Genomic DNA, 60,948 nt, shown 5'->3' with positions numbered 1-60,948 from the left:
GACCTTTTAAAAAAATATTTCATAGAGTATACAAATATTCATGTTATATATGACATAATTCAAATATGATTACCAGGCTACAACCTTGTATTTTATGGTTGAGGAGTTTTTTTGAATCTCAAAAATAATCTATTAATTTTGAAGACTCACATGTTTGTTTGCTTTTATTACCAGTACTTGGACAACAATCTGTACTGTTTAACAGAAATTAAATGGGCACCCTGTGAAGATGAAGAGTTAAAACACCTTATTTTTAGCTCTATCAAATGGTCAAAGTTTACTGGAGAGAGTGACATCACCAATTTCCTAATTGAGTAGTTAATGTTGCTCAAAGAGGAGCATGCTGCTTCAGTGGTATAAAAGCTCTGTGCTGCCTGATCACAACTGTATCTGTTAGAAGAGGCTCCATGGATCTGGTCACATTCCTGGTGCTTTCTCTCTTTTTTCTCATTCTCCTCTCTCTAATGAGACAGAGCTCTGGGAGAGGGAAGCTCCCTCCTGGCCCCACTCCTCTCCCAATTATTGGTAATTTCCTCCAGATAGATATGAAGAATATCAGCCAATCCTTATCCAATGTAAGTATACTTTGTGCTTTTCTAGTACCTTCATTGCAAAGATAAAATGGTAGTTGCTTTAAATGAAAATGTATTAATGGAATCATTAAAGTTACAGATAACCATAAGGTTATACCTCTTGCCAAGTTGCATATCTTGTGCCCTTTACAGCTGGGGTTTGTCATGAATTGAGTAACAAGCAAGATTTCATGTTGTAGAAATTTATGTTATTCCATTTATTGCATTAATTAATTTAGTAACTCACATCCTGACTGAAGCTTCTTATTAGCTCTTCCTAATGTTTTGCTGTGAACTTCCATATGTTTCCACAAGCAGCTTATTAAATCCCATCAGATGACAGTTATGCTAGTCTCCTATCTGTAATTATAGCAGAAGATCATTAGTAGTGTCAGGGGAGGGCTCTCTTTTGAGGTATGAAGCTCAACATGCACACCTTGTAGGCATGAGAAACTCTGATTTGAAGATGTCTCTGCCCCTCCACTGGAAGTCTTTCCTGGTCTTAACAGGTGGCCATTTCAGGTTCTATAGCCCTTAATGTGGGCAGTGTGGGCTGTTATCACCCTCACAGATTCCTGGGAGTTTTTATTTTACTAGGTGCCGAGATTTTCCCAGAATGATTTCTTCTATTCTTTTTTTTAGAAACTCAAATGAAAGCATCTTATTTGTGAAGTGTAATTAACACAGTAAAGAAATTATAAAATTATTATCATAAATTTCTGTCACTAATATAGAAAACCTTACTGAGAATGGTGTTGTTGATGTGAGAACCCTGATCATTTACCACATGGATGAACTTACACCCTCTGTTACCAGGTCTAGGTGGAGCCTGGCCTCCAAGGACCACAGTTGCAGCATTGTTTATCTATAGTTGCTTTTTTTGTAGTTGTTTATTACACCAACAAAAAAGTAGAGTCTTGGTCAAGATTGTTTTAGCTAACTAGCTCTTTTTCATGTCCATAATGTTATTAAGATTATATTATCCATTTAAAGTAGCATCAGGAATTTTAAAAAATATTGGTTATTTTGTTTATTTACATATCAAATGTTATCCCCCTCTCTGGTTTTCCCTGCAATTTCTCAACATTCCAACCCTCTACCCCTTGCTTACATGAGTGTGTTATCCCAACCATCCCAATCCGTCCTGCCCCATCACCGTAGCATTCCTCTATACTGCATCATCAAGCCTTCACAGGACCCTTACCCACTGATGCCAGACAAGGTCATCCTCTGTTTAATATGGAGCTGGAGCCATGGTTCTGTCCATTTGTATTCTTTGGTTTGTGGTTTAATCCCTAGGAGCTCTGAGGGGTGTCTGATTGGTTGATATTTTTTTCCTTCCTATTGTGATACAAATTTTTTCATCTTCTTCAGTCCTTACCCTAACTCCTTCATTGATGTCCCATGCTCAATATAATGTTTCACTGAAAGCATTCACAACTATATTATTGAGGCTCTGGCAGAGCCTCCCAGCAAACATTCATATTAAGCTCCCATCAGCATGCACTTCTTGCCACCAGTAAGTGCCTGGGTTTGGAGTCTGTATATGGGATGGATTCCAAGGTGGGACAGTCTCTCGACAGCCTTTGCTAAATCTCTGCTCCACTCTTTGTTCCTGTACTTCCTTTAAGTAGGAGTTATTCTGAGCAAAAATTTTTAGAGACGTGGGTGGCAACATCCTTCATCCTGGAACATTGCCTAACCTCTAGATATGGCCTCTACATATTTTCTCTCCCCTCTGTTGAGTATTTCAGGAAATATTGTCCTCACTGGGTTCTCTGTGACTTACTGGTGGCTATTTCCAGTTCCCAATTTCCCATTTACTGTTATGCAACTCTGTTCAAATTTATGTCTCTCTGTACTTCTCCCTTATCTCGTCCCACACCTAATCCTACCCCTAATTTTTCTCTTCCCCTTCTCTCCTCTCCCTAAGTCCCTCCAACCCTCAACCTTCTGTGAGTATTTTGTTCTCTCTTCTAGGTAGGACTTATGCACACACATTATGTTTTTTTTTTCTTTTTTTGACCTTCTTATGGTCTGTAAGTTATCTCATAAGTTTTCTGAGATTTTTTTCTAATATCCACTTACCACTGAATACTTCCTATGTATGTTCTAATATCCAAAATATTCAATGGATTAAAAAAGTTAGAAATCTGAAAAAAAGTACTGACAAAAATGTATTGTATAATTTTATGCAAAATATGCTTAAAATCTGTACATTTATCTTTGTTTTGTAAAATAACGTTGTTAAAAAAAAAAAACCCCAAAAACCATAAAGTTAGACTCTAGAGAACCAAATAAACTTACTAAAAATAGGGCACAGAACTAAACATGAAATTCTCAATTGAGGAATCTGGTATGGCTGAGAAACACTTTAAATATGTTCAACATCATTAGCCATCAGGGAAATGCATATCAATAAGACCCTGAGATGGTACCTCACACTAGTCAGAATGGCTAAGATCAAAAACTCAGGTGGTAACAGATGCTGGCAAGGATGTTGATAAAGAGAACACTCCTCCATTGCTGGTGCAATTGCAAGCTGGTACAACCACTCTGGATATCATTCTGGTGATTCTTCAGAAAATTGGGCATAGGTCTACCTAAGGACCCAGTTATACTAGTCCTGGTAATATACCAAAAGATGTTCCAATATTGAACATTGACTGAGTCTCCATTATGTTCATAGAAGCCGTAGTTATAATAGCCAGAGGCTGGAAATAACCCATATGTTCCTCAGCAGAGGGATGGAGACAGAAAATGTGGTACATTTACACAATGGAAAACTACTCAGCTTTTAAAAACAATGACTTCATGAAACAACTAGGAAATGGATGGAACTATAAAATATAATCCTGAGTGATGTAGCTGAGTCATAAAGGAACACACACAGCATTGAGATTTTTCTTTTAACAATTTTTATTGGATATTTTTCATAGTTACATTTCAAACACTATCTGTTTTTCCAATTTTCCATTCAGCTCTTTCAGTCTTTAATCTGACTCATCCATTGCGGACCCCATTCTCAGTCTAATAGTTGGTTAATAGCACCCGACTCAGTATTTTTCTGGCTCTAGCATTGAGATTTTAAATTGAAGTTGCTTTGGATATCTAGATTGTCTTTGGTAGTATGCCTATTTTCATAATACAATTTTTTCTGAACTATGATCATGGATTGCTCTAGTTCTGAACACATACTCATTTATTTTTTATGACTGTAATAGTAAAACAGCTTTAGTAGCATGTAAATCACAACTGGCAATCACCATGGTTGCATGTTACCATAATAGTCAAAAATGCTCTGGGCTTTAATTATATGTCTGAGAATTAATTAGAAGGATGATGCCATGATGAGAGACAAGTGTGATGAGAAATTCTGACAGAAATTTCAATGTCAATCAAGATGGCTCAGCTGCTACCATTACATCCTGGAGACTGCAGATGACATGAATTCGATCCCTAGCAACCCAAATTAGAAGGTGACTCACTCTTGAAAGTTGTTTACACACACTCACACACATACTGTGACATGCAGATTTGTGTGTTCATGCATGCACTTGGGTGTGCAAACACACACAAAGAAACACACATATGTGTGTGCATATATATGTGCATTATATTACATATAATAAATATTTCAATATAAAATGATTTTAACATAAGACTGGGTTTGATAGCAATATGATTTTTCTGTCTTATACATTAATAAATGGCATGTTTCTGACGTAGTCTAGACCAAGCACATGTACTAAATGGATTTAGCATTCTTTGAACATCTCTTCTTGGTGACTGTGGAAGAAATAATTTTAAGTGTAGTGTTTTTCTGTTAAACCTGTTGTCAAAAATAGAAGTAACTGCATGTACATACTTTCTAATATGTGTGCAGGTATGCAGGCACACACACACACTCACCAAACGGATGGGGTCAAACACCTCCAGCAACATCTCTGTGTCCATAATACTACCCTTGGCTGAGAAGTACAGCTTCTTAGGAGACATAATTGTAACTGGTAAGGCTCTGATTTTAGCTGCTTCTATTGGTGAATGTTCAGAAGGATAATTTTTTTCCAACTTATTTTTTTTCTCTTCCAATCAAACTGATATTCTCTTTGCTTCTTTTAGTTTATAGATTTCTTCCCTTAGGTTGGGAAATTTTTGTTTTATGATTCCAGTGAAAATATTTTACGGGACTTGGAACTGGCAATTTAACTCTCTCTTTCTCTCTAGGGCTAGAGGCTGATGGCTTCTGGCAATTCTTGCTGATAGCAGAAGGAGATAAAGAGACTTAAGTTACTAGGGCCTTTTACACTTTTTTGTGTTTTCAATAATGTTTATTTATTTATATTTACTCATGGTCTCTTTGTGAAGCAGGGTTTCACAAAGCCTAGTTAGGCTTTTTTTATCATTTTAAATTTTTTTTGTCTTTCAACTTTATTTTAAAAAGAAAGATACATGTACAGATTTTTAAAGGCATTTTGGCATAACACCATATGAATAGATTTTTTCAGTACTTAATTCTTTTAAAAGTTTGATAGTATGCATTGAAATCTACTAGTTATCATAAGCACAAAGTACAAGTAGAACAGAGCGTAACATGGAAACAGTTTTCTTGGTGTGTATAGATTAAACATAATGATTTTTGAATACCAAAAATTGCCACAAGGCTATATATTTTTAGCTCTTGTATTATTAGTGATTTAAGGTCCAGGAGTAACATATTCTGAAAGGGTACTATACACTTATTTTTTTCTAAGAAGGATTAAGGCTTTCTGTTTTGGTCTTTGTTTTTCTAGAGCTTCATATTGCTGGTGAGTTGTTTATGAGGTATTCAGAGCTTCTTAGGGCTACTATCCAATTATCATTGACTACATATTATGTCTGATCTTTTGGGACTGGGGCTCTTTTCATTTTATATTAGGTGCATTTCTTTGGTCATGTGAGAGGCTAGCAATTCATTAGTTATTGGCTGGTTTTCAATCGATGTAGGTAGCCTATGATTGATTGGTGCATTTCTGCTCAAGTTAGGAACTTGGACAAAGTGAGGTGATTGAGCAGGATGATTGTAGTTTGAGTGGGAAAACACTAAGAATGTTACAACAAATGTTACCAGGGGGAGCAGTGGTGTTTCTTGTCCTCCTGAATGTCTCCTTATAAAAATTCATTGTGATCTTTGTGTAACAACTGCCTAAACTCTGAACCATTTATGGTTCACTGCAGGCATTACCAATAATCTCTGTAATGTTATATAAATAGGCATTAGAACTATTTGAACTTATTTGCCATTAACTTATTTGAACTTAATTTTAAGAATATTAAAATACAGAGATAATATCAGTGTTAATAAGGTTTACACTATGTAGATTAAGGTTATATATGTTTGCTATCATTTTTATTTTCTTTCCTGTTTCCAGTTCTCAAAAGCCTATGGCCCTGTGTTCACGCTGTATTTGGGCTCACAACCCACTGTCGTATTGCATGGGTATGAAGCAGTAAAGGAAGCTCTGATTGATTATGGTGAGGAGTTTGCTGGTCGGGGTAGCTTTCCAGTAGCTGACAAAATTTATAAAGGTCTTGGTAAGTAAGTGCATGTATTCGTGTGTGTGTTGCATAGTGTTTATGGTGATATATGATTGAAAGAAATAGATAGGCATTGCTATTAGGTACAGTGTGTCCTCTCTATGGTGTTATATTTCACATGTTCCTAACACCTATGTCTAGTATCTTCTCCATTACTTAGGCATTGTTTTTAGCAATGGAAGCAGATGGAAAGAAACACGGCGGTTCTTACTTGCAACTCTGCGGAATTTGGGTGTGGGGAAAAGAAATATTGAGGACCGTGTTCAAGAGGAAGCACAGTGCCTTGTGGAGGAGCTGAGGAAAACCAACGGTAAATACAAGTCATACATTTGCATCTTAATTTAGATGTACATGCTGAAGTCATGGTGAGAATGTTCTATCTAAAACATTTTCATTATTTTTAATCATAAATAGTAATATAGGTTTCATGTTAACTTTTTGCTGTTAGTTGTGAAATAATGCATTCTCATTAGCACAAACGTAGTATCCTCTTGTGGATCATTTCACCAGAGAATACTTGCTACTGATGAAGATGACTGTGGATATTTGTTTCCATTTTCTTTAACTACATATGTTTTCCTACATTATGGGGCACTATAGTTTTCTGCATTCATATTTATATTTCTGGGTATCAATGAGGTAGTTCATGCTTACCATTTTATAACAGAGAATATGGAATATTCATTATTTTGTCTGTTATAGCATGATATAAAATGCATATTTTTTATTTGAAAATTATTACAGCTTTGGAAATCTTGTATATGTGTTGATTGTAATCTCTCCTACTCTCCTATCTACCCAACTTTATGTTCATCAAATCCAGTTTCTGATAACATAAATGTATATTAGCCGAATTTTCATTAGTGCTTTTAAATTTTTGTACTTGCTTTAAACATATTTTTAACTGAAATAGAATTATATACTTCATCCATTTCTTTTCATTCCTTTCCAGTTGTCTCCTTTTTCCAATCTCATGCCTCTCTTATTCTATAGTTGACAGCCTCTTTTTTTTTATTATTGTGTACATGTATTTTCATGCTCACATACACGTCCTCTTGAGCAGGTCTTTCTTGTCAGATTTATTATATATGATTTCATGGCAGATTATCTCTGCCAAGGGCCAATGTTGGAGGAAGGACCAATGGCTTTGGAACTTTTGGAATGCAGCCCACCAGTTACCACAGCTTTTTTAATATTTACTGCTGCAGTAAATATTAAAAAGAATTGGCTTAACCTTTTATCCACTCTGTGAAAACCACTAGAGTATGGAACTGAGTGCATGGACTCTCTCACATGGTCTGCAGGCCGAACTTTCTACCCTATTCCCTTCCCAGGTGGTTCACTTTGCCCACCCAGTTGCCACTGTCGTGGGTGAATACAAACGCCTTGCACCTGCTTTTTTCTTTCCCCCACTGCCTGACACACACATGACTTCAAAACTGTTAGCTTTTCAAGCAGGTTTATATGTTAAATTCTAAATCCACAAACCTTTATACAATAAGATTACATTCAGTGGACAAAGATACAAGATGCCCTCCTATATGAGAAAAAATGACCTACAGAGACCCTTAAAATACGGATATTTACCTACTGCCCGTTACGACCATTTGAATCTAAATCCTCCATTATGATTAACCCCTCAGCCTCCTGCCTCCACTTCCAATTCTCAACTTTTTCCTGTCATCTCACTCATGTCCAATCATGTATGGCATTAACATAAATTCACAGGCCTCTGTGTGACATAACCTTGAGGACTATGTGACCTGAGGCCTTTATGCTCTTATGTGGTTGTTCTCTGCTTGCTGCATTCTTAATCTAAGAGTTACATGAAAACGTTAAAGGGGCTTCCTGTCCCTCAAAATGGGGTCTTGGAAGTGATCAATATATTAGTGCTTGATCTCAGTTGGGCATTGCTGCTGGAGCAGACTATGATTCTATCACCACCTAATAAAAGAACTTAAGAGATTTAGATTGCCAACAATAACTACCATCCTTAGAAAATGTTGGGAAAAATAAAGTTGTTAGTTAAGCTATGTTGAGGTGTTTTTTAATCTGATGTAAAAATCATAGTAAACAATATAAAGTTCAGAAAGATACAGTCTTCTTTAAGCTAGGGACCTTTTATGTTCAGGAAACAGGAATAGTGGCAGTGCTGTCTGTTGTGACTCTCACTGAGGCTACACTGGTGATAATTGATACTTTATACCCATTTTTGCCCTCAGCTTCCTGAGATGATTTATTAAGAATTTTTGACACATAGATGTGCATTTTGAGGAATCAAGATCTATATGATTGAATTTTATATAAAGTTTAGATTTGCGATTAGGAATTATACAAGATTACTTGTACAGATAAATAATATAATTACTTATTTCTTTTTAACAGCAAATTACTGCCTGCCAGTAAAAAAACAGCCTGAGAAAACTCTCTTGCTTCCTCCCACTTTGTTAATCTATAGTAGTTTCATGCTTATGAATGTATGTGGGCTTTTTAAAATAATTTGACTTCTTTACATGTACTATTTAATGTTCTTTTTTTGTAAAGTTGTGGAAAAACATACTTTTTCCTCATAATCATTCATTAGAAGATAACTAACATGTAATCGCATTATAATTGTATACTGTTGAAAGATTGTCTGTGGAAGAAAGAACAAAGTGTAATATAGTGTGGCTGGAACACCATTTGTCCAATCCATCAACGATGTGTGTGTGTTTCAATGGTTTTGCTGGGACATTGTCTTATTCATCCATAACTCTAAGTGTGTGTGTGTGTGTGTGTGTGTGTGTGTGCATATTTATTTATATATGTATGTGTGGAACACTTGAAGCCTGCTTGCTGGAGCTTTGTTCTTATCATTCTATGAGGGATTATGTATGTGTGTTTCTTATATCTGTATGCATGTGTGTATAGGTATATGTATATATGCATGCATATTTTTGTTTATGAGGTTGGTGGATTCTGGCTTTTGTTTCTTCCATTCAAAGAGAGAGGGAGAGAACATTCTCTCTTTTTTTTACTTTCTCTCTGTCACCAAAGAGTTAAGATTTCATACTTTTTGTTTGTTATTCTTTTGTTTTGTTTGATATTTTGCTGGCCACACAGAGTGCTAATGCCAGTAATTAAGCTTCTTTTCTTTTCTCAGAAAAAAATATGCTGAGTAACTTTTCTAATCTGCCTTTGCATAGCCCCAGTAGGTATCTGAAAACTTCCTGGTCAGACACTTTAAGCACTGATTTGTAATGACTGTATGTCTCAGTTTACCCACTATGTGAATGTCAAATCCAGGTATTGGCAATTAACCACGTATAAAACCAATAAATAGACTCTTCACTTGCAAAGTATAAATATTCGCAATGTCATATATAGCTCCCTGTGTACGGGTAGCCTGTGAATATTTTATCTTCTCACATTAGCTTATCTAATGATTCAGTCATTTTCCCAATCATGTTTGTAGCCATTTGTAAGAAAGTATTTTTCACTATATATTTCTGGATATTCTAATTCTTACAGGTTTTTTGCCTCTGCTTCTGTGTGTTTCCTGAGATATGCATGCAGTTGTGATTTATATAAGTTTGTTGAAGCTTAGTATCCCCAATTTTGTCATTATAAAAATTGTGGCTTTCTATGATGGATCACCATTTGCTGTAAGAAGAGACCTATTTAATAAAGGGTGGCAGCTATATTTACTTTTAGAGGAAATTGATCATGCCACTTCCAGAAACTAATAATTGCAAATAATTCCTTGACCACCAATTTAGATTATTTTTTGACTTTGGCTTGCACAGGTCTTGGTCATCCTGTCCATTTTGCTGTGAGTTCATATGAGTAGCTGTCCTGCTGTGCTCAGAACACATGTTTTCTTGTAGTCATTTATTACTTTTCTCTTCCCTCGATCTCAATGGTCCCTGAGTCTTCCAAGGAAGGAGATATTACAAAAGTTAGATTCAGGTTTAACCATTTTGAAGTCTCTTATCCTTTTCAGTTTATCCTCAGTGCTGTCTCAATATTGGTCATCATCTACTGTAAACAGAAGCTTCTCTAATAGTGATTAAAATGTCTTGTATGTGTGGCTTTCTTCTGAAATATGGATGGATGACATCATAGGCTATACTCTTAATGGAAAATAAATAATTCTGCCTTAAGAACAAAGAAGTGCCAGTATGCTGTTGACACTGTAGCCATCTCCCCTCTCCATACTGGAATTAGGTCTACCTTTACCTCGGTTCGATCTTATGAATGTTGTCACAGCCCTGGTAAATTTCACAATCTTCCTGTGTAAGAAGGCACAGTTTTCATCACATTTCCCCCCTCACATGTAAACTTACGTGCAGTGTTTCCCTTTCCTCCTTCTTTGGATCAATAGTTACACTTTTGATTTACTGATTGTAAATACAGAACTTCCAGATATACACTTTTCTATCATATAGCACATAGGCAATAAAATGAGATATAATTCTGCCCTGAATTTATTACATTTTATGATTATAATTTTTATTTTGTTTTCTTTCAATAAAAAACAAAGCTAAAACTGTTGAAGTGGATTAATAGATATGCTCCCCATGAAGTTTAATTCTGTAAGCTTATACAGATCATTGTGATGCTAAATATTAAGCTTTATATCAGCATAGAAATTTGATAACAATGATTTTGTAGAATGTTTACAAATTTATAAATCTTGGTTTTCCTCAGAAAACCACCTCAAGTTTAAGATCAAAATGATTTATCAATGTTAGAAAAATTGTAGACAAGATATAGTTTAAAACTCCAAAAAAATTTACCTCTTAACAGAAGCCTTGTGTGTCTCTTTTTTCATTTAATTGTATTTTTCTAATTGTTTTCTAAATCTTCAGGCTCACCCTGTGACCCCACCTTCATCCTGAGCTGTGCTCCATGCAATGTCATCTGCTCCATTATTTTGCAGAATCGTTTTGATTATAAAGATAAAGACTTTCTTACCTTGATGGAAAAAATAAATGAGAATGTCAAGATTCTGAGCTCTGCATGGTTACAGGTGAATTCAGGATATTTTCCATTTGTGAGAACACATATGGTGCTTTGTGGTCACAGATTAAATTTAATATGAACCAAGCAATAAGGATAAAAAAGATACCTCAGTTCTGACCAATATATAATGGAAAGAGTATGTACAAGGGAGGCTGAATCCCTTTGTTAGGACAATAGCTAAACAGAAGTACAAAGGCTAGGTTGGCTCAATCCTTCTAGCACCCTATTCATTGACCTTCCTAATGATGTACACATAATTGTTGATATAATGTACAGTATTTGATCTAGAAGTATGACCAATTACTCACAAAACATTTTTCTATGCAATACGCTTGTTCTCTTTAAACTACTAAGCAATGGTCAACATATTTCTTGGCAGGGATATGTTTTTTTTGAAGGAATATTCTCATAGTTTAAAAAATATTAGTAGTATTGAAATATCTATTGAAATCCTGAGTATTTTCAGTGATTTTATATTTGAGTCACAATCCTAGTAATGAGGTGACAAGTAGAAATGATAATATGGTGTCTGGAACATAGATATCCTTACATGGTTGACCTAAGCTAAATTGGTATCTCCTGAACTCTGCTTAATAACTGTGTTATCACTGAGAAACCTATAAAGGGTAAGACCTGTCTTACATGTGTATTAAAAGCCCTTAGAAGCCCCACAAACTTCTGAATATTGACTCTATTCTGACGCTAATTTTCTAAAGTTAAATGTACCTTCTGGCTTCAGATCAAGTCACTCAACACTTCTCTTTTGCTATCACCAGAAAACTGTAAATGACAATTATTTACATCATATCATATTTGCAATAATTAATGTGGGAAACGTAATCTTTAATCAATTGATGAGGAATTTTTCCACCAATATTTTCTACCATCACAGAGCAATACATTACTCCATGCAGAAATTGAAACATTTTTTTCATATTAGATACAATTTTTATTAATGTCTGAATGTCTAAGTCCTAGGTAGACATTGCATGAATGTTAGATATGTGATTTCTTCACATCTGTCAATTTAAAAAGATTTTTTGAAGATGTACAATGAATATTAATATCTATATATGTAGTAACATAGCACAGAGATGGTTTATACTTATCCTAGCTAGTTCACCAATAATGACACAGAGAGACCAAGATAATTTCCAAGTTATACCACAATATCTAGGCATTATTTTCTATTCTCATTCTCTAATCTAATCTGGTTGCCTACCAGGACAATCCCAAATATTTTCATTTTTTGGTTGGTCTTGGTCTTAGGACTTCAGATTTATAATGCTTTCAGGTCTCACTTGGTCCCTTCCTCATGCTGAATCCTCTCTATCTTTTTATTCATTATCCACTGACTGGGGAAGTCCTGTTCTATACTTTCTACTGTCTAGTTATTTGGTTTTCTGCCTTCATGGACAAGTCAGCGAATAAATGTTAAACCTTGTTTACACAAACCTCAAACCGGAGATTCTTAACATATGTGTTGCAATGCTGTGCCACACTGAAACTGAGAGTGGAATAGAAAAATCAGCATTTGAATAAAACAAAAATACATTGTACAGCATACAGAATATATTATCCTTAAAGTCAGAAATTGGAGAGATGCATCAGTGGTTAATTGTATGTGTTTTATTCCAAAGGACCTGTGTCCAATCTTCTGCACCCATATTTGGTGGCTAACAATTTCTAGCTACAGAGGATCTGACATGTCTGTCCTTCAAAGGCAAGCCATACATATATAACATGCATGCATGGGTATGTATACACACACAGAGATATAAAAAATCAGACAATGTCACACAGAGAAAAACACACACATTCACATACACACACACACACACACACACACACACACACACATACACAACTAAAATTAAAGCAACATGTCTTAACAAAATAATTTCTTGGTCTGATTGTAGGTCTGCAATCATTTCCCTTCACTCATTGACTATTGTCCTGGAAGTCATCAAAAGATAACAAAAAATATTAATTATATAAAAAGTTTCCTGATGGAGAAAATAAAAGAACACCAGGAATCATTGGATGTTATAAACCCTCGGGACTTTATTGATTATTACCTGATTAAGCAAAAGCAGGTAAAATTTCAATATATACTATTTTATTCTTCAAGCATATTATAGTTTGCTGAACATTGAAATGTTTGTCAGAGATATTTCAGGTCATAATACTTTGAAATACACTTCTGTATATGTTAATGTTGGAATGAGCCACACAGATACTGGTAACATAAAAAGTATTTGTTAACCAGGTCACATTGATTTAACTGTAGTTGAGGAGAAAACAAACCATAGTGCAAATAGGATGAGAAAAAATTAAAGTTTGGATAGTACATATCTACTCAGAAGGGGAAAGAATAATTGGTGGGAACCAAAGGGAGAGAGGAACTTAGTGGGGGGGTGGGGGAGAGGAGAGTGAGGGAAATGTAATGGCAGTTCAGATATGGGAGGATATGGGAGAGAAATACAGAAGGTCAGGAATTGGAAAATATACATGTAGCAGTAAGGTAGGGTGAACTGGGGATAGCCATGACCCAAGAGATTTCCAGGACCAAAGACAGAGAACATTACATGAGATACCCAAAAAAGAGGAGATAGAATGTGTAGAAACCATATCCAGTGTACAGGCACAGCCCTCAGTTGAGTGATGAAGATACCCAGCTATCTCAGTAATATTTAGTCCAAATTTCTCTTGCCAAAATGAAATGCTGAGACAAAGGGTGGACCAGAAACTGAAGGAATAGCCATCCAGAGACTGCCCACCTGGAAACTATCCCATCTGCTGACACCAATTCCAGGCACAATTGCTGCTTCTTCATCCATTCCAATGTTTTTTGTCCAGGATTCTTGTTGTTTGGTGTGATTGTTCTTTTTATTAATTTTTTTTTATTTTTTAACGTTTGATATTCTGCATTAAGAAATTACAAGTTACAATGAGCAAAATGTACATGTAAAACAGGAGGTAACACAGAATTAGTCAAAGTATTCTTGGTGTGTAAGGATTGAGTATTTTTTTTTTTAACTTCACACAGTTTGTGAGTTGTTTCTTGGTAAGTCCAAGCCTCTGAGGTTATCATCTCAGTATCAGTGACTGCATATTATGTCTGTTCTTTTGTGACAGGGTTATCTCACTCAGGATGATATTCTTTAGATGCAACCATTTTGTTAAAAATTTGGTTAAGGCATTGTTTCTGATAGATGAGAAGTACTCCATTGTGTAAATGTACCAAAATTTTGTATCCATTCATCTACTGAAGGACATCTGGGTTCTTTTCAGCTTCTGGCTATTATAAATAGAGGTGTTATGAACATAGTGGTACATGTATCTTTGTTGTATATTGGAGCGTCTATGGGGTATATGCACAGAAGTGGAATAGCTGGATCTTCAGGTAGTACTATGTCCAAATTTCTGAGGAACTGGCAGAAAGATTTCCAGAGTGGTTGTATCAGTTTACAAACACACCAACAGTGGAGAAGTGTTCCACTTTCTCCGCCAAACTTGCCAGCATCTGCTGTTATCTGAGTTTGGATCTAGGCCAATCTGACTGGTGTGAGGTGGAATCTCAGGGTTGTTTTGATTTGCATTTACCTGATGGCTAAGGATGTCGAGAACTTCCTCAGATGTTTCTCAGCCATTCCATATTCAGCAATTGAGAATGTTTTGTTCATCTCTGTACCCCATTTATTAATAGGGTTGTTTGATTCCCTGGTGTCTTGCTTTTTGAGTTCCTGTATACCTTGGATATTAGGCCTCTATCTGATGTGGAGTTGGTAAAGATCTTTTCCCATTATGTTGGCTGCTGTTTTATTTTTGGTGAGGTCCTTAGCATAACAGAAACTTTGCAATGTCATTAAGTCCCATTTGTTAGTCTTTGACCTTAGAGTTTGAGCCAGTGGTGTTTTGTTCAGAAAATTTTCTCCTGTGCCTATGTGTTCTAAGGTTTTCCCTACTTTCTCATCTAATAGTTTCAGTGTATCTGGCTTAATATGGAGATATTTGGTCCACTTACACGTGAGCCTGGTAGAAGGAGATAATAAAGGGTCTGTTTTCATTCTTCTCCATGCGTCATGCCAGTTGGACCAACACCATTGTTCAATAGGCTGTCCTTTTTCCACTGAATGTTTACAGCTCCTTTGTCAAAAACCAGGTGACCATATTCGTGAAGACTCATTTCTGGATCTACTATTCTATTCCATTTATTCACATGACTATTTCTGAACTAGTACATTTGGTTTTCAGCACAATTGCCTTGTAATACAGCTTGAGGTCAGGGATAGTGATTCCCACAGATGTTTTCTTGTTGTTGAGGATGGATTTCGCTATTCTAGGTCTTTTGTTGTTCCCTATGAAATTGCACATTGATCTTTCCAACTCAATGAAAAACTGGGTTGCAATTTTGATGGGGATTTCATTGAATCTGTAGATTGCTTTTGGTAGGATGGCCATTTTAATAGGATGATTTTTCTGATCCATGAGCATTGGAGATCTTTCCATTTTCTGAGATCTTCCTCGATTTTCTTTTTTGGAGGTTTGACATTCTTGTCATACAGGTCTGTCTCTTGCAGTGTTAGAGTCACAAGGTATTTCATATTGTGTGAGACTATTGTGAAGGGAATATATTCCCTAATTTCTTTCTCAGCTTGTTTGTTCTTTGAATAGAAGAATGCTACTGATTTGTTTGAGTTAATTTTATATCCAACCACTTTGTTCAAGTTGTTAGTCTGCTTTTAAAGGTCTTTGATAGAATTTTTTGTAGTAACATAAGTACTCAATTATGTCATATGAAAATTGTGATATTTTTACTTTTTCATTTCCAATTTGTATCCCTTCAATTTCCTTTTGCTGTCTCATTTCTCCCGCCAGGAATTCCAGTACTATTATTAATAGGTAGGCCAAGAGTTGGCAGCCTTGTCAAGTCCCTGATTTTAATGTGATAACTTCGGGTTACCTACCATTACATTTGATGTTGCCTGTTGGTTTGTTGTATATTGCTTCTATTATCTATATGTATGAGAGTTGGATTCCTGCTCTTTCTTTTTTTTTAAACGACTTTATTTTACAAAAAAAGATAAATGTACAGATTTTTAAACATATTTTGCTTAAAATTATACATTTTTGTCAGTACTGTTTTTTCAGATATTAAAATAATTTTTACATAAAACTATGTGAATATATTTTTTAGTCAGTACTTGATTATTTCAAGGGCTTGACAGTATGCTTTGAAAACCTAATAAATACAATGAGCGTAAAGTACATGCAAAACAAAACGCAACATGGAAATTGTCAAAGTATTCTTGTTTTGTAAATATATTTTTTTTGTTTTCTTTATTTCCTGGACTTCATACAGTCTGTGAGTTGTTTCTGGGGGAGTGCAAGCCTCTGGGGTTAGCATCCCAATATCAGTGACTGCATATTATGTCTATTCTTTTGTGACTGGGTTATCTCACTCAGGATGATATTACCTAGAGACAGCCATTTAATTAAGAATTTGGTTAAGTCATTGTTTCTGGTAGCTGAGTAGTATTCCATGTTGTATATGTACCACAAGTTTTGTATCCATTCATCTTCTGAAGGACATTTGGGTTCTTTCCAGCTTCTGGCTATTATAAATAGAGCCACTATGAACATTGTGGTGCATATATCTTTGTTGTGTATTAAAGTGTCTCTGGTGTATATGCCCATAAGTGGAATAGCTGGGTCTTCAGGTAGTACTATATCCAATTTTGTGAGGTATCGCCAAACAGATATCCAGAGTTGTTGTATTAGTTTGCAACCCCACCAGCAGTGTAGAAATGTTTCTCTTTCTCCACAGCCTCGCCAGCATCTTCTGTCATCTGATTTTTGGATCTTAGCCAATCTGACTGGTGTGAGGTGGAATCTCAGGGTTGCTTTGATTTGCATTTCTCTGATGGCTAGGGATGTCGAGCACTTCCTCACATGTTTCTCGGCCATTAGGTGTTCCTCAACTGAGAATGTTTTGTTTAGCTCTGTACCCCATTTTTTAATAGGGTTATTTGATTTTCTGGTGTCTAGCTTTTTGTGTTCCTTGTATACCTTGGATATTAGGCCTCTATCTGATGTGGTGTTGGTAAAGAACTTTTCCCATTCTGTTGGTTGCCGTTTTGTTTTCTTGAAGATGTCCTTAGCCTTACAAAAACTTTGCAATCTCATTAAGTCTCATTTGTTAATCTTTGACCTTAGAGCTTGAGCCATTGGTGTTTTGTTTAGGAAATTTTCTCCTGTGCCTATAAGTTCTAAGGTTTTCCCTACTTACTCATCTAATAGTTTCAGTGTGTCTGGTTTAATGTGGAGATCTTTGATCCACTTACCCTTGAGCTTTGTACAAGGAGATAAGAAAGGGTCTATTTTCATTCTTCTGCATGCTGAGTGCCAGTTGAACCAGCACCATTTGTTGTCCTTTTTCCATTGAATGTTTACTGCTCCTTTGTCAAAAATCAGGTGACCATATACAGAGGGATCATTTCTGGATCTTCTATTCTATTGCATTGATCCACATGCCTATTTCTGTACCAGTACCATGCAGTTTTCTGCACAATTGCCTTGTAATATAGCTTGAGGTCAGGAATAGTGATTCCCGCAGATGTTTTTTTTGTTGTTGAGGATGGATTTAGCTATTATAGGTCTTTTGTTATTCCATCTGAAATTGCACATTGATCTTACCAATTCCATGAAGAACTGGGTTGGAATTTTAATGGGATTGCATTAAATCTGTAGATTGCTTTTGGTAGGATGGCCATTTTTAAGATGTTGATCTTTCCAATCCATGAGCATGGGAGATCTTTCCATTTTCTGAGATCCTCCTCAATTTCTTCTTTTAGAGGTTTGAAGTTCTTGTCGTACAGGTCCTTCACTTGCTTAGTTAGTCACACCAAGGTATTTCATAGTTTTTGTGAGGATTGTGAAAAGTACCTTTCCCCTAATTTCTTTCTCCACATGTTTGTTCTTTGAGTATAGGAAGGCTACTGATTTGTTCGAGTTAATTTTGTATCCAGCCACTTTGCTGAACTTGTTTATCAGCTGTAGGAGTTCTGTGGTAAAATTTTTTGTGTCACTCAAGTACACTCTCATGTCATCTGCAAAGAGTGATGTTTTTATCTCTTCCTTTCTGATTTGTATCCCCTTGATCTCTTTTTGCTGTGTAATTGTTCCAGCCAGGACTACCAGTACTATGTTGAATAGGTAGGGGGAGAGTGGGCAACTTTGTCGAGTCCCTGATTTTAGTGGGATTGCTTCAAGTTTCTCGCCATTAAGTTTGATGTTGGCTGTTTGTTTGCTGTATATTGCTTTTATTATGTTTAGGTATGGACCTTGGATTCCTGTTCTTTCCAAGACTTTTAACATGAAGGTGTGTTGGATTTTGTCAAATGCTTTCTCAGCATCTAGTGAGATGATCATGTGATTTTGGTCTTTGAGTTTGTTTATATGGTGGATTACATTGATGGATTTCCTTATGTTAAACCATTCCTGCATCCCAGGGATGAAGCCTACTTGGTCATGATGAATGATCATTTTGATGTGTTCTTGGATTCTGTTTGCAAGGATTTTGTTGAGTATTTTTGCATCAATGTTCATAAGTGAGATTGGTCTGAAGTTCTCTTTCCTTGTAGGGTCTTTGTGCGGTTTAGGTACGAGGGTTATTGTAGCCTCAAAAAATGAGTTAGGTAGCATTCCATCTGATTCTATTTTTTGGAATAATTTGGAGACTATTGGTGTTATATACGCAATAAATGTCTGATAAAATTCTGCATTGAACCCGTTTGGACATGGGCTTTTTTTGGTTGGGAGGATTTTGATGACTTCTTTTATTTCTTTAGGTGTTATAGGATTATTTAGATGGTTTACTTGGTCTTGGTTTAACTTTGGGACCTTGTATCTGTCTAGGAATTTGTCCATTTCCTCCCAATTTTCTAATTTTGTGGAGTATAATTTTTTGTTGTCAGATCTGATGATTTCTTGAATTTCCTCAGTTTCAGTTGTTATGTCTCCACTTTACTTTCTGATTTTGTTAATTTGTATAGTCTCTCTTTGCCCTCTATTTAATCTGGTTATGGTTTATTAATCTTGTTGATTTTCTCAAAGAACCATCTCTTGGTTTTGTTGATTTTTTGGATGGTCATTTTTGGTTTTTTTTTTTTTTTTTTTTTTTTTGTCTGTTTCTGCCCTAAGTTTGATTATTTCTTGCCGTCTACTTCACTTGGCTGTATCTGCTTCATTTTGTTCTTTAGCTTTCAGTTTTGCTGTCATGATGCTAGTGTATGCTCTCACCAGTTTATTTTTGGAAGCACTCAAATTTTGAATTTTCCTCTCAATTCTGCTTTCTTTGAATTCTATAGGTTGGGGTATGTTGTGTTTTCATTTTCATTGAATTCTTAAAATCCTTATTTTCTTTCTTTATTTCTTCTTTGACCCTGCTATCTTTTACTAGAGCAGTGTTTAGTTTCCGTGTGTATATGGGCTTTTTTTTTTGTCTTTGTTGTTATTAAAGACCAGTCTTAAGACATTTTAATACACAACAAAGATATATGCACCACAATGTCCATAGCATCTCTATTTATAATAGCCAGAAGCTGGAAAGAACCCAGATGTACTTCAGAAGGTGAATGGATACAAAAATTGTGGTATATTTACACAATGGAATACTACTCAGCCACCAGGAACAATGACTTAACAAAATTCTTAAGAAAATGGCTGCATCTAGAGAATATCATCCTGAGTGAGATAACCCAGTAACAAAAGAACAGACATAATTTGCAGTCACTGATATTGGGATGCTAACCCCAGAGGCTTGCACTCCCCCAGAAACAACTCACAGACTGTATGAAGTCCAAGAAATAAAGAAAATAAAGCAAAAAAAATATTTACAAAACGAGAAGACTTTGACTATTTCCATGTTGCGTTTTGTTCTGCATGTACTTTACGCTAATTGTATTTATTAGGTTTTCAATGCATACTGTCAAGCCTTTGAAAAAATCAAGTACTGACTAAAAATATATTCACATAGTTTTATGTAAAAATTATTTTAATATCTGAAAAAACAGTACTGACAAAAATGTATAATTTTAAGCAAAAAATGTTTAAAATCTGTACATTTATCTTTGTTTTGTAATATAAAGCTTTTTTAAAAAATAAAAAAAAATAAAGACCAGTCTTAGACCATGGTGATCTCAAAGAATGCAAGGGAGTATTTCAATCTTCTTATATCAATTGAGGCTCTTTCTGTGTGCAATTATGTGGTCATTTCTCGAGAAGGTGCTGTGAGGTGCTGAGAATAAGTTATATTCTTTTGTTTTAGGATGATATGTTCTGTATATTAATTCCAGTTGGTTCATAGTCTGTGCTAGTTTTACAGTGTCCTTGTTCAGTTTCTGTTTGCATGATCTGTCCATTGGTGTGAGTGTGGTATTTAAGCCTCCCACTATTGTTGTGTGGGGTGAATGTTGTGTTGGGTGAATTTATGAATATGGGTGCTTTTGTATTTGGAGAATAAATGTTAAGGATTGAGAGTACCTCCTGACAGATTTTCTCTGTAATGTGTACAAACTGTCCTTCCTTATTTTTTTGCCATGTTTTGGTTGGAAATTTACTTTATTTGATATTATAATAGCCATGCCAGCTTGCTTCTTGGGGATGTTTGCTTGAAAGTTTTTTTCCCATCCTTTTACTCTGAGATAGCATCTGTCTTTTTCTCTGAATTGAGTTTCCCGCATGAAACAAAATGCTGGGTTTTGTTTATGTATCCAGTCTGATAACCTATATATTTATTGGGAAGTTGAGTCCATTTATGTTAATAGATTTCAAGGAATAGTGGTTGCTGTTTTCTGCTATTATTGCTTTTGTAGGTTGAGCTGTGTCTCTGTCTCTTTCTTCTTTTGGTTTTCTTGCTTAGGAGTTTTGTTGTTTTTTTCTAAGATGTAGTTCCCCTCATTGTATTGGGTTTTCCACATGTAATTCGTTGTAGTTCTGGGTTTGTGGTCAAATATTGTGCAAATTTAGTTTTGTCTTGGAATATCTTCATCTCTCCATCTATGGTGATTGATATTTTCTGGGTATAGCAGCTTCAGCTGGTACTTGTGCTCTCTTTGTGTCTGCATGATGGCTGTCCAGGCTCTTCTATCTTTCATAGTCTCTGTTGAGAAATTAGGTTGTGATTCTGATTGGATTGCCTTTATATGTTACATGACCTTTTTCCCTTACTGCTTTTAGTATTCTTTTTTTGCTTTTGTCACTTGGCATTTTGACTATTATGTGTCGGGAGGAATTTCTTTTCAGGTCCAATCTATTTGGAGTTCTGAAGGCTACTTTTATGCTCGTGGTCATGACATTCTTAAGGGTAGGGAAGTTTTCTTTTACAATTTTATTGAAGATATTTACTGTGCCTCTTAGTTGATGTTCTTCTCCCTCTTCTATTCATATTATCCTTAGGTTTAGTCTTCTCATTATGTCCTGGATTTCCTGGACATTTTGGGTTAGGAGCTTTATGGTTTTTGCATGTTTTCTGACTGTTTTTTCTATGTTTTCAATGTTGTCTTCGGCACGCGAGATTCTCTCTTCCATCTCTTGTAGTCTGTTAGAAATGCTTGCATCTGTGATTACTGATTTCTTTTTCTTTTTTTGGGTTTCTACTTCTAGTGTTGTCTCTTTTAGTGTTTTCTTTATTGTGTCAATTTCCATTTTAGATTCCTTCTTCTATTCCTTCATCTCTTTTGTTCTCTTTTCTTCTAGTTCCTTGAGTTTTTTGAGTTTTTTTTGTTTCTTCTTTAAAAGCTTCTAATATTTTATGCTTTTCCTCCTGTTCATGTTTAAGTATCTCTATCATCATTTTGAGGTAGGATTTCCTGTCTGATCTTTTTCTGGGGTGTTTGGCATTCTGATGTTTGCTGTGACAGTAGAGCTGGGTTCTAGTTTTGCCAGGTTTTCTTGGTTTCTCTGTGGTATGCTCTTTGACTTTCCTCTTGCCATCTTGTTTTCAGTGATTTTTTTTTTTTTTTTTTTTGCCTTTCTCTTGTACGTGGTCTGTGTCCCTGGATCTCCACTCTTCCTGGTGTTGGATGGTCTGAGTCTTGTCCTGTGTCCCAAAGCCGCAGGCTGGAAACAGAGGGCCCAATGCTGGGTTCCTTGTCCCTGGATCAGGCAGTGTGGGGGCGTGCTTTTTGTGCGTGCCCGGGAGAGATCTCTCTGCCCCCTGGCTAGTTGGATTTTCACCAGGCTGTATACCTGGGTCTCTGCTGGTCTAGAATGAAACTTTGATCTTTGGCAATAGGGTATACTTTAAATTCTCACTTTTCCAAGATGGTCATCCACATAGAATATGCATTATCTTCTATATTCATGTTCTAAGTATGTATGCTATGGAAGTTTGCATACACAATTTTAGCTTTAATTTTGGGTCTAATAGAATTTGCCATGTATTTTGTTTGAGGTAATCTAATAATGTGTTATATCATGGTGGCTGATTTTTTTAAAGTAAGTATTGAATTTGGGGATTATTCCTATTTAACCATAGTTTTTAACTCTTAAAGTATTTTACATTGTGTTGCTTACATATATTTTTATTCTTTCATAACGTTATCACATACTTTTATATTATATGCTTGGAAGTATCAGTTCAACACAATTATGCATAAATGATTTACTAGGGAAGCACAACTGATATTACAGTGAGATTTAATGCTATCACAATCATTCTGGCAGTTTTTCAAATAAGAAACTACTGGCCATAATCTACTGGGATACATACAAATCTAATATTGACTGAAATATCAATTATTACCAGAACTGTGGAGAACAATGTCAGAGGTCATCTTGAAACTTTATTTCTCTCATAGTATACATGTACTTTACATTCTAGGTTCTATTCCAAGAAAATTAGCATATGTACAGCACATCTGTAGGTTCATGTGTCTTTCTTACTTTGGCTTTCACAATATTTGCGATAATCAACCCATAACTAACCAAAGATTGGAAAGAGAAGAAATGTGGTGTGTACATGCAATGATAGGTAACATTCTAAACATAAGAGAAACTCTAATTATTAATGGACTAAAAAGGAATGGATTTATGTATCTCAATGGTAAAAAATTATTATAGACATGACTTAGTTTGGCAGAAAATCCCAAGAAAATCAGAGTCACATACCTTATATGGCAGTTCACTATACAGAGACTACAAGTAATTTTTATGGATGAACTTGTATATCCAAAAATTAAACTTAGCACACATTTTCCTTATATTAATATGATAGGAGATAATAGTTAATGAGTCAAATGTTTCATTTAAGTGTTTTTCAGGCATAAACCTACAAATACTTAAATACTTATAAGTAGATAATAACACCAATGGAAGAGTCAGGTTAGTAAGAATTTAGGGTGAAATTGAAATTATGTAAAACCCATAAATTTCTTCTTTGGAGAATACAAGTTAATGGAATTCATTGCTTACTCTAATACTTTCTCATTTAAATCTGACCTATTATTTTTTCTATTGAAATTGTTTCTTAATTTGTTTCTTAGAAATTACACTTTTGCTAATTTTGTTCAGTTAGATCAGTTCTAAGTCAGAGCTTCATTTATATTTTTCTGCATCTCTCATTAAAAATGGCCATATTTTGAACATGTAATGAGAAATCAACAGATATTTGCTACTTTTTTCCTTCAATTCTGTCTCATTACATTGGCTGCTGAGATTTATCAAGTTCCCAAGATGAAATAGCTTTAAGAAAAAAGGGAAAGAATATCACGAAATCTGGACCATCATCTCTGAAATGATACATTTGTTTTTCTTTTTACTCTAAATTCTAGGATCTTTGTTACCAACACCATAAAACTTTAAATAGTTGTATAAGGTTTACTACAAACTAACATTGTAAATTAATAATTATGTCATGTGAAAAACTATACTCAAAGTCAATTCAACTCAGTGAATTTCTATGCAGTTATAACTGCTATTTGAAATGGAGCCATGTAGTTTCTCCTTAATTTTACAATTTCAATACCAAATATTCAACTATACTACTTGTAAAACATACACAAGTACAACTGTAGATTCATTGTCATAAAATGTGTTGGTAAATATTTAATTATGTTTCTGCATCAAATTATTTATAGGCATACCATATTGAACAATCGGAATTTTCGCTTGAAAATCTGGCACTCACTGCCCTTGATCTCTTCGGTGCAGGGACAGAGTCAACAAGCACAACACTGAGATATGCTCTCCTGCTCCTTCTGAAAAACCCTCAAGTGACAGGTGAGGGCACAGGAGGTGGACCAGCATGGTCATGTATGATGCTTGAAAGGTGATTTCAGTGTCCTAAATATTGTTATTCTTGGAGCAGTCTCTGTTCATCATCTTCTGTGCTACTGATTGTAATGAACAGCATGACACATAAATGGACTCTGGTTACAGGATAATTAATCAAATCTTAATCAATGTCTGGGTTCCCTGGGAGAAATATTTTGTACAACATACATTGCTTGTGGATACATATTCTTTCTTTTTATTTTTACTTTCTTTTATTTTTAATGCTGTAGTTTTTTTCCCCTCTCAGTCCACCCTCCGATTACTCCATATTCCATACACCCTTTCTTTCCCCAATCCCTTTCTTCATGAGGATGTCTCTAGCTCACCCTCACCCCATCAGATTGTTAAAATCCCAGGAGCCTCTGGTCTTTTGACATTAAGTGCATCTTCTCTGACTGAACCCAGACATGGTAGTCCTCAGCTGTGTAAGTAATGGGGGCCTCTTTCAGTTAGTATATGTTGCCTGATTGTTTATCCAGTGTCTGAGATATTTCACGGGTCCAGAATAAATTGAGAATTCTGGTCTTTCTACAAAGTTTTTCTTTTCTTCAGCTTCTTCAAGATTTCCCCAAATTCAACTATAGGGTTTAGCAGCTTTTCTGTTTATTAGTTGGATGCGAATATTTGTAATTGATGTTTTCAGCTGCTTGTTGGATTTTTTAGAGGGCAGCCATAACAGGTCCATTTTTTCTTGTGAATGCTCCATAGCTTCAGTCATAGGCCTTGAGCCTCACCTTGATCTGGATACCCCTTTGGGCCTTTCGGTGAAACTTTTTTTCTTCAGATTTCACTCCATTTCCATCCCTGCAGTTCCTTCAGACAGGACCAATTTTGGGTCAGATTTCTGACATTTGAATAGCAACCCCATTCCTCACTTGGTATCCTGTCTTTCTCCTGGAGGTGGGCTGTACAAGTTCTCTCTTCTGAACATATGACATTTTGTCTAGGGTCCTCTCTTTTGAGTTTTGATACTCTCTAAGTTCCCAGTTCTCTGGTGCATTCTGGAGGGTCCTCTCAACCTCCTACCTCCTGAGTTCACCTTTTTCTATTCTTTTTCCTGGTTTACAGGTCTAAAAATTTTTTCCCACTCAATTCAAAATCATGTTTTCTTAGCATCCTCTGTCCTTTTCCCTCACTGTTCCCTGTACTTCTCTTCCCTTGTGGTTTCTTTCTTCTCCATCCTAGTTTGGACTGAGGCCCTTTATCTCATTGACATTTTGAGGTTCTGTGGATTGTATCTTGGGTATTCAGCTCCAACTCCCAAGCACCCACCCCCACCTCAGCACCTTGGCTTTCCTCCTACACTGGGAAAATAGCCTTCACAATCTGATATTATTCCATTTATTGAAAATAGTTTTTTATTATATACTGTATCATGATTAGGATTTCTCCTCCTTCTACTCTTTCCTATTCCTCCTTACCTCCCTCAACATTAAGATCTACTTTCTTTCTACTTCTCATTAGAAAAGAAAATGACTTGTAAAGAACAATAATAATAAAGTAAAAGTATTCTAAAATACAATATAATAAGATTCAATGAATATTAAATAACACACTAAAATTGGATAAAACAAAAGAAGAAAATGAGTCTAACCGAAGGATCAAGAAGCAGAGACACATTTATTTTCATACCAAGGAATTCCATAAAAACACTAAACTTTAAACCACAATATATATCAAAGGACATAGAACAGACTTGTGCTTACTGTTTCACTCTGATTGATTTAATATGTCCTTTGGCTATATTGATTTCATAGAGTCTTGTTTTTAGTGTGTTCTCAGCTCTGGCTCTATGCTGGTTTGTTTGGAGATTCCCCTGGAAATTCTATTGCTACCTACTCAATTAGATGTACTGTAGCCCTGGAACTGGAAGTTTAATTTGGTGACAACAGATATACAATCAGTTTTCTGCCTCCCCATTTTTTTTTTTTTTTTTTGGAAATTTTACTTATATCATCTTCCTATATATTTTATGTATATTAAAGAAGTTTCTATCAAACCTTTATTCCATACCATCCATACTCAACAAGGGTGGGGAGAAAAAAAAAACACTAAAACTAATGACTTTAACCAAGGACTGAAATATGTTGACTATACTATTTTGTTCGTTATTTCAATTACCCATACTTTCTTTGCTGTTATGGTTACAATATAATAATCATATTTTGATCTGGTATAATAAGTATTTAGAAGGATAGTGATTTTATGCATAACACACTATTTGTGTATAAATTTATTTTTATATAGTTTTGTGCATGAACATAAAATTCCCAATTAAAATTATTTTGGAACACATATATTGAGCTATGTATGGCTTTACTTTATGATAAACATATCACATTTTCACCCATCTCTTTGCTTTTTCATGTGACCAACCAGCTAAAGTCCAGGAAGAGATTGAGCATGTGGTTGGCAGACACCGCAGCCCCTGTATGCAGGACAGGAGCCTGATGCCCTACACAGATGCCGTGATTCATGAAGTCCAGAGATTCATCGACTTCCTTCCCACCAACCTGCCCCATGCAGTGACCTGTGATATTAAATTCAGGAACTACCTCATCCCGAAGGTAAGCTTGCTTCTTTACCGTACCTCTTTGCTCTGGTTCACTGATTCACCTAGGTTCATGGTGTGGTACCAATCCACTGATATATTTGTGTATTCCTTCAGGAAACAGAAGCAGCTCTACTACAGGCACAAATATATCTTGTATTGAAATTTCCATATTTTCTGAGCTATCCAAATTCAATTTTGCAAAGCTTAAATATTTCTGTGTAAATTTTTCAATATTTTATCAATTTTCTAAGTCTCTTCTGATAATTTTTATTATTGTTAGAAAAAAATCTATGATTTGGGAAAATATATCCTGAATTCTTCATTTTAGCAATGCCCTTCATTTATTTCTTATGGATGCTCATTTTCTCTATGCCATTTTTGTTTTCTATAAAGCAGCACACAAATACCTTCTGAGATTTTACATAAATGATGAATATCTTTCTGTTATTATTTTTCCAAATACCTCTAACATTTATCTATCTGCCTAAAGGAAACAATTATTTATTCATCCACTTGATTTTATAGTTATCTCAATGTAAAATTATTGCTTCTAATGATGTTCATGTAAGTGTATATGGAATTTGAAGGTATTGTGTGAGCCGACACTCTTCTATGTACTTACTGTATTCTGTGTTTTTAGTTTCTCTTCATTGGGATGGATTGCAGAGGGTTATGTGAAAACCCATTTCCAATGGTTCTTATTTCTCATTAGAATGAAGGGACATAATTTTAACATCTCCCTATCAAATTTGATGCCTTAAAAATACACAGTCATGTTGATCAGATGAACATTTTTCGTCTGATTTATTTAACGATATAGGAGACACTTATTTGGAAGCAAATACATATGAGTATTGCCAGAAAAACATGTCTTTACTTTGATATATTTATTCACAAGTCTTTAAATTATTTTCCAAAATGTTCACTGCAGTATTTTGTGTTTCTATACATTGTTCACTTTTTAATCACCTGACTGTTTATGTTAGAATCATGTATGTACATTGGATATGTTCCGCCATCCATTGCCTATGGATTCTATGAAAGAAATCTCTGTCCATATTTTTTTCTTCCTCAAACTTCTTAGAATTTTGATACTAAAATGAAGCTGTCTGCTTTAAATTAATTTGACATTGTTCTGTAATGTGATTCTGTTGTTACTTTTTTTAATTTTTTATAATTACAAAGCATTACTTCCAAGACAATGATAAACTTCAGATTGAGATTGTAATAATACAAATAAAACATGATAAATTCAAATTTTTATAATAATAACTCCATTCCCAGAGAGTTCAATGCTATTTCCTTGAAGTCAATTATTTTTTAGGAGGTGGAGCAAAATGACACTCTTAGCATTCTAATTACTTGCATCATGTGGAGATTGATGGAACTAACTTGCCCGGTGGCAATGGGTCTTGCTCTGGAGTGCCAGGTTTGGTATAAGTGTTAAGATACCAGTTTGCTCTCTTCAGCTAAATGATATTTTCTTGAGATATTGTTTTTACTTCTTACAGTTGAGCTCTAGTTCTAATATTCAAAACTTTTTTATCTTTATGTCTTTAGACTAATCTAAATCACAAATACAATGAAAGAAATGATAGGAATGGCTTATATCCAGACAAATTCCATGAGTTTACAGCCTATCTTGAGGCTAGTGTTGTATCAGCTAAACTTATCCTTCATTCTGCTACTGGCTCATAATATTTGTCTAGAACTCTTGATGAATTATTCTTTTTGATGACTGATTTTTTGAGGTGTATGGAATCAGATGGGATGAGGTATAATAGTCAACATTAAAAGAAGTAAGAGTTGGAAGCCAATGCAACCACACAAAAGCCAGACCTGGGTAGCTTCATCAGGACTGGCATCCTGCCTGCAGTGAGAATGAAGAATCCCAAACGAAAGGACCAGAAAATATCTTCAACAATATTATAGAAGAAAATTTCCCTAACCTAAGAAAGAGATGACCGCAAACATACAAGAAGTCCTCCGAACCGCAAGTACATTGAGCCAGAAAAAAATTATTCCCAACACATAATAGTCAAAGCAACAAGTGTTAAAAATAAAGAAAAAATACTAAAGAATAAGGGAAAAAAACAGATAATTTATAAACCAGACCAATAAGTATTAGAACTGGCTTTTCAATAGAGTCTGGAAAAGCTAGAAGACCTTGGACTGAAGTCATACAGACCCTAAAAGTACTCAAATGCTAACCCAGGTTGGTATAATCAGCAAAACTGTCAGTTACCATAAATAGAGAGGACATTTTAGTACAAAAGCAAATTTACACATTATCTTCCCAACAATCATGCACTATAAAAGTAATAGATGAAAAACTCTCCCACTATCAGGGAAATTATAGCCTAGGAAAATCAAGTAACTAATCTTCTTGCAACAAACCCCAAATAAGAAAAGAACACAGGCATAATTCTACGTCTAACAACAAAGATATCAGTAAACAAAAATCACTATCCTTTAATATCTTTTAATATCAGTGGACTCAATTCTGCAATAAAAAGGCATAGAGTATCGTACTGTATACATAAACAGTATTCAGCATGTTGCTGCATACCGCAAACTCATCTCAGCATCAAAGACAGGCACTACCTAAGAATACAAAGTTGGGAAAAATTTCTAAGCAAATTGTTTGAGAGAATATGCTGGAGAGGCCATCCTAATATCAAATAAAATAGATTTTCAACCAAAAGTCATCCAAGAAAATAAAACAAGCAAGAAAAGTTTTTGCTCATCAAGAAAAAAAAATCTATCAGGATGAACTTTCAACCCTGAACATCTATTCTCCAAATACAAGGGCATCAACATTCATAAAAGAAATGCTACTAAAGGCAGAGCAGAGCCTGGCCTACCTGGCGGCTCATAGAGGCTAAGCAACTGCGATTGGGAACAGAAAATCAGAACTTCTGTTTTCACCTGGAGGCAACTTTCAGACAGGAGCGGAGCCTGGCCTACCTGCCAGGTGGAACAGCTGCTCATAGAGGCTGAGCAACTGGTGAGTGGGAGACCAAGACTGCAGGGGAGCAGAGAGATCACTGCGGAGTGCACTCGGAAAGTGCACACCTTAACTCGCCCAGCCCCGCCCTGCCCGATCCAGCAATTGGGAACAGAAAATTAGAACTTCTGTTTCCACCCAGAGGCGACTTCTGGACGCAGAGCGGAGCCTGGCCTACCTGCCAGGCGGAGCGGCGGCTCATAGAGGCTGAGCAACTGTGATTGGGAACAGAAAATTAGAACTTCTGTTTCCACTCAGAGGCAACTTCCAGACTCAGAGCGGAGCCTGGCCTACATGCCAGGCGGAACGGCGGCTCATAGAGGCTGAGCAACTGCGATTGGGAACAGAAAATTAGAACTTCTGTTTCCACCCAGAGGCGACTTCTGGACGCAGAGCGGAGCCTGGCCTACCTGCCAGGCGGAACGGAGGCTCATAGAGGCTGAGCAACTGCGATTGGGAACAGAAAATTAGAACTTCTGTTTCCACTCAGAGGCAACTTCCAGACTCAGAGCGGAGCCTGGCCTACCTGCCAGGCGGAACAGCGGCTCATAGAGGCTGAGCAACTGCAATTGGGAACAGAAAATCAGAACTTCTGTTTCCACCCAGAGGCGACTTCTGGACGCAGAGCGGAGCTTGCCCTACGTGCCAGGCAGAATGGCGGCTCATAGAGGCTGAGCCACTGCGATTGGGAACAGAAAATTAGAACTTCTGTTTCCACTCGGAGGCGACTTCCGGACGCAGAGCAGAGCCTGGCCTACCTGCCAGGTGGAACGGCGGCTCATAGAGGCTGAGCAACTGTGCCTGATCCAGCAAACAGAAACAGAACGTTGGAACTTCTGCTCACACCCGACGACTCTGAGGCATAAAACTGGGCTTGACCCATCTGAAACGTCAACCAGTGGAGAACCAGGGATATATACCAGATACAAGGGAAAGGTAAGAACATATCACTGACAACAAAATGGCAAGAGGAAAGAGAAAGAGTATGTCCCAAGGGAACCAAGACAATCTAGCAACACCAGAGCCCAGCTCTCCCATAACAGCAAACATCGGAACTCCAAACACTCCAGAAAAAGAAGACACAGACCTGAAATAATGCCTCAAGATGCTGATAGAGTTAATTAAACAAGAAAGAGAGGAAAAGCAAAAAGATTCAGAAGCTTTTAAAGAAGAAACAAGAAAAACACTCAAAGAACTCAAAGAACTAGAGGGAAACAGAACCAAAGAAATAAAGGAATGGAAGAGGGAAATTAAAACAGAGGTGGCAAAGTAAAGAAAACACTAAAAGAGATAACCCTAGAGTCAGAACACCAAAAAAAGAAATCAGGAGTCACAAAAGCAAGCATTTCCAATAGATTACAAGAGATCAAAGAGAGAATCTAGGAGGCAGAAGACAATATTGCAAACATAGACAAAACAGCCAGAGAAGATGCAAAAAACAAAAAGCTCCTAACCTAAAATATCCAGGAAATCCAAGACACAAAGAGAAGACCGAACCTAAGGATAATAGGAATAGAAGAGGGAGAAGAGTATCAACTAAGAGGCACAGTAAATATCTTCAAAACAATCATAGAAGAAAACTTACCTACCCTCAAGAATGAGATGACCATGAGCATAAAAGAATCCTTCAGAACTCCAAATAGGTTGGACCAGAAAAGAAATACCTCCCGACACATAATAGTAAAAACATCAAGCGCCCAAAGTAAAGGAAGAATACTAAAAGCAGTAAGGGAAAAAGATCAAGTAACATATAAAGGCAGACCAATCAGACTCACACCCGATTTCTCAACAGAGACTATGAAAGCTAGAAGAGTCTGGACAGACATCATGCACTCCTTAAGAGAGTACAAGTGCCAGCCCAAGCTGCTATACCCAGCAAAACTATCAATCACCATCGATGGAGAGACAAAGATATTTCAAGACAAATCAAAATTCACACAATATCTGACCACAAACCCAGCACTACAACGAATTATAGGTGGCAAACCCAATACAATGAGGGATAACACAGCCTAGTAAGAACAAGAAAACTCCTAAACAAGAAAACTAAAAGAAGAAAAAAAAAAACACAGACACAACTCAACCCAAAAAAGCAATAATGACAGGAAACAGAAACAACTATTCCTTGATATCTATTAACATAAATGGTCTCAACTCCCCAATAAAGAAACATTGACTATCAGACTGGATACATAAACAAAATCCAGCCTTTTGCAGCATACAGGAAACTCATCTCAGAGACAAAGACAGACACTATCTCAGAGTAAAAGGGTGGGAAAAAAACTTCCAAGCAAACAGCTCCAAGAAGCAAGCTGGAGTGGATATTCTAATATCGAATAAAGTAAATTTCCAACCAAAAGTTATCAAAAAAGATAAGGAAGGACACTTTTTACTCATTACCGGGGAAATTTGTCAGGAGGAGCTCTCAATCCTTAACATATATAATCCAAATAAAAAATCACCCACATTCATAAAAGAAACTATACTAAAGCTCAAAAAATACATTTCACCCAACACAATAATAGTGGGAGACTTAAATACCCCACTCTCACCAATGGACAGATTAGGGAAACAGAAACTGAACAAAGACACTGCAAAACTAGCAGAGACTTTGAACCAACTAGAATTAATAAATATATACAGAACATACTATCCCAAAGTAAAAGAATACCCCTTCTTCTCACCACCCGATGGCACCTTCTCGAAAATTGACCACATAATTGGACACAGTATGAGCCTCCATCGATATAAGAAGATTGAAATACTCCCATGCATCCTCTCAGATCACCATGGTCTACGGCTGGTCTTTAACAACAACAAAGACAACAAAAAGCCCACATACACATGGAAACTAAACAATGCTCTGTTAAAGAATAGCAGGGTCAAAGAAGAAATAAAGAAAGAAATTAAGGATTTTCTAGAATTCAACGAAAACGAAAACACAGCATACCCAAAGCTATGGGATGCAATGAAAGCAGTATTGAGAGGAAAACTCATAGCCCTAAGTGCTTCCAAAAAGAAACTGGAGAGAGCTCACATCAGCAATCTCACAGCACAGCTAAAAGCCCTAGAACAAAAGGAAGCAGATATACCCAAAAGGAGTAGACGGCAAGAAATAATCAAAATTAGGGCAGAAATAGACCTAATAGAAACAAAAAGAACCATTGAAAAAAATCAACAAAACCAAGAGTTGGTTCTTTGAGAAAGTCAACAAGATTGGTAAACCCCTAGCCAGACTAGCTAGAGGGAAAAGAGAGAGTATCCAAATTAACAAAATCAGAGAGAAAATTAAGGACATAACAACTGAAACTGAGGAAATTCAAGAAATCATTAGATGCTACTACAAAAACTTATACTCCACAAAATTCGAAAATCTGGAGGAAATGGATGAATTTTTAGACAGATATAAGGTCCCAAAGTTAAACCAGGACCAAGTAAACCATCTAAATAACCCTATAACACCTAAAGAAATAGAAAAAGTCATCAAAAGCCTCTTAACCAAAAAAAGCCCAGGTCCAGACAGTTTCAGTGCAGAATTTTATCAGACTTTTATTGAGGATATAACACCAATACTCGCCAAACTATTCCAAAAGATAGAATCAGATGGAATATTACCCAACTCATTTTTTGAAGCTACAATAACCCTCGTACCTAAACCACACAAAGACCCTACAAGGAAAGAGAACTTCAGACCAATCTCACATATGAACATTGATGCAAAAATATTCAACAAAATCCTTGCAAACAGAATCCAAGAACACATCAAAACGATCATTCATCATGACCAAGTAGGCTTCATCCCTGGGATGCACGGATGATTTAATATAAGGAAATCCATCAATGTAATCCACCATATAAACAAACTCAAAGACCAAAATCACATGATCATCTCACTAGACGCTGAGAAAGCATTTGACAAAATCCAACATCCCTTCATGTTAAAAGCCTGGCAAGAACAGGAATCCAAGGCCCATACATAAACATAATAAAAGCAATATACAGCAAACCAACAGCCAACATCAAACTTAATGGCGAGAAACTTGAAGCAATTCAACTAAAATCAGGGACTTGACAAGGCTGCCCACTCTCCCTCTACCTATTCAACATAGTACTGGAAGTCCTGGCTGGAGCAATTAGACAGCAAAAGGAGATCAAGGGGATACAAATCGGAAAGGAAGAGATAAAAACATCACTCTTTGCCGATGACATGATAGTGTACTTGAGTGACCCAAAAATTCCACCAGAGAACTCCTACAGCTGATGAACAAGTTCAGCAAAGTGGCAGGATACAAAATTAACTCAAACAAATCAGTACCCTTCCTGTACTCAAAGGACAAACATGTGGAGAAAGAAATTATGGAAAACGTACCCTTCACAATCATTACAAAATCTATGAAATACCTTGGTGTGACTCTAACTAAGCAAGTGAAGGACCTGTATGACAAGAACTTCAAACGTCTAAAGAAAGAAATTGAGGAGGATCTCAGAAAATGGAAAGATCTCTCATGCTCATTGATTGGAAAAATCAACATCTCAAAAATGGACATCCTACCAAAAGCAATCTACAGATTCAATGCAATCCCCATCAAAATTCCAACCCAGTTCTTCATGGAATTGGAAAGATCAATGTGCAATTTCATATGGAATAACAAAAGACCTAGAATAGCGAAATCCATCCTCAAAAACAAAAAAAATCTGCGGGAATCACTATCCCTGACCTCAAGCTATATTACAAGGCAATTATGCTGAAAACTGCATAGTACTGGTACAGAAATAGGCATGTGGATCAATTGAATAGAATAGAAGATCCAGAAATGAGCCCTCATGTATATGGCCACCTGATTTTTGACAAAGGAGCAGTAAACATTCAATGGAAAAAGGACAGCCTATTCAACAAATGGTGCTGGTCCAACTGGCACTCAACATGCAAAAGAATGAAAATAGACCCGTTCTTATCTCCTTGTACAAAGCTCAAGTGTAAGTGGATTAAAGATCTCCACATTAAACCAGATACACTGAAACTATTAGATGAGAAAGTAGGGAAAACTTTAGAACACATAGGTACAGGAGAAAATTTCCTGAACAAAACACCAATGGCCTAAGCTCTAAGGTCAAAGATTAACAAATGGGACTTAATGAGATTGCAAAGTTTCTGTAAGGCTAAAGACATCGTCAAGAAAACAAAACGGCAACCAACAGAATGGGAAAAGATCTTTACCAACACCACATCAGATAGAGGCCTAATATCCAAGGTGTACAAGGAACTCAAAAAGCTAGACACCAGAGAATCAAATAACCCTATTAAAAAATGGGGTACAGAGCTAAACAAAACGTTTTCAGTTGAGGAACACCGAATGGCCGAGAAACTTCTGAGGAAGTGCTCGACATTCTTAGCCATCAGGGAAATGCAAATCAAAACAACCCTGAAATTCCACCTCACACCAGTCAGATTGGCCAAGATCCAAAACTCAGATGACAGCAGATGCTGGCGAGCCTGAGGAGAAAGAGGAACACTTCTCCACTGTTGGTGGGGTTTCAAGCTAATACAACCACTCTGGAAATCTGTCTGTCGATACCTCAGAAAATTGGATATAGTACTACCTGAAGACCCAGCTATTCCACTTCTGGGCATATACTCCAGAGACACTTTAATACACAACAAAGATATATGCACCACAATGTTCATAGCAGCTCTATTTATAATAGCCAGAAGCTGGAAGGAACCTAGATGTCCTTTCAGAAGATGAATGGATACAAAAATTGTGGTACATATACACAATGGAATACTACTCAGCCACCAGAAACAATGACTTAACCAAATTCTTAAGAAAATGGCTGCATCTAGAGAATATCATCCTGAGTGAGATAACCCAGTCACAAAAGAACAGACATAATATGCAGTCACTGATAGTGGGATGCTAACCCCAGAGGCTTGCACTCCCCCAGAAACAACTCACAGATTCTATGAAGTCCAAGAAATAAAGAAAACAAAAAAAAATATACATATATTTACAAACAAGAAGACTGACTGTTTCCATGTTTCGTTTTGTTTTGCATGTACTTTACGCTTATTATAACTATTGGGTTTTCAATGCGTACTGTCGGGCCCTTGAAAAAAATCAAGTACTGACTAAAAAAAAAATATTCTCTTGGTTTAAAAAAAAAAAAAGAATGCTGATGACTGAGCTGGGTTTCCAGTAGTCTCAAAGAGTGGTATGTGAACTCAAGAGTTCATGGTGCCATCTACCATTAACACATCCTACTTTGTAATGACACATTCTTTAATGTTTTTAAATGCTATGTGTAAATAAAATAACATGTCAGAGCCTTAAAAAAAAGAAATGCTACTAAAGCTCAAAGAATATATTGCACCACACAAAATAATAGTGGGGGAACTCAACGTCCCACTCTCATCAATGGACAGGTCATGGAAGAAGAAACTTAACAGAGACACAGTGAAACTCACAGAAGTTATGAATCAAATGGATTTAACAAACGTCTATAAAACATTTCATTCTAAAACAAAATAATATACCTTTGTCTTATCTTCTCATAGCACCCCCAAAAATGACCATATAGTCAGTTACAAAAGAGGCATTAAAAGATACAAGAATATAAAAATAATCTCATGCATCCTATCAGATCACCATGTACTAATATTGGTCTTCAACAACAGCAAAACAACAAAAAGCTCACATACACATGGAAGCTTAGCAATGCTCTACTCATTGATAGCTTGGTCAAGGAAGAAATAAAGAAAGAAATAAAAGACTTTTTAGAAATTAATTAAAATAAAGTCACAAATTCCCAAAGTAATGGGATACCATGAAAGCAGTGCTAAGACATAAAGTAAAGTCTCTGAGAACCCCCTAAAAGAAATTGGAGAGAGCACACACTAACTGTTTGCCAGCACACCTGATAGCTTTTTTAAAAAAAGTATCAATAAAGTATCAAATATACCCAAAAAGACTAAATGGAAGGAAATAATCAAACCAATAGGTGATATCAACCAAACAGAAACAAAAAGAACTATGCAAAGAATCAACAAAACCGAGAGCTGGTTCTTTGAGAAAACCAAAAAGATCAATAATTCCTTAGCCATATTAAATAGAGGGCACAGAAAGAGTATCTCCATTAACAGTATTAGGAATGGAAGGAAAGATACAACAACAGAATCTAAGGAAATTTAAGAAATCACCAGATCCTACTACAAAATGATATACTCAACAGAACCAAAAAAATATAAAGGAAATAGACAATTTTCTAGACAAATTACAGGTACCAAAATTAAATCTATATAAGGTTAACTATCTACATGGCACCAAACCCCTTTGAAAATAAAAACAGTCATGAAAAGCCTCCCAACTACAAAAAAGCCCAAGACCTAATATTTATAGTGTCGATCTCTATCAGAATTTCATAGAAGTCCTAATACCAATACACTCCACAATATTCCAGAAAATAGAAGAACTACTACCCAACACATTTTTCAAAGCCACAATTTAGTTCATTCCCTAAAGTACACAAAGACTTTACAAATGAGAAGAACTTTAGACTAATTTCCCTCATGAACTTTGAAGCAAAACTATTCAATAAAATTCCTTTTTTTCTTTTCTCCTTAAAAATTTATTTTAAGAAACAGAAATATATGTACATATATTTAAGGACATTTTGGCATTAATAATTCAAAATTATTTTTTTATTGAAGAACTTTATTTAAAAAAACGAAGATAAATGTACTAATTTTAAGCATTTTTTTAAGGTTTGGTATTCTGCATTCAGATCTTACTAGTTACAGTGAGCAAAAAGTACATGCAAAACGGGATGTAACCCGAAATTATTAAACGTTTTCTTAGTGTCTAAGAATTGAGCCTAATGTTTTTTTTTCTTGATCTTCACACAGATTGTTAGTTATTTCTGGGGCAGTCCAAGCTTCTGGGGTTAGCAACCCACTATCAGTGACTGCATATTATGTCTGTTCTTTTTTGACTGGGTTATCTCACTCAGGATGATATTCTCTAGATGCAACCATTTTCTTAAGAACTTGGTTAAGAAACAAAGCATACTGTCAAGCCCTTGAAAAAAATCAAGTACTGACTAAAAAATATATTCACATGGTTTTATGTAAAATTTATTTTAATGTCTGAAAAAACAGTACTGACCAAAATGTATAATTTTAAGCAAAAAAATGTATAAAATCTGTACATTTATCTTTGTTTTGCAAAATAAAGTCCTTTAAAAAATAAATAAAAGAAAGAAACAAAGATAAATGTACAAATTTTAAGCATTCTTGCATAAAAGGGCATGAATGCATTTTTTATCAGTGCTTTGTTTTTTAAGTTTGGTAGTGTGCATTAAGGTCTTACTTGTTACAATGAGCGTAAAGTACTTGTAAAACAGGATGTAACATGGAATCAGTCAAAGTTTTATTGGGGTGTAAGGACAAAGCATAATGGTCTTATCTTTTCTTTTCTTTTCTTTTTCTTTTCTTGAACTTCATATTGTCTGTGAGATGTTTCTTTGGTGTTCAGAGCTTTCTGGGGTTAGTATCCAATTATCAGTGACTGCATATTGTGTCTATATTATTTTGTGACTTGGTTATCTCACTCAGGATGATATTCTCTAGATGCATCCATTTCCTAAAGAATTTCGTAAAGTCATTGTTTCTGGTAGAGGAATAGTATTCCATTGTGTAAATGTACCACAATTTTTGTATTCATTCATCTACTGAAGGACATCTGGGTACTTTCCAGCTTCTGGCTATTATAAATAGAGCAGCTATGAACATTGTCGTGCATGTGTCTTTGTAGTATGTTGGAGCTTTTATGGGGCAAATGCCCAGAAGTGGAATAACTAGGTATTCAGGTAGTATTATGTCCAATTTTCTGAGGAATCACCAGATATATTTCAAGAGTGGTTGTACCAGTTTACAACCCCACCAACAGTGGAGAAGTGTTCACAAAACCATAGAACATTTAGGCACAGGAGAAAAATTCCTAAACAGAATATCAATGGCTCATGCTCTAAAGTCAAATATTGACAAGTGGGACTTAATGATATTGCAAAGTTTCTGTAAGCCTAAGGACACTGTCAAGAAAACAAAACGGCAACCAACAGAGTGGGAAAAGATCTTAAACAACCGCACATGTGAAATGCCGAATATTCAAGGTATACAAAGAACTAAAATGTTAGATACCAGAGAACCAAACACCCTATTAAACATGGGGTACAGAGCTAAACAAAAAGTTCTCAATTGAGGAATATTGAATGGCTGAGAAGCATCTAAGAAATTTCTTGATATCATTAACCATCAGGGAAATGTAAATCAAAACAACACAGAGATTCCACCTCACCAGTAAGATTGGCCATGATGAAAAATTCATATGACAGCAGATAAAATCCTTTACATGTTACATTCTGTCCTACATGTACTTTATGCTTATGGTAACTAGTGGGATTTCAATGCATCCTATCAATCTTCTAAAAGAATTAAATACTGTCAAAAACACTCATGTAGTGATATGCCAAAATACCTTTAAAAATCCATACATGTATTCCTCTTTTTTTTTCAAATACATTTGTAAATGGAAAAAAATATTGCAGTCTGAATACAAGAACACATCAAAATAATCATTCACCCATGTTCTAGTAGAGTATATGCCAGTTATGAAAGGATGAATAAATACATGAAAATCTATCAATTTAATCCACTATTATAAAGAAAAAACTCAAAGAAAAAAACCCATAACTCTTTCTCTAGATGGTGAAAAAGCATTTGAAACAATTTTACACCCCTTTATGTTAAAAGTCTTGAAACGATCATTAATTCAAGGCTCATACTTAAACATAGTAAAAACAATATCCAGAAAAACAGTAGCCAGTATCAAAATAAATGATGAGAAATTTAAAGCAATTCTACTAAAATCAATGACTAGACAAGGCTACCCACTCTTACCCTACCTATTCAATAAAGTACTGAAAATACTAATCAGAGCATCCAGACAGCAAAAAGTGGTCAGAGAAATACAAATTTGAAAGGAAGAAATTAAAATATCACTTTGTACAGATGATAGGACAGTATACTTAAAGAACTCCCAAAAGTCTACAATGGAACTTTTTCAGCTGAAAACAACTTCAGCGATGTGGCTGTATATAAAATTAATTGGAATAATTAAGTAGCCTTCCTCTAATCAAATAGGCTGAGAAAAAAACCTAGATAATTATCTCAGTTTCCAATAGTCACAAAGAGTATAAAATACCATGGAGTGACCATAACCACACAAGTGAAGGATCTGTATGATAGGAACTTCAAGTTTCTGAAGAAGGAAATTGATAAAGATCTCAAAAAGAAGAAAGATCTCTCATGCTCATGGATTAGGAGGATCATCCTAGTAAAAATGGCCATCTTTTCGAAGGCAATTTAAAAATTCAATGCAAAACCTATCAAAATTCCAACCCAATCCTTCATAGAGTTAGAAATAGCAATTTGCAAGTTTATTTGGAATAATATAAAACCCAGGATATAAAGATGTATACTTGAAAATAAATAAATCCTGAGGAAATCACCATCCCTGACTTCAAGCTTTATTAAAGATCAATTGAGATAAAAACTACATGGTATTGGTACAGATACAGGCAGGTCGATCAATGGAATAGTATTAAAGACCCAGAAATAAACTCACACACTTTGGTCACTTGATTCTTGACAAAGGAGCTAAAACCAATCAATGAAAAAAGGACAGCCTCTATAAAAAGGTGCTGGTTCAAATGACTGCTGGTTAAAGGTCCAGTTAGCATGGAGAAGAATGCAAATTTACCCATTCTTATCTCCTTGTACAAATCTCATGTACATGTGGATCAAATACCTCCATGTAAAACGAGGTACACTGAAACTAATTAAACAGAAAGTTGAGAAGAGGTTAAAACATATAGACACAGGGCAAAATGTCCTGAACCGAACACCAATGAATTACGCTCTAATATGAAAAATGGATGAGTGGGATCTCATGATATTGCTAAGCTTCTATAAGGCAAAGGACACTGTCAAAAGACAAAACAGCTATCAACAGATTTAGAAAAAAAATTTGACAAAACCTACATCTGATAGAGGGATAGTATCCAATATAAAGAAAAAGCTCAAGAAGTTAGACTCTAGACAATCAAATAATCCAATGTAAATGTGGGGTACAGATCTAAACAAAAAATTCTGAACTTAGAAATATTGAAAGGTTGAGAGGTTTCTAAAAATGTCTAACATCTCTAGTCACCAGGGCAATGGCAATTAAAACATTGCTAAGATTTCATCTCATACCAGTCAGAATAAATAAGATCAAAAACTCAGATGAACAGCAGATGCTTCAAGGGTGTGGAGTAACAGGAACACTCCTGCACTGTTTGTGGGATTGTATACTGGTATAACAACTTTATAAATAAATCTGGTGGTTTTTGAGAAATTGGACATAGTACCACCTCAGGACCCAGCTATACTTCTCCTGGGAATATACTCAAAAGAAGCTCCAAAATCTACCAAGGATACATGCTCCACCATGTTCAATGGAGCCTTTTTAATAATATACAGTAGTTACAAAAATTCAGATGTCTTTCAAAAGAGAAATGGATAAACAAATTGTAGTATATATACACAACTGAGCACTACTCGGCTATTAAAAACAATAACTTCATGAAATTTCTAGGCAAATGGATGGAAATTGAATCTACCATCATGAGTGAAGTAACCCAGTCACAATAAAACACTCATGGTATGTACTCACTTATAAACTGATACTAGTACCTAATGATCAGAAACCCAAGAAACCATTCACATAACTTATGAAGCTCAAAAAAAGGAAGGCTAAAATGTGTATGTCTCAGTATTTCTTAGAAGAAAGAAGAAAACCTTCATTGCAGGAAATAAAGGGACAAACAGAGGTGCTGGGATAGGAGAAAAGATCATCCAGAGACTGCCTCACCTCTAGATACACTCCTTGTGCATGCAGTAAACCCAAGCACTATTGGTGATGCCAATGAGTTCTACTTGCAAGAACCAGAATGGAATCTTTTTTTCAGGGCTCTGGCAGAGCCATACAGATACAGAGGAGAATGCTAGCAGGTAACCATCAGACTGAACACAAGGACCCCAAAGAAAGAGGCACAGAAAGGACTGAAGGAGGTGAAAAGTTCTGAAGTCCCATAGGAAGAACAAGTTTTCAACTAATCAAACCCACCACAGTACCAGGGACTAAAATACCATCCAATGAGTACACATGGAGAGACACATGGTCCCAAATGCATATGCAGCAGAGGATAGCATTTTCGGACATCAATAGAAGAAGAGGCTTCTGTTCTGGTGAAAGCTCATTGTCCCAGTTTAGAGAACACCAAGGATCTGAGGTGGGATACAGTAGTTTGAAGAGGGAGCACCTTCATAGAGACAGTGGGAGTGAGAATGGAAACAGAATTGTGGAAAAGGATTAACATCTGAAAAATAAATGCAGAGAATATCCAATAAAATATTAGAAGTAAAAGAGAAGCAAGATTCTAATCTATAGATAACAGAAAAGGGACTCAGAAATTTTATTTCTACCGCTCATGTGAAATGTCACTGGAAGGCCATCTGGCCACAACAATGTGACTGGCCTCAGACTTATTGTGCCTGTCCCTACTGTGAGCATCTAAATGTCACTGCTGTTCTTTGTATTTAGCCACTTCTGTGGAGCAGAAGTTGAATTAAGGTATGTTCCTGCATACTTCAGCCCTATGGTTTTTTATAACTTGTTTTACTTTTGTGTGTTTTCCCAGGGAACAACGGTAATAACATCACTGACATCAGTGCTGCATGACAGTAAGGAGTTCCCCAACCCAGAGACGTTTGACCCTGGACACTTTCTAGATGCCAATGGAAACTTTAAGAAAAGTGACTACTTCATGCCTTTCTCAACAGGTAATAGAAACTCATTTCCATGGTTTCAGCGACATGAAAATCTGTGGAGACTTAACAGTGGCTCTGAATTGTGGGTAGAGTTGCAGTTTATGCCCAATCAGCAGCATGCCTATCCACTTCTCAGTGTTCTTCCTAGAATGCAAACTTCATTTACACTTTACTCTGTCACCGTAGAAATGAATGCATCAGAATTTAAATCCATGTTTCTTTTGCTGTGACACTCACCTTCATCCTCAGTTAGGACAATACTAAGTCTCAAAAATATAGAAAATCATCAGCAGAGAGCCTAAAGTACCCTTGTCAATCACAAGAATGAACAGTACTTTTTAAGATGCCGCTGGACAGGGTAATGAGTAATTCTCACATTTTCTGGGTCAATGAGAAGAAATTAGCAAATTTCTTGCTGCAACCTTAATATTTACAACAGGAAAATATATTATCATTCTAATAATTGAATTTACAATCACTTCATTTCATAGATAACAGAGAATCACAAGAATAGCATACATATCAAAGGGGACACATTTGATCAGGACATTTCTATGTGTTTTTAATACTGAAAAAATAAAAGATCATCATGAAACGATGAAGATGTTGTATTTGTGCCAGAATGTCTTCAGTGATCACTGAGAGACCTCTTCTTTTACAGTCAAGCCAAAAATAATGGATTTTAAATATTAATATGTGGCATATGAACTGCTTTTGAATTTGTAGCTTCTTTCCTTGGATTTGATTTTGATAGTAAACTCAGAATCATTCTTCTTGAGTCTCCCATAAAGTTTGATTATAAGTGTGAACAACCACACCTTGCTAAAAGATATTATTGAACAATGTAATTCTCAAGATTATATGTTATCTAGAAAACAAATTTGTTATATGTTTGACAGTCTAGTAGTCCTTTTTGCTAGTCACTTGTCTCACCACACATACAAAGACTTATAATGCCTTCATCAATTCTTGTGTCAGTTAAAAGTACATTTAAGAATAAAAGATAGTAATCTTCTTTGACTGTTTTTTTTCCCCCTAGGAAAACGGATTTGTGCTGGAGAGGGCTTGGCCCGCATGGAGTTGTTTCTATTCCTGACAACCATATTACAGAACTTTAAACTGAAATTACTTGTTCACCCAAGAGATATTGATACAACCCCAGTGGTGAATGGATTTGCCTCTGTCCCGCCTACTTACCAGCTCTGCTTTATTCCTTTTTAAAGATATCAGGCTTTCTGGACACTGTGATGTTGCTCTCCGCAATTTCCTTCTCATCTTGATTCACCTCCTTCCCTATATCCTCTATCCTGCCGCAGATAACCCTCTTTTCTCAAGATCCAGCAAGTACATGAAATTTCTAGAGTTGTAGCACAAATACACTTTTATTTTCTCTTTGATTTAACAGATGCATGATTCCTTGTGCTTATGTTTATCAATTTTTAATTTAAAAAAAATTTCAACTTAAATTATAATTATCACAAAAAATTCCTAGTCATTTTTATATCTTGCATATTTTCAATAATAATTATAATTGACTTGGGTACCTGTACTCTGATTTGCTTACAATTTAGGTAAGAAAATAGTATTTCAATACAACTTTGTGGGCCGATAAAAAAGAAGCATAAAAATGAAAGAGAAATTGCTAGGGATACATATTGTTTGCTAAAGTGATTTCTTGCAAAGAAGAAAAACTGTGTGTGTGTGTGTGTGTGTGTGTGTGTGTGTGTGTGTGTTTCTGTATGTCTGTTTTTGAGTGTGTCTGTTTTTATGACCAAGCATGATATTGTGTACTTTTTATACAAACATTGAAGGGCATAACAACAAGAGAGCCCTGTTGCTTGTTCAACATCCAGACAAGCTAACTTAGTGAGCCTCAAAATGACAATAGGAAACAACAATCAGTTTTCCTTAATATTTCTTAACATCAGAGGACTCAATCCCAAAATAAAAAGACATAAACTACCTCACAAGATAAATAAACTGGACACAGAATTTTGCTGCACAGAGGAAAAAACACTTCAGTGACAGACACAAGAACGCAGTTTTAAATTCTGGAAAATAATTTCCAAGTAAATTTTCCCAAGAAACAAGCTGGAATTGCCATTCTAATATAGATTTAAATCAATTTTCTACCAAAATTTATCAAAAAAGATAAGGAAGAACACTTTGTATCTATCAAAGGAAAAATCTACCAAGGTCAACTCTCAACTCTAAACATCTATGTTACAAATACACGGGCACCCATATTCATAAAAGAAACTTTACTATTGCTCAAAGCACACATTGCACATAATATAATAATGGTGGTAGACTTTAATATTCCACTCTTAGAAAAAGACATATTGTGGAAACAGAAATCACACAGAGTCATAGTAAAGACTAACAGAAATTGTGACCCAAATGGATTTAACTGATATTTACAAACCATTTTATCCAAAAACAAAAGGATATACAATCTTCTCAGCATTTCATGGTACCTTCAATAAACTTGACGCTTTGCTAGGTCACAATAGAGGCCTAAACAGATAATAGAAAATAGAATTGATCTAATGTATCTTATGAGATCACTGGGGACTATGACTAGTCTTCCATAACAACCAGAAAGAACACAAAGCATACATACACATGAAAGCCGAAGAAATATCTACTCATGATAACTTGGTCAAGGAACAAAATAAAGAAATTAAAGGCTTTCTAATTTAATGAAAATGAACACACAACTTACCAAAACTTATAAGACACAACGAAAGGAGTGATAAGATGAAACTCATAACTCTTGGTGTCTTCAAAAGAAACTGGAGAGAGTATACACTCACAGCTTGAGAGCACAACTGAAAATTTTAGAACAAAAGGAAGCAAATACACTCAAGAAAAATGAACACAGAAACATATATAATCTCAGGGCTGATATAAACTAAGTAGAAACAGAAATAACTATACAAGGAATCAACAAAACCAGGAACCGGTTCTTTGTGGAAATCAACAAGATAGATAAACCCTTAACCAGACTAACCAGAGGGCACAGAGACAGTAACCAAATTAACAGTATCAGAAAGCAGAAGTTAGATATTACAACAGAAACTTAGGAAACTTTAAAAACGGATATGATCCTACTACAAAAGCCTATACTCACAAAACTGAAAAATCTGTATGAAATGGACATAAATCTAGACAGATACCAGGTACTAAAGTTAATTCAGGATCAGATAAACAATCTAATCAATCTCATACTATTAAAGAAATAGAAGCAGACATTAAAAGTCTCAAAACCAAAAATCCAAGAACCAGATTGGTTGAGTACAGAAATCTGTCAGATCTTCAAAGAAGACCTAATACCAATAGTCTTTAAAATATTACACAAATTGGAAACAGAAAGAACACTACACAATTCTATGAAGCCACAATTATGGTTATAGCTAAAATGACAAAAGACCAAAGAAAGAATAACTTCAGAGCAATTTCCCTCAAGAATATTGATGAAAACAATCCATTAAAAAATTATCACAAACTAAATCCAAGAACAGCAAAATAGTCAACAATACTGATCCAGTAAGATTTATTCCAAACATACAGGAATTGTTCAATATATGGAAACCCATCAATGTAATATACTATGTAATCAAACTCAAAAAAATTACATGAACTTCACATTAGATGCTAAGAATAAATTTTACAAAATTCATGGTAAAAGTCTTGAAAATATCAGGAATTTAAAGCTCATATATAAACATAGTAAAAGCAATATACAGCAAACCAGTAGCCAAGATAAAACTAAATGGAGAGAAACTTTAGGCAACTTCATTAAAATCAGGGGCTAGACAAGGCTGCCCACTCTCTTCTGTCTATTCAATATAGTACTTGAAGTTCTAGACAAAGCAATTATAAAACAAAGTAAGGTCAAAGGGATATAAATTGAAGAGGGAGAAGTCAAATATTACTGTTTGTAAATGATATGACAGTATAGTTAAGTGACCCCAACAATTACACCAAAGAACACCTAAGCCTAAGAAGCAACTTCAGTAAAGTGGCTGGATATAAAATTATCTCAAACAAATAAGTAGCCTTCCTCTATTCAAAGAATAAACAAGCTGAGATAGAAATTGGCGAAATGACAACCTTCAAAATAGTCACAAATTATATAAAAGAACTTGTTTTGATTCTTACCAAGCAAGTGAAAGATCTTTATGACAAAAACTTCAAGTCTCTGAAGAAAGCAATCAAAATAAAAAAATCTCAGAAGATAGAAGGATCTCCCATGCTTATGGACTGGTATAGTTAATATCACAAAATGACCTACTTTCTGAAAGCAATCTAGAGATCCAATGCAATCCCCATCAAAATTCCAACTCAATTCTCAGCAAAATTTGAAAGAAAAATTTGCAAATTCATTTAGAATAATAAAACCCCCAGGATATTAAAAATTCTTCTCAGCAAGAAAAAAACTGGGGACATCACCTTTCTTAAACTCAAGCTGTACTCCAGAACAATAGTGATAAAACTATATTGTACTGGTTCAATTAGGAGTTATATCAATGGAATATAATTAAAGAATCAGAAATAAACCTACACACCTATGGTGGTTTCATCTTTGACTAAGGGGCTAAAAACATCCAGTGGAAAAAAGCCAGCATTTTTTAACAAATAGTTTTTGTTCATCTGGTGAAGCACATGTAAAAAAATGCAAATTGATTTATTCTTAGCTCATTATACAAAACTCAAGCTCATATTCATCAAGAACTTCAATAGAAACTAATAGAATAATAAGTGTGGAAAAGCCTCGAACACATTGGCTCAGGGTAAAGTTTCCTGAACAGAACACCAATGTGTTATGCTCTAAGGTCAACAATTGACAAATGGTTGTCTAAGGTCAAAAAACTGCAACTCTTCTGAAAGGCAAATATTACTGACAATGGGACAAAATAATAACCAACAGTTTAAGAAATTACCTTGCCAATCCTACATCTGATAGAGGGCTAGTATCCAATATATACAAAGAGATCAATAAGTTAGAGTTCAGAGACTCAGTGCTATTAAAAATGTGGAACAGGCCCTCTGGTTCAATGGAGCCTGAACTCTGGCATAGGGCCTCAGTTATCTGTCTAGAAGTTCAATGGGCATGGACCAAATGCTTGGGCCCTTTGGCACCTGGAACAGCAGAAATCCAGAGACACAGGCCTGGTGAGACCTCACTTTGAGTAACCAAAGCACAGAGAGGGTATATCGGGGACATGGAAAACTCGGCCCTTTGGGTCATTGGAGCTGGAACTCTGGAATAGGGACTCGATTCACCAGGAAGGGTCATGGGCGCGGAACAAATGCTCAGGTCATTTGGCACCTGGAACAGCAGAGATCCAGGGACACAGGCCTGGTGAGACTGCATTGCGCGTAATCAAAGTGCAGAGAGGGCTAGGCTGAGTACCTGGAAAATGTGGCCCTCTGGTTCATTCAGTGGAGCTGGAACTCTAGTATAGGCACTTGGGATATATTCAGAAGGGCCGTGGGTGCAGAACAAATGCTTGGCCCTTTTGGCACATGGAATAGCGGAGATCCAGAGACATAGGTGTGGTAAGACTACGCTAAGAAAAACCAAACCACATAGAGGGCTACCGGAGCATGTGGAAAACTCAGCCCTTCAATTTAGTAGAGATGAAGCTCTGGCATAAAGTCTAGAGTCACAGGCCCACAGTAAAGAAGAGGCCCTTGTCAGTAGGAGCCAGGGTTTGCAAGGGAAGGGAGTGCCTGAAGTTCAGGTCTACAGACCCTCTTATAACCAGGACCAGAGGGGAGTCTGACACATAGGTGCAGGGAGAGCACATCGGGAGTCCACAGAAAGAAGAAAGTACTATGCTATCAGAAAAATGATCCGCTGTGGCCTAGAGAAAGAGTCAGGTCTATGCCACTGGTACTGAAGACCGGTGGGCACAGGGCTGAGCTACCAGAACAGCTTCATAAGAGCTCCCCCACCTGTACCCACAAAGACAGAGCTGAATCACTGCTGGCCCACTAAATGGCAAACACTCTGAGGCTATTTTCTTCCTGAACCCACAGACCATTAGGTCAACGGTAGAGACAGGTAGCAATCACTGACAACAAAACCATGAATAATAACAGACAACAAGATGGCAACAGAAACAACAAAATAAGTTAAGCAATGAAAACAAAGCCAACCTGGCAACATTAGAACCTATTCTTCCACCACAGCAAGTAGTGGATTGGGAAACACGCTAAAAAAAGGTTTTGACCAGAAATCAAACCCCAAGATGATGATGGAGATCTTTGAAAAGAGCATGAATAAGTTTCTTAAACAAGTACAGGAGGACAACCATAAAGAAATAGAAGCTTTTAAAGAGGAAACACACACACACAACACTCAAATAAATTAAAGAACTAAAGAAAAACACATCCAAGGCGATGAAGGACTTGAAATGGAAATAGAAACAATAAAGAAAACACAAAAAGAGACAACCCTGTAGATGGAAAACCTAGAAAAGAAATCAGGAGTCACTTATGCAAGAATCTCTAACAGAATACAAGAGATAGAAGAGAGAATCTCAGGGTCCAAACACAACATTGAAAATATAGACAAAACACTTAGAGAAAATGCAAAAACCAAAAAGCTCCTAACTCAAAATGTCCAAGAGATCCAGGACACGATGAGAAGACCAAACCTAAGGATAATATGAATAGGAGCAGGTAAAGAATATCAACTAAGAGGCACAGTAAATATCTTCAACAAAATCGTAGAAAACTTTCCTACCCTTAAGAATGAGATGACCATGAGCATAAAATTTGAATACAGAACTCCAAATAGAGTGGACCAAAATAAAAAAAAAAAAAAAAAAAAAAAAAAAACTCTTCCTAACACATGATAGTCAAAACCCCAAGTATACAGAACAAAGAAAGAATACTAAAAAACAGTAAGAGAAAAAGGTCATGTAACATATAAAGGCAGACTAATCAGAATCACACCGACTACTCAGCAGAGACTATGAAAGCTAGAAAATCCTGGAAAGACACCATACATGCCCTAAGGGAAAACAAATGTCAGCCCAGGCTGCTATACCCAGCAAAACTCCCAATCACCATAGATGGTGAGACCAAGATATTCCAGAAAAAAACTAAGTTTACACAAAATCTGTCCACAAATCTAGCCCTACTAACAGTAATAGATGGAAAAGGAGGGAAACTACATCCTAGAATAGACAGGATAATAACTAAACAAGAAATCAAAAGAAGAAAGACACACAGACATAATTCTAACTCTAAAAGTAAAAATTGCAGGAAACAGCAACGACTATTCCTTCATATCTGTTAACATAAATGGACACAATTCCCTAATAAAGAGACATAGGCTGTTAGACTGGATACATAAACAGAATGTAGCATTTTGCTGCATACAGGATACTAATCTCAGAGACAAGACAGACACTATCTCAGAGAAAAAGGCTGGGAAAAAAACCTTCCAAGCAAACGGCCTCAAGAAATAAGCTGGAGTAGCCATTCTAATTTCGAATAAAGTAGATTTTCAATCAAAAGTTATAAAAAAAGATAAGGAAGGACACTTTTTACTTATTAAACAGAATTTTTTTCAGGAGGAACTCTCAATCCTTAGCATATATGGCCCAAATACAACAGCACACATATTCATAAAAGAAACCCTTCTAAAGCTCAAACACTACATTGTGCCCTACACAATAATAGTGGGAATCTTCAACACCACACTCTCATCAATGTACAGATTATAGAAGCAGAAACTGAACAAGAATGCGGTAAAACTAGCAGAGGTTATGAACCAATTGAAATAAAAGAAAACAACTTCTTCTCAGCACCTAACAGCACCTTCTCCCAAACTGACAATATAGTTGGTTGCAAAACTAGCATTAATAGATATAATGAAATGGAAATACTCCCATGCATCAATTAGATCACCATGGACTAAGGTTTGTCTTTAATAACAATTACAAAAAATTTGCCCATATATACATGGAAGCTGTACAATGCTGGACTAAATGATAGCATGGTCAAAGAAGAAATTAACAAAAAAGAAATTAATGATTTTCTAGATTTCAATGAAAATGAAAGCACAACCCAATCCTATGGGATGCAATGAAAGCATCAACCTTGTAAAAATGGCCATCTTACCAAAAGAAATGTGCATATTCAATGCAATATCATCAAAATTACAACTCTATTCTTCATGTAATTGAAAAGACAAATTCGAAAATTCATCTGGGATAACAAAAAAACATAAAATATTAAAATCCATCCTCAACAACAAAGAAAACATCTGCGGGAATCACCATCCATAACCTCAAGCTATATTACAAGGCAATTGTGTTAAAAATGGCATGGTACTCCTACAGAGATAGGCGTGTTGATAATTGGAACAGAATAGAAGATCCAGAAATTAACCCTCCCACATATGGTCACCTGATTTTTGACAAAGAAGCTATAAACATTCAACAGATAAAGGACAGCCTATTTAACAAATGGTGTTGGTCCAAATGGCACTCAACATGCAGAAGAATGAAAATAGACCCTTCCTTATTTCCTTGTATAAAGCTTAATTGCAAGTGGTTCAAAGATCTCCACATTAAACCCGGTACATGGAAACTATTAGAAGAGAAACTAGAGAAAAAATTTGAACACATAGGCATAGAGGAATATTTCCTCAACAAAACATCAATGGTTCCTGCTCTAAGGTCAAAGTTCGAGAAATGGGACTTAATGAGACTCCAAAGATTCTATAAGGACAAGGACATGGTCAGGAAAACAAAACGGGAGCCAACAGATTGGGAAAATACTTTTACAAACCCCACATCTGATAGAGTCCTTATATCCAAGTTATACAAAGAACTCAAGAAGTTAGACACTAGAGAAGCAAATAATCTTATTAAAAATTGGGGTACAGAACTATAAAAAAAATTTTCAATTGACTAATATCAAATGGCTGAGAAGCATCTAAGGAAGTGCTTCACATCCCTAGTCATCAGGGAAACACAAATCAAAACAACCCTGAGATTTCACCTCACACCAGTCAGAATGGCTAAAATCTAAATCCCTGATGACTGCAAATGCTGGTGAGGATGCGGAGAAAGAGGAACACTCCTCCAATGATGGTGTGGTTTTAAACTGGTACAACCACTCTGGAAATCTTTCTGCCAGTTCCTCAGAAAATTGGGCATAGACTCACCTGAAGACTCAGTTATTCCAATTTTGTTCATAATCCCCAGAAATACTCTAACATACAATAAGGGCATATGTACCACAATGTTCCTAGCAGCCCTATTTATAATAGCTGGAAACTGGAAAGAACCCAGATGCCCTTCAGTAGATGAATGGATACAAAAATTGTGGTATATTTACACAATAGAGTACTACTCTGCTATTAGAAAAAAGGACTTTATGAAATTCATAAGAAAATGGATGCATCTACATAATATCATCCTGAGTGAGGTAAGCCAGTCACAAAAGAACAGACATAATATGCGGTCACTGCTAATTGGATACTAATCCCAGAAAGCTCTAGACACCCCAGAAACAACTCACAGGCCATTTGAAACTCAAGCAATACATAGGGCAAAAAAATGAATGACTCAGTTCTTCTTAGGAAAAAAATAAATGTATAGCACCGTCTCAGAGCATGGTATACCTGTACCTTATATCATTTATAATCCAAGAGCCAAGAATATTGCCTTGTGGAAATTTTGCATATTCAAAGATCATTATGCTTAATTTATACTCACCAAGACTGTTTCCATGTTACATTCTGTCCTACATGTACTTCATGCTTATGGTAACTAATGGGATTCCAATGCATGCTATCAAACTTCTAAAATAATTAAGTACTGAGAAAAATATTTATATAGTTTTATGCCAAAATGCCTTTAAAAATCTGTATATGTATCCCCTTTTTTTAAAAAATAAAGTTTTAAGTGAGGAAAAATGCGGAAGAGAGTTAAACAATGAAATCTCAACAGAGGAATAATGAGTCAATAAGAAGCACCTAAAACAGTTATTGAACATCCTTAGTCATCAAAAGAATGCAAATGCAAACAACACTGAGATTCCACCTCACACCAGTCAGAATGACTAAGGTTTATAATTCAGGTAACAGCAGATGCTGGTGAGGACATGGAGAATAATGAACACTCCTCCATTGTTGATAGTAATTCAAGCTGGTATAACCACACTGGTAATCAGTCTGGCAGTTTCTCAAAAATTGGACTTAATCCTACCTGAGAACCCAGGAATAGGATGCCTGAGCCCATACCAAAAGATTTTCCAACATATAACAAGGGTATATGCTCCACTATGTTCATTGCAGCTTTATTTATACTAGCCAGAACTTAGAAAGAACCCAGATGTCCTTCAACAGAGGAATGGATAAAAAAAATATGGTACATTTACCCAATTGGTTACTAGTCAGCTACTAAAAACAATGACTTCATGAAATTTTTAGGCAAATGAATGGAACTAGAAACTATCATCCAGATTGAAGTATCCCAGTCACAAAAGAACACTCATGGTATGCACTAACTGATATGTGGATATTAGGAAAAAATCGTGAAATAGCCAAAATACAATTCATAGACCTTATGAAGCTAGCAAAATAGGAAGACCAAACTGTGCATGCTTCAGTCCTTCTTAGAAAGGTGAAGAAAATATTCAAGGGAGGAAATAAGGAGATAAAGTGTGGAGCAGATATTGAAGGAAAGGCCATTTAGACTTCCCTACCTGTGAGTTTATTTTGTATATTGCCACCAAAACTAATTTTTATTCCTGAAGCCAAGAAATGCTTGCTGACAGGAATTTAATATGTATATATTCTGAGAGGCACTACCAGATTCTTACTGATACAGATTAAGATGCTTGCACCTCTTTATCAGACTAAGCACCAGGACCACAATGGAGGAGTTAGAAAAAGAGCTGAAGGAGCTGAAGGAATTTGTATTCTTATAGGAACAACAACAATATAACAAATAACCATACCACTCAAAGCTTTTAGGGACTAAACTACCAACCAAAAAGTCCACATAGACTCTTGTTTATGTTGCAGAGAATGGAATTGGCTAGCATTAACAGGAGGAGAAGTCTTTGGTCGTATGATTGCTCCTTTCCCCAGTAGAGTGGAATGCCATGGTGTTGAAGTGGGAGTGGGTGGATGGAAGGGGAACATCTTTATAGAAACAGGGACAGGATCGATTAGGGAGGAGGGGCACAGGGAAGTGGCTATCATTTAAAATACATAATCATTCCAATAAAAAAAGACGGGACAAAATACAGGAGGAGGAAATACAAATTATGGGGATGAGACTGCAGGTAAAGTCATCCACAGAATGCCCCACCTGGGGATCCATTGCATATACAGTCACCAAAACAAGACAATTCTGCAAGTGCCACGCAGTGCATGCTGGGACAAGCCTAATACAGATGTCTACTGAGAGTTTCTACCAAAGCCTGATAAATACAGAGATGAATGCTCACAGCCAAACCTTGACCTGAGCACAGAGGCCCCAATCGGGGAGTTAGAGAAAAGACAGGAGATGAATGAGTTTGCAACCCACAGGAAGAACAATAATATCAACCAACCATACACCTCAGAGCTCCTGTGACTAAACCCAAACACCCAAACATAGAGTAGATGGAGCTCACAGTTGGTGGGGGGGAGTTGGCTTTAGTTGCTGCAGTGTAGTGGAATGCTAGGGCAGGAAGGCATGAGGGAGTGGGTGGGTAGGTAGGGAACATTCTAATAAAAGCAGGGGGAGATGAATGAGATAGTGGGTTTTCTGGGGGGAAACTAAGAAATTGGATAACATTTGAAATGTAAATAATGATCCAAGAAAATGAATGAAAATAAAAAAAAAAAAAAAAAATGTGATAGCCGGAAGCTGAAAACAACCCAGATACCTCAAGACAGACGAATGGATTCAGAAAATGTGGTTTATAAACTCAGTGGAATACTATTCAGTCCTTAAGAACAAGGACATCCTGAGTTTTGTAGGCATGTAGATGGAAATGGAAAATATCACCCTGAGTGAAGCAACTCAGCAACTAAAGAACATGCATAATGCGTACTTATTAATAAGTGGATATTACCTAAGAACAACCAGAAAAGTGTAGAGAATACACAGGATAGAGTCCACCAAACTTAAAAAGCTCAACAAACTAAATGGCCCAAGCTAGTATGCCTCAGTCTCATTTAGGAGGGAGAAGAAAGCAACCACAAAGGGGAGATCTAGGGAGGGACTTAAAAGGGAAAGGAAATATGGCAGGGCAATTGGTAGGGGGAAAAGACTGAAGCCCTTAGACCTAGCAGAAAGAATGGCAAGAGGCAATCTCATGAGGTAGAAGATTGGGGGGGACTGGCACAGACTGGGTGGTGCTCCTTTCTATGGTATTGTTTAGGACCTAAATAATACGCCTGCATTTCAATATAACTCTCTTACAGATCCTGCATATGACCCTAACTCCGTTGACCCCAGCTGTTGACCCCACCACCCCTATAGTGGCTTTTCCGGCTGACATGAAATCTATGGCTCAATTTCAAGCTTTCCAGATCAGCCACCAGAAATTGTGGCCTAAACTTACTGTCCTGTATAATGCAGAAACACCAGAGATTCCACACAAGTACCAAGATAGAGATTGGGTATATGTTAAGAGGTATTGTGCTGACAACTTGGAAAGCAAACTGGAAAGGATCATTCCTGGTGTTGTTGACCACTCTGATAACAGTTCAAGTGGATAGAGTTACTGCTGAGGTTCATGTAACTTACATCAAACCATCACCTGCACCTGATGCCATTGGATAGCAGCCAGACATCCCAGCAACTCCTCAAGCTCAAGGCCAGAGAATCCAGGTGATGGCTATGGCATATCTCCCTTCTTATACTGAGCCTCAGCACCCTTTTACAAGCCTCCCAAAGTGACTTGCAATTATTTTCAGCCACTTGGGGCAGACTTGGTCCACTAGAGAAGAACACCTGAATTATAACTGGTGTCTAGTGGTTTTATTTAATCTCTGTAAGCTACCAGTGGTCCTTTACTCCTTGGATATACGAACCCTAGAGACACAGAGGGGTGAGGGAATTACCCAAAAGTGGGGGACCAGGCACTTTCAAATTTAAACGATGTTTCCGAAACAGCCTTAGAAGGTGGGGCTTAAGGTGTAGACACCTGAATTGAGGAATGTCCTGCAAGAAACCCCCATATATTCATTCCCTTGAGATGGGAGAAGAAGGCAGCAGGCCCATAATGTGGGGGGAGGCTACCAATTTCTCTGTGCTACTTGGGGTGTGAAACATTGGGAAGTACATACTGGAGACCTAGTTTTTATGGGATCTGATCACAGCAAGGAGGAACCATATGGGGGCCGGACTCACTAAAAATCAATATGAGAAGAGAGAGAGGAATCAAAATTGGTTTGGATCTCAGTTTAAAACCTCCCCATTGTTGAAAGCTCTAATCTACAGTTTATTGGGTCCCATTTTTATTTTTCTGCTTGCGCTAAACTTTAGTTCTTGCATTTTTACATGCTGATTGCCTTAGAATAAGTGCTGTGCAGCTGATTGTTTTAAGAAAACAATATAAATTTCTAAGATCAGGAGAAGAAGAATATGAGTCAGCAAAGTCTTATTCCCAAGAAAGAAAAACTCCATGATTGAAACTCACACAAGAAAAAGGGAGGTAATGATAAGATTATGCAACTTGTTTAAGAGCAACGACTCCTCTTCCAGAGGTCCTGAGTTCTATTCTCAGAATCCACATGGTGGCTCACAGCCATCTATAAGGAGATCTGATGCCCTCTTCAGCTGTGTCTGAAGACAGCTACAGAGTACTAATATACATAAAATAAATAATTAAAATAAAAAAAGATAAAGCAACTCTGACTCAACCCTTAAATGTCTGCAGGGAAGGGCTTTAGGCCCTTGGGTCCAAGTTTCATACTCCTGGACTCAGGACAATTTCCCAGAAACAACTCTGACAAGCCCTTCACAGAAAAACCATAGAATGTAGTAGCTAACAGCACGCGAGCCCTCTGGGTAATGAAAATTCCTTCCGGGATGGTAATGAAAATTCTTCCCTCTTAAAAATGTATAAAAGGTGCTTGTAACTTAGACTCACTATTGCCTCTGGCTTGTTGATTGAGAAACTGCTGAAGATTGATTTGGTTCTGGTGCACCAGAAAAGTAAACCTTTTGCTTTTGCATCCAAAAACATGCTTCTTTTTATCAAAGAAGAAGTGACCACAGGTGTGTGGATTCATTTCTAACTCTTCAATTCTATCACATTGCCTTTCCATCCTGTTTCTATACCAATATCATACAGTTACTTTTTTAATCACTACTGCTCTGATATGAGGTCAGGGATAATGATTCCTCCAGAAGTACTTTTGTTGTTGAGAATCATTTTCACTATCCTGTGTTTTATCATTATTCCAAATGAATTTGAAAATTGCTCTTTCTAACACTATGAAGAATTTAGTTGGAATTTTGCTGGGAATTTCATTGAATCTGTACATTGCTTTAGGCAAGATGTCCATTTTTACTATATTAATTATGTCAATCAGTGGCCTTAGGAGTTCTTTTATCTTCTGAGATCTTCTTCAATTTTCTTTCTTCAGAGACTGGAATTTCTTGTCATACAGATTTTTCACTTGCTTGGTTAGATTCAACCCTACTTATTTTTTTATCATTTGTGACTATAGTGAAGGGTGTCATTTCTCTAATTTCTTTCTTAGCTTGTTTCATTTTTGAGTAGAGGAAGTCTAGTGATTTGAGATAATTTTCTATCCATCTACATTGCTGAAGTTGTGCATCAAGTTTAGGAGTTCTCTCATGGAATTTTTTAACCTTTCATATGTATACTGTCATATCATCTGCAAATAGTGATATTTTGATTTCTTCCTTACCAATTTATATCCCCTTGACTTCCTTTGGTTGTCTAAATGGTCTAGTTTGAAATTCAGGTACTATATTAAATAGGTAGGTGAGAATGGGCATCTAGTGGGCATCTCTGTCCATGACTTAATTTGGTAGGATTGCTTCAGGCTCATCACCATTTAGTTTAATGTTGGCTACTGTTTTTTTTTTTTTTTTTATTGCTTTTCTATGTTTAGGTATGGGCCTTGAATTCCTGATCTATCCAAGACTTTTAAATTGAAGGCGTATTGAAGTTTGTCAAATGTTGTTTCAGCATTTAATGTGTTGATTATACTTTTTTCCTTGTAGTTTGTTTATAAAGTGAATTATGTTAATATATTTCTGGATATTGAACTATCCCTGCATCCTTGGGATAAAGCCTACTTGATCATGTTAAATTTTCAATTGGATGTGTTCTTGGATACCCTTCGGAAGAATTTTTAAAGTATTTTTGCATGAATATTCATGAGTAAAATTGATTTGAAATTTTTTTCTGTAGGGTCTTTGTGTATTTTAGGTATAAGCATAATTATGGATTTGAAGAACAAATTATATCGTGTTTCTTCTTTTTATAGTATGTGGTATAGTTTGAAGAGTATTAATATTATGTGTCATTTGAATGTTTGAGACTATTTGGAAGTAAATTCATCTCATCATGAACTTTTTTTGGTTAGGAACATTTAGTAACTACACATACTTCTTTAGTGGTTATGGGACTTTTTAGATGGTTTAACTGATTATGATTTAAATTTATTAGCTGGATTCTTTCTACAAATACTCCATCTCATATAAATGTTTTAGTTTTGTTGAATATAGGCTTTTTTAGTAGGATCTGGTAATTTTATGAGTTTCTTCAGTTTCTGTTGTTACCTCTCCCTCTTTATTTCTGATTTCCTTAATTGGAATATTGTCTCTCTGCCCTCTGATTAGTCTAGCTAAGGATTTATCTATGTTGTTAATCTTCTCAAAAACCAGGTGTTGGTTTTGTTGATTCTTTGTAGCTTCTTTTGATGCTATTCAGTTGATTTCTGCCCCAAGTTTCATTATTTCCTCCTGTCTACTCATTTTCAGTATATTTGCTTTTGTTTGTTTGTTCTACAGCTTACAAGTATGCTTTCAAGCCATTAGTGTATGTTCTCTTCAGTTTTGTTTGGAGGAATTTAGAGGTATCAGTTTTCCTCTTAGGACTACTTTCATTGTATCCCATAAGTTTGGATATGTTATGCTTTCATTTTAATTAAATTCTATAATGTATTTACTTTCTTCCTTGATTTCTTCCTTGACAAAATTATTGTTGCATAGGGAATTGTTCAGCTTTTATGTGTATGTGTGCTTCTTGTGTTTTGCTGTTGTTGTTGTTACTGAAGACCACCCTTAGTCCATGATATTCTGATAGGATGCATGGGGTTATTTCAATATTTTTGTGTCTGTTTAGGCCTGTTTTATGACAGATTATATGGTCAATTGTGGAGAAATGATTATAAGGTGCTCAGAGAAACGTATTTCCTTTTGATTAAGGATGAAAGGTTCTATGTGTATATGTTAAATCTATTTGGTTCATTATTTCTGTTAAGTTTACTGTGTCTCTGCCTAGTTTCTATTTTCATGATGTGTCCAATGATGAGATTTAGTATTGAAGTTTCACAACATTAATGTGTATTGTGCAATGTATGCTCTGAGCTTTAGTAAAGTTTATTTTTAATAATGTGTGTGCCATTGCATTTGGATCATAGATGTTTTGGATTGAAAGTTCAACACCCCTTCATGTTAAAGTTATTGGAAAGAACAGGAATCCAAGCCCCATACTTAAACATAATAAAAGCAATATACAGCAAACCAACAGGCAAAATCAACCTTAACGATGAAAAATTTGAAGCATTCCTACTGAAATCAGGGACTTGACAAGGCTGCCCACTTTCCCCCTACATATTCAACATAATACTGGAAGTCCTGGCTGGAGAAATTAGACAGCAAAAGAAAATCAAAGGGATACAAATTGGAAAAAAAGAAGTAAAAACATCACTATTTGCAGATGACATGATAGGAAATCAGGATGGTTTAATATAAGGAAATCCATCAATATAACACACCATATAAACAAACTTAAAGAAAAAAAACACATGGTCATCTCACAAGATGCTGAGAAAGCTTTTGACAAAATACAACACCCCTTCATGTTAAAAGTTTTAGAAAGAACAGGAATAAAAGGCCCATAACTAAATATAATAAAAGCAACATATAGCAAACCAACAGCCAACATCAAATTTAAAAGTGGGAAATTTGAAGCAATCCCACTAAAATCAGGGACTCAACAAGCCTGCCCATTCTACCCCTACCTATTCAACATAGTATTGGAAGTCCTGGCTGGAACAATTAGACAGCAAAAGGAAATCAAAAGGATACATATTGGAAAGGAAGAAGTAAAAACATGACTATTTGCAGATGACATTATAGTATACTTAAGGGACCCCACAAATTTCACCAGAGAACTCATACAGCTGATAAACTAGTTCAGCAAAGTGGCAGGATATAAAATTACCTCAAACAAATCAGTAGCCTTTCTCTACCCAAAGGACAAAAATGTGGGAAAAGAAATCAGGGAAAAGATACCCTTCACAATAGTCACAAAAACTATGAAATACCTTGGTGTGACTCAGCTAAGCAAGTGAAGGACCTGTATGACAAGAAGTTCAAATCTCTAAAGTTGGAAATCGAGGAAGATCTCAGAAAATGAAAAGATCCCCCATGTTCATGGATTGGAAGGATCAACATTGTAAAAATGGCCATCATATCAAAAGCAATCTAGAGATTCAATGTGATCCCCATCAAAATTCTAACCCAATTATTCATGATGAGCTGAAAAGAATGATGTGCAATTTTATCTGGAATAACAAAAGATCTAGAATAGTGAAATCCATTCTCAAAAACAAGAAAACATCTGTGGGAATCACTATCCCTGACCTCAAGGTGTATTAGGAGGCAAATGTGCTAAAAACTGCATTGTACTTTTACAGAGATAGGCACATTTATCAATGGAATAGAATAGA

General features: G+C 36.0%; 1 protein-coding gene across 1 annotated transcript; it reads left to right on the top strand.

Moving 5' to 3' along the window:
* Positions 1 to 407: 407 nt before the first annotated feature.
* LOC308417019 (cytochrome P450 2C29-like) lies at positions 408 to 44,201 on the top strand (the record flags this gene model as incomplete). The annotated part of the gene is made up of 9 exons (XM_080912104.1): positions 408 to 575; positions 5,984 to 6,146; positions 6,310 to 6,459; positions 11,000 to 11,160; positions 13,073 to 13,249; positions 24,296 to 24,437; positions 26,871 to 27,058; positions 42,851 to 42,992; positions 44,020 to 44,201. The coding sequence occupies 9 exons, from the start codon at positions 408 to 410 to the stop codon at positions 44,199 to 44,201; spliced, it is 1,473 nt and encodes a 490-aa protein (XP_080768230.1).
* Positions 44,202 to 60,948: the final 16,747 nt, after the last annotated feature.

The sequence above is a fragment of the Micromys minutus genome (assembly GCF_963924665.1).
Source record: "Micromys minutus genome assembly, chromosome: 2".
Classification (NCBI taxonomy): domain Eukaryota; kingdom Metazoa; phylum Chordata; class Mammalia; order Rodentia; family Muridae; genus Micromys; species Micromys minutus.
The sequence above is the reverse complement of the archived record's forward strand: the minus strand, read 5'-3'. Positions and strand labels throughout refer to the sequence as shown.